This window comes from Henckelia pumila, chromosome 4 (assembly GCF_033568475.1).
Source record: "Henckelia pumila isolate YLH828 chromosome 4, ASM3356847v2, whole genome shotgun sequence".
Taxonomy (NCBI): domain Eukaryota; kingdom Viridiplantae; phylum Streptophyta; class Magnoliopsida; order Lamiales; family Gesneriaceae; genus Henckelia; species Henckelia pumila.
This window is the reverse complement of record NC_133123.1, coordinates 226,683,897-226,755,985: the sequence shown is the minus strand read 5'-3', so window position 1 is coordinate 226,755,985 and position 72,089 is coordinate 226,683,897. Positions and strand designations below refer to the sequence as shown.

At 35.1% G+C, this 72,089-nt stretch overlaps 2 protein-coding genes, 1 long non-coding RNA gene and 2 pseudogenes across 3 annotated transcripts; 2 read left to right on the top strand and 3 right to left on the bottom strand.

Moving 5' to 3' along the window:
- Positions 1 to 18,784: 18,784 nt before the first annotated feature.
- Positions 18,785 to 21,222, bottom strand: LOC140866709 (heat shock cognate 70 kDa protein-like; annotated as a pseudogene).
- A 9,811-nt stretch (positions 21,223 to 31,033) lies between these two features.
- LOC140862840 (uncharacterized) lies at positions 31,034 to 32,962 on the top strand. The gene is made up of 2 exons (XM_073265880.1): positions 31,034 to 31,481; positions 32,856 to 32,962. The coding sequence occupies exons 1-2, from the start codon at positions 31,034 to 31,036 to the stop codon at positions 32,960 to 32,962; spliced, it is 555 nt and encodes a 184-aa protein (XP_073121981.1).
- Positions 32,963 to 38,440: 5,478 nt separating this feature from the next.
- Positions 38,441 to 40,304, top strand: LOC140866948 (uncharacterized). The gene is made up of 2 exons (XR_012145004.1): positions 38,441 to 39,112; positions 39,211 to 40,304. It is a non-coding gene; the product is annotated as an uncharacterized lncRNA (long non-coding RNA).
- Positions 40,305 to 52,057: 11,753 nt separating this feature from the next.
- On the bottom strand, positions 52,058 to 54,311 carry LOC140866538 (heat shock cognate 70 kDa protein-like; annotated as a pseudogene).
- Positions 54,312 to 65,217: 10,906 nt separating this feature from the next.
- On the bottom strand, positions 65,218 to 67,484 carry LOC140866041 (heat shock 70 kDa protein 18-like). Its single transcript, XM_073270905.1, has 2 exons — positions 67,206 to 67,484; positions 65,218 to 67,118 (listed from the first exon to the last, which is right to left on the bottom strand). The coding sequence occupies exons 1-2, from the start codon at positions 67,417 to 67,419 to the stop codon at positions 65,359 to 65,361; spliced, it is 1,974 nt and encodes a 657-aa protein (XP_073127006.1). The 5' UTR covers positions 67,420 to 67,484; the 3' UTR covers positions 65,218 to 65,358.
- Positions 67,485 to 72,089: the final 4,605 nt, after the last annotated feature.

The following is a 72,089-nucleotide window of genomic DNA, read 5'->3' as shown; positions in this document are numbered from 1 at the left end:
TTTAAATGATTCTGAAATCTGCTTATATACTTTCCAAAACTATTGTGATAATATGTATGGTTATGGACTATTCAGTAGTCGGTGTACGTATTTCGTTTTTGAGTTATATATATATATTCTGAACTTTTCAATGAAATATTATTAAGAGGTGCAAATGATTAATAAAAAATTTTATGTTGATAGAGATTTCCATGTTGACTACAATTAAAGTAACCAATCTGCGTAAACGACTTTGTTTTTTTTAAAAAAAAAAATCTGTTTAATTTATTTCAATTTGTGACTGGCCTCTTGATATATGAGATGGGAAGTAGTACTCAATGAGCTGGATAGATGATGGTATGTAAATTCTCTTTATGTATTTATTTATTTTTGTTGTGTAAGCAAAACCCTCATACTTCACATAATGTTGTGGAATCTGATTTATTATTATTTTTGGTTATGATTTGTAATTTATTTAGATATAAAATTTTAAAATTTATCTATTATATTACCCATGTTTTTAAAGAAAATTACGTTTTTGATCTTATGACTTGCACGTTTTCAATGGTCAGTTTTTTTTTTTTTTTACCATATCACACAAAATTCAAACTTCATACTTTAAACACATAATTGATAATATATATACATGTTGGCCGGGTTTGAACTAAAATATAAAATTTAAAACAAAAATCTCACTTACTATTACCGAAAAATGTCCTAGAACAAGTTGTAGAAATCTGTTGGAACCCCGTTGGACGAGCTGCTACCTAACTTAGACGAGTATAACGCAGAAGCAATTTCTTGTGATTTTTGCTTCTTATTTGTGTAAATTTTTCTTCTCTAATTCATTTGTTATTTGCTATTTGTGATCTTTTGTTCTCCCCGAATGCCCCCTTGATAAAATTATTGGATCCTCCCCTGCGAGTGGGCATTGTCCACTGAGGTCTGAGACATCTGTTCTACGACATTGAAAGGCCTAATCAGATTATGGCACTGATATATATATATATATATATATATATATATATATATATATATATATATATATATATATATAACTCTTAATCTTGTTTTACTTTTAATCACCATAAAATGGGAATCGGGTTACGGTTTTTGAAATTTGAAAATATTTGAAAAAGGGCATGGTAGGTAACTGTAAGTTTAAGAAAATATAAGCGCCTAATTTTTTTTTTTTGAAAAATAGGCAACACTTTAATTTCCATATATGCCTGTTAATATGATAATGAATAATGTTAATGACATTCATTAAGATAACATCACTGCTTTCCAAAGATGTCCATCGACCAGAGGTCAGAAAAATTTTTGTACCAGGTGATACTCAAAGGTTATCAGGCGCGTCATAAATATCTCTCATCATTATGAAAAAGTGCATGACAAAGATAAAGGAATATATATCTGTAAAATACTCAAACGCGTGACAAGATAGAGGGCTAGAAGACAAACGGTCTTCTGACTCTTCACCTGCTAGCTTGTTTATCTATAAAAGCGTCCTAGTTCCTTTAGATCAAGGCACAAAATTGCAAAATAAAAATTAGTAGATAAAAACATGAAAGAGATGTCAGGAGCAAGTTCATCAAGAGGTCCAATGGAAGCAGATCCGGTTGCAGAGTTACATAAAGCCATAGTTGAAGAGAGAAAGGCCAAGTATGAGAAGATCGTATTTCATAAGACGATGAAAACTTGGCTCCGGATTTACAGACTGCGGAAGTTCAAGGAAACTGCTTTCCCCTTCGCACTCCAACTGCCACCAGGAAGCTGGTGGCCAAAGAGAGAAGATACAAGTAGTGGCTAGGAACCACTAGCACTGAGAACATATTCAAGCCTGAGGGTGTTCTGCACCTGATTCTCTTATCGGAGCATAGGGAACTAAAGAAGATCTCCACATCTAATGAGTATGAAAGAATAGCCATCAGTGGACCCATCACCTGGATGAACCTGTGGAAGGTTGTGGTTGAGAGGGAGATCTCTAATGTAATTAAAAAAACTAATCGTTTATGAATTAAATGTCCTTTCATGTTTTGTTGTTTGTGTTCAATGAATGTCTCCTAATCATGCTAGTCCAAACATAAGTATTTGAAAAAGGGCATGGTAGGTAACTGTAAGTTTAAGAAAATATAAGCGCCTAATTTATTTTTTTTGAAAAATAGGCAACACTTTAATTCCCATATATGCCTGTTAATATGATAATGAATAATGTTAATGACATCCATTAAGATAACATCACTGCTTTCCAAAGATGTCCATCGACCAGAGGTCAGAAAAATTTTTGTACCAGGTGATACTCAAAGGTTATCAGGCGCGTCATAAATATCTCTCATCATTATGAAAAAGTGCATGACAAAGATAAAGGAATATATATCTGTAAAATACTCAGACGCGTGACAAGATAGAGGGCTAGAAGACAAACGGTCTTCTGACTCTTCACCTGCTAGCATGTTTATCTATAAAAGCGTCCTAGTTCCTTTAGATCAAGGCACAAAATTGCAAAATAAAAATTAGTAGATAAAAACATAAAAGAGATGTCAGGAGCAAGTTCATCAAGAGGTCCAATGGAAGCAGATCCGGTTGCAGAGTTACATAAAGCCATAGTTGAAGAGAGAAAGGCCAAGTATGAGAAGATCGTATTTCATAAGACGATGAAAACTTGGCTCCGGATTTATAGACTGCGGAAGTTCAAGGAAACTGCTTTCCCCTTCGCACTCCAACTACCACCAGGAAGCTGGTGGCCAAAGAGAGAAGATACAAGTAGTGGCTAGGAACCACTAGCACTGAGAACATATTCAAGCCTGAGGGTGTTCTGCACCTGATTCTCTTATCGGAGCATAGAGAACTAAAGAAGATCTCCACATCTAATGAGTATGAAAGAATAGCCATCAGTGGACCCATCACCTGGATGAACCTGTGGAAGGTTGTGGTTGAGAGGGAGATCTCTAATGTAATTAAAAAAACTAGTCGTTTATGAATTAAATGTCCTTTCATGTTTTGTTGTTTGTGTTCAATGAATGTCTCCTAATCATGCTAGTCCAAACATAAGTACATATTCATGCGTTCTTAAGATAATTAAATCAATAGCATGTAAGTATGTATGAAACCAAGAAATCTTATAAGTGAATGAATTTTGTAACAATATTCCCCCTAAAATGATTCATATTAACTTAAATCTACTAAGCCAAGAATGTTTCGAAATTAAGAGAACTTAGCATCTATTTGGAAGAGGTTTTGTGGAAATATCTGTTGCCTGTTTATCTGTTGAAATGTATTCGAGATTGATCTCTTTCTTCAACACATGGTCCTCAATTAAGTGATGTCTGACATCGATATTATTTTTTCTTGAATGCATAATTAGATTGTGGGTAATAGCAATAACACTTGCATTATCGTAGAAAATTGGAGGTTCACTCGAGTGGATTCCATAATCATGTAACTGTTGTTGGATCCACAATATTTGAGCACAACTGTAAGTGCAATTTATGCACTTAATTTATATATGATTTTGCTTGAATTTTGTGATGTATCGAGTGCATATTATGTGTATTAGTTTTTGTTTTTGTGAGTTGCAAGGATTGACACAAAAGTAGCAAGAAGAAGCGGAAGGATGCATTATGGAGTATCAACTTCAGAAAATTACTGGGAATTATTGAGGAATTAAAATCCAATATTCACCGTTTATAATAAAGTTTAGGATGTTTTGAAGCTGCTGTCGAAATTGCAGCTCAATCCGATGGTTAGATTGTGAGATATAATTTTTTAAAAATTATCACGCGATGCAGATTTTCATACCCGAGAGGCATGCGCGGGCACGCCTATCCAAGAGACAGAATCACATGCACGGGCGCCCCTCTCTTTAGGCGCGGGTGCGCCATCGCGAAAGTAGAATTGGATGCATGGCTGATGAAAAAAAATTTTGTGCTATAACTGAAATCCATGATTGTTCACCTATCTGACAAATATTTTTGAAAAAAAAATGGAACCAAGTGATGAACAATTTCCTATATACTCTTGCAGCGTTTGGTTGGCAGGATAATGAGGGATTCTTGCGAATAGTCCAGCGTTTCTCTCGTTTTTTACCTTTCCTATGATAACCTGGGGCCCGTGATAAATGCACTATTCACGCTTGAAAACATGGGAATTAAATCCCTAACAAAACCCAAGAATTATTGTCCTACTCTGAACAGTGATCTTGATAATATGGGTGGTTTACGTAATTACCCTTTGCCCTACCTCTCCTTATATCATCATTTCTCTCTCATTTTTTTCTTCCACACGTGAAATCACAGCCGCTGTTACAATGGAGCTTTCTTTATCTTTCGAATCCTCCTACGGTAGGTTAACTTTATCCCATGAATCCATTTTTTATGTACAATTTTTGTGCTAATTTTTTCATCCTTCCTCTATCTCTACGAAATTTGGCTACGAATTTGAATTTTTTCAAGAACCTTGTAGACATTGCGATGGCGGCAGGTTCTTTCATATATAAATTACCGAGAAACCCATTATTTGTTTCATTAAAAAATTAATCTCAAATGCAATTTTGTTTGACACAGGTTGAGTACATGTGAATCACTTCCAAACATAACTTGGAATCTTCTTCTAGGAACGGTAATTAATCTTCGTGTTGAAGCATTTAATTTGCACATTGGGCTGCCATTTACCTTGTTTTCGATCGAAGTCCAAGGACTTTGATGCGATTTTTATAGTGTTTTCAAGATTCAGGCGTCATAGCGATGGAGGAGGAAGAATGTATGAAGATCTACGATATTTGGGGATCATGGGTTGAGATAGGTTGTTAGGTAAATAATGTTTGGTCAAGGGGTAAATACGGAATATGAAAATATACCTCACTCTTTTATCCACAATATTATCACATTTACCAAACACCTACACCTTACTAACGTAATAATTAATATCCTTATCTGATACATTATTTACCCTATTTTAATCCTAACATTATTTATCACATCACACCTACCAAGCGAAGCATCTGTGATTAATACTTGAATCTGAGTTTTGAGACATACAGACATAGATAAGATTGAGGCATTGTTTGAACTTTTGGGCCTGATTTTTATTGAAAAATTTTATTCTTAGTTGCCTATTTGAGCCTACACGTATATTAGTACATTGAGGTACGAGAAAATCTGAATTTTTTGTGAAAATCATCGTTTACTGCTGATGATTATCTTTTCTGCACTGATTGAGATTTGTATGAATTAATTGTGGATTGAGACTTGTCTAGAACTAGTTCGAACACTCTTCGAGGCGAAATACGGGCAATATTGAGATTAGGAATGATTTAGGCGATTTTTCTGAATGCGTTTGAGACTTTCAAGCTACCTATTATATATGTATCCCTAGTACCTTATTTGAGCTTTATTGAAAATCGAATGGCATGCATGTAAACGTGTGATTAAACCCCCATTCGTGATTATTTCAAGGTCCTACATTGACTACCTGAATAGCCTATACACTATTTCCTACCTTTAAGAGAGTAATTTGAATGCTAAAATGTTTTATGCTCCTAGTTTTATTTGTGAGAAAAAAGATTGGTGTGGTGGTGAATTGAAAAGAAATTATGAAAAGAGGTAGTAGAAAAAAAAAAAGTTGAAAAAGTTGTGAAAGAAAAAGTTGTGAAAAGTTGAAAAAATTAATGTGAATTGAAATAAAGTATAAAGTTGTGAAAGAAAAGGAGTCGAAATTAGAATTGAGTTTAAGCAATAAATTACTCCTTATTTGAATTCTTATCCTTTATTTGTAGCCATAAGCCAGGCCTTACATTATAAGCTGAATAAGTCTTATTGACCGAGTCTCAGTTGCCCAATATACTAGTGGAGAAGAGTTGCGAGAATTTAGCCTATGGACTGTTGATTGATGCTTTTAATGATTATGAATTTTGATCGAAACACGCACACTATTATTCTTTGCATTTACCTATTTGTGAGTGTTTTTGATTGTATATCATTTATTTGATCCTATGCCTTCTTGAAAAAGTCCTCATGATCTATGAATGTTTGAATTGAACTTGGAGAATGGTGTTTTGAACATGAGTTGCGGAGATTGTGAGTTTATGCGGTTATTATTTTGTGATTGGCTAAAACTTTCAAGTGTTAGTAGGTTGGATATGATTGGATTTGAAAATTCTTTGAAATCATTGTCGAGGCCATTGCTCCATAATATTTCTTGACTATTCTTGTGAGTTTATGATGAGTAGTAGTTTTTGAAGTAATTTGGTTTTGAATAGTTTTGCTCGGGACTAGCAAAAGTCTAAGTTTGAGGGTATTTGATAAGTGTATTTTATACACTTAATTTATATATGATTTTAATTGTTAATTGCTTATTTCGAGCAGATTTATGCTGTGTTGTGTTGTTTTTGTGCGTGCTATCTAAAATCATCTGATTATTTATTTTATTGCAAAATTTTCGAAGTTTAATTTTTTAGATAAAGTTTAGACTATTTTAATTACAAGCACTAAATATTTTTATTTTACTCCCTGTGGGATCGATATCTGATTTAATCACTATATTAAAACTTGACACTCGTGCGCTTGCGAGGAATTTTCACAACAATTGTCTGCTGGACCCACCATTATCTTCAAATCTTTATCTCCCACTAAGTCTAATAAATTTACAATAAATTTCGATGACAAATAGGGGATACATATTTAAGGGTACTGGGAACGGGCCATAAACCAGACCCACTTTTATTACAAATGATAAATCAATTTGGGCTATAAACCAAGCCCATTAATAAAACCCAACAATAATAATAAAAATCAAATGTAAACAACCTAACATACACCTACAAAATTCGTCATGGCAATCGATCATCCTCTTATCCAATAATTAATTCAATAATTAAATCATTGGATAACATGCAATGACAACATAATTAAAAAGATAAAATCAAATTTTATCTAATATAATCATAAGATCATATCTTATCATCAATTGTACCAAAATAATTAATTTTGTAAAATCTAATTTAACGGATAAAATTTATAAATTTTCCAAAAATTCAAATTTATCCAAAAATCAATTTTAAAAATTTCGGGCTCAAACAATTTTGACCCAATGCCTCGTCGACTAATCAAAACAATTTTCGATCCGACCAAAAAATAAAATTTCAAAAATTTAAAATTCTTTAAAAAAATCAATTTTTAATTTTCCGAGCTGCCCGGGACGTTCCCGGGCAACCCCACCCCCACGTGGGGCAGGGCAGCCCCACGTGGGGCCTGGGCAGCCCGTCGCTTCCCTTGGGCAGCGGCGATCGCTGCCCTTGGGAAGCGCCCAGCGTTGCCCGTGTTGCCCACAAAATTTAATTTTAAAAAATTTTGTTTTGTTTTCCAAAAACCGAGGCCAAAATTTTGTACAATCGATAAATTTTAATCGTTTGATTTGAAAAATCTGTCTCTGACGCCACTGTTGGAACATGTTTTCAGATCAGTCAGATCTGATACCCAGAGCAACGGAAGTTTAAAAATTTTATTTTTTGATCTGGAACGATTTCAGATCATGGGCATCAAATCCTTAAGATTAAAATAAACAAGTAAAATAATAATAACAATTATAATTTTACCTCTTCAAGCTATGGCTTGAACTATGGACTCCAACAGATTAAATCTGCTCTTGTTGTAAATCCCAGGAACCGATGACTCGCTCGATCAACTCCTGAATTAGGTCCACGAATAGAAAACTGAAACCCTCTGATTGATTGCACTAAAAATCAATCAGATGTTTATCGAAGAGATTTACATATTTGATTTGTCAATTCAGAATGTAATTTTTGAAAAATCACAGACTGAATTCTCTCACAAAAGGGAGACAGAGTTCGAAAATTCTCCTTAGAATTAATCTAGGATTTTCGAAAACTGTAGATGTATATCTTGTTCGAAAATCTCATCAACTCCTATATATAATTTCTGTACTGGACTAACTTATATGTCTAATAGGACACTAACACCTTAGGGCCCATTAGTCATAACTTAAGCCCAATAAGCCAAGCCTGTTATTATAGAAATTAATATAAAATTCATCATGACTCCGATTGATAAACTGATTTCACCAATGTGCACAGAAACCATTTCTGCACCTTTTAAAGTCAAGATAATTTTTTCTGAATCTGAATTTAGTGATTTCCAAAAATGCTCATCCCTATGTCATTTTAGGAAACCTTACTCCCTTTGTTTTATTATAAGAAGTCCAACTTCTCTTTCGCCAAATTTAACTCTTTAAATTCAACTATCTCAACGGGGATTAGAAATTTATTACTTGTGTAACCCTCAATGGTTCAGGGATACAGCTAGTCGTGGGCTCACAACTCCTTGTGACTCGGAACAACAATTTTCAACTTACCCATCGAATCATGGTAAGAGAGCCTAGCAACATCGCCCCATGATTCCCTAGGTATCACTGATAGTGCCTGCAAGAACCAGTAGGTTTTGGTTAGCGTACAGTACGGTCCCTTCATCCATATATCCCGATCGAATCAACAACCATTGGTACATCGAGAGTCGTTCGAGATTCGATAACTATGCAATACATCTTGAAGATCAAATAGTGACATCGCATGTGTTACTAGGAAACCAAGTAACCTAAAGCACATCATGTACTCTGGCCAAAGATTTGTCACACTAATATCTCCTCAGATCGCATAGGATATCCACACTCGCAAGCGTGTGGTGAATCCTTGACAACAAAACATTGACTCCTATATGTGTCGTAACTATACCCAATCTCGACACCTGATGACCCTCATAGAGTTGATAAACGAGTCAAAGTACAGTACTAGCATATAGAGTCTCCATGATGTTTCAAGTAGAAAGGACTAATGGTGTACAACCAAAACCGCGGACTTATCCACTCAATTAATGATAACCACTTGGAAAGTCCGAATATGATAGTTCGATCATCCATCATATGAATATCCATTTGCATGCTTCGAACATCTCTATGTTTTATACCAATGAAACGTGGTACTAGGAATCGCAAATGCTAGTCTCAATCTCGAGCAATCCTTATCCTTATTAGCGGACGGCTCAATTGACTAGGAACTATTTAGAATATACAGCGATTATAAGATGTGTTTCATGATAGTCATTCAATTCTACTATCACATCTTACATGCACTCTAGTATATTCAAGGTCTTTATCTAAACATTGTATTGTACGTCACAACATAATAATATGATAAAAGATAAAGTAAATTCTAATATAAAAGTGTAAATTATATTAAACAAATATTGTTTACACATAGTGTCACAAAATCCTTTAGCCACAAGTTGGCTAACCGGGCACCCACTCTTTCATCTTTGTGTTGTCAAATTTGTTGATGGCAACTATGAGCTTGTTCCCCTTGTTTTGATCATTCCCCTCACACAATTGAGTAAGCTATTCCCATATCTCATTTGCATTTGAGCATGTTTTGTACTTGCTAAACATGTTATTGTCCAACATCTTATAGAGAATGTCTTTGGCAACGTTATCAAGATTTGCTTTCTTTTTATCTTCTATGGTCCATTTATGTGTTTTTCGACCATTTGAGGCCCACCACTAGAAATTGAATTAAAATTGAGATAGTTCTAACGCTATTGCTACAACAAGTGCTTATCAATTTGAGAAATAAAACAAGTAGGGGAGGGCAGTTGTGCACATTTCCAATTAATCCTATAAGTATTTTGTTCTCTTATGCATGTTAGCACAATCTCACCTTTACTTGATTTAATAGTGCAAGCCTGCTCGTGAAATTCGATAGTGTAACCATTATCACATAGTTGAATAATACTGATCAGGTTATATCATAGATTGTCAACAAGCAACACATCATTAATAATGATATTACCATGAATAATCTTATCCTTACCCTTGAGCATCCACTATCCAAGTACCAAGTGGTTTTCTCGACCGCTTTCGACTTATCAACCGGTTGGAATTTTAGTACCTGTTACAAATAAATGAAAATTTTTGTACCCATATCTAATTGGGTCCGAATTGGTTTGGGACCCATACATGAATTACCCTAACGGGCCTACCCGTGTGTGTGTCCAGAAACTGAGATGGACGAGGGGATTTATGTATGTTCGTGTGTGCTCAAGATCTTACCATGTGTTGTTTGAGCCTTTGATCTTTGTTGTTTAATCTGTCTCATTTTTTAAAAGGCCTTCAATTAAAGTGTTGTCTTTGCTACACCTGTTGAGCTCTTTTCTTAGATTGACGAAGATCATTCCTAGACCGGTTGAAGTTAGATTAGTTTCTATTTCTTTTCAAATTTGGTCTAGACCTGAGCCAAGTCTTTCCTTGCTTAGAGTCCTGAGAGTCCACGTATCCAAGTCCTCTATGCTTAGACCTGTTCTCATAAAATAATCTTTGATTTACATTGATCTCTGGCTTGTCATGTTCATATATCGTACTGGACCTGACACTTATAATGTTAAGATTTCCTTTGCCCAGATCCGATTGATGATCATTTGTCTCATTTAGAATGAAATTATGTAACCTAAATCCTAAGCCAGTCTTATTACCTGCTTGCTTCTGGTTCTCATGCGTCTTATTTAGAGACAAAGAAGACGGATTCCAAGTATTGATTATTTTCACCTTAAGACTTTCAAGTTCCTTTTACTACAAGCAGCAAGATTCATTTTACTTATCTTTTAGGCTTAATTTTTCTGCCTTTACTTCCTCAAATGATTTAGAGAGCTTCTGGTACTCTTTTCCCATTTCGTGAAGTGCAGTGACTAAATCATCTCGAGTGAATTAAGTAGAGCCAAAATCAAATACCTCATTGTCTTTTTCTTCTAGTTTTGAGTTGGCTATGAAACACTGCACCTTTTCATCATCACTTTCTTCTAATGAGCTTGCTGAACTGGAGGGATCTGAGTCTCAATTTGCCCATTGGCTTTTTCTGTCTTCTACAACTAGTAATTTCTTAGCTCTTCTTCTCTTGAAGGAAATCCGATCATATTTTCCTCGTTTCTTCTCTATTGGTCTCCTTTTCTCATCATTTCTTAGTTTGGTACAATATGCAATTTAATGGCCTTGCATGCCACAGTTAAAACATGATGGACCATCATCTGTGTGGTCCTTTTTTTGATATGTCTTTGTATATTTTAATTGATTCTTGTGCATAAATTTACCAAATTTCTTGACGAAAAGAGACATGACATCATTGTTAATTAGTTCTACAGTCTTCTTGTTTGAGGCCTCCTCGACCGGTGGACATGCAACGACCGTGGTCAATGTTTTGGTTGGGTGGGAAGTTGTGGGGTCCTCTTCTATTGTTTTAACAAGTTTTAATTCATAGACTTTAAGGTCAGCAAAGAATTCATGAAGCTCAATCTTGCTCAGATCTTTAGATTCTCGCATAGCTACAGTTTTGACGTCCCACTCTTTGGGCAGATCATGAATTATCTTCAAAGAAATTTCTCGGTTAGAGTATGATTTTCTCAAAGTAATAAGTTCACAAACAATACTATTAATCCGTTCGTCAAATTCTGCCATGGTTTCCCCTAGATTCATTTTCACGTTGTCAAATTTCTGGATGGAAACTGTGAGCTTGTTCTCCTTGGTTTGATCATTCCCCTCACACAGTTTAGTTAGCCTTTTGCAGATCTCATTTGCGGTGGAGCATGTTTTGATATTGCTAAACATGTTCTTGTCCAGCATCATATAGCGAATCATGTCTTTGGCAACATTATCCAGATTTGCTTTCTTTTTATCCTCTTTGGTCCATTCAGATCTGTGCTTTTGACCAATTGAGGCTCACCATTGGAAATTGACTTAAAATTGAGATAGTTCAAACGCTTGTACCACAACCAGTGCTTATCAATTTGAGATATAAACAAGTAAGGTAGGGCAGTTGTGCACATTTCCAATTAATCCTATTAGTATTTTGTTCTCTTATGCATGTTAACAAAATCTCACCTTTACTTGATTTAATAGTGCAAGCGTGCTCGTGAAATTTGACATTGTAATTGTTATCACATAGTCGACTAATACTGATCAGGTTATAGAGCAGATTGTCAACAAGAAACACATCACTAATAATTATATTACCATTAGTAATCTTACCTTTACCCATGGTCTTACCCAATTAGAATTGTATCCAAAGTGATTTTTGGTCCTTTGTAATGCACAATCTCAGTTATAAGCTCTTTATTTCCCGTCATGTGCCTTGACCATTGATAAGTGCATTTTGTGTGCATTATTTTATGTCTATTTTGCATGAATTCATATGGTTTCTTGTGTATTTTTATATGTTTTATTTGTAATTAATCTCATGCATGAGCATTTCACTCTCCGGGTTAATTTTGTAGGAAATGGGTTTTTGAAGAATGAATTACGGAGCAGCCTTGGTAAAAAATTCAAATTTAATTTTACGAAGCTCCAAATCAAATCTCCATAGTCCAGATTGTAGTTTAAGATCTTTTAAAGCTACTGTCAAAATTTCAGCTCAATCCGACGGCTGGAACTCAAGTTATGAATTTTACAAAATTATTGCGCGCTGGAAAAAACAGTGGGCGCGCGGGCTGCTATTTATTACCGCGCGGGCGCATGCCTGTTTGAGAAAAAAGTTCAGAACAGAAGCCCCAGCGCGCGAGCTGCACTTTTCTACCGCTCGGGCGCCCGTGTGTAAGTTGAAAAAAAGATATTTCTGGGTGTTTTACATGAAAAAAACTCTTGGGCACTATAAATAGATAAAAATCTGACGTTTTAAGGGTTCCACACATCAGAAACGTAGGAAAAAGGCGGCCATCCAAGGAGAAGAACGAAAAGAGGGAGAAGAACGTGAAGAACTCAAGAACCACAAACTAGTTTTCTCTTTTCCTTTTCTTTTATTTGTTGGGATTTAGGGGATCCTACCCCCAAAACTTTTGTTTTGATTTCTTCTTGAAGATTGAAATTAGTTTTTAAGGATTCTTGATTATATTATTGTGTTTATTGCAATTTTGGAGATTGATCAACTTCTTATTGATTTTATGTGTTATAATTGATACCGAGAGGAGATTTTATGACATGATAGGGTAATATCATCCATGGATCTACAACTTACATAGAGATATGAGGTTGGATACATGTTGATAGTCATAGTCCACCAGGGTGAAAGCTAGAGGATTCCAAAAATCGTTAATGCAATTGCAGTTGTTAAATAACACAAGGAGACTTGGTTATTACAATTCGTTAATTAGATTAATATAGCTCGAGAGAGTATATTGATAGATTAGGAAATTCCGTCAAAAGCATGACTTGAGATTTAAAATTCAATCATTAGAGGAGAAAAGGGGTAGGTGAACCGAGATCCTAACAATCGTTTATTTATTTTCTGAACTTAATTTATTGTTTTGCTTTTAATTTATCTTTTTATTTTAGTTTATTAATTTATTCTCTCTCTCGTTTTAATTAATTAAAGAATCATACTTGAGGTAATCTTGTCATAAATCAATCTCTGTGGGACGATACTCGTACTTTGTACACTATATTATTACTTGACTCGTGCACTTGCGATTTATTCGAGCTTAATTGATAGATATATTTACGTTGATTTTTCGTGGTAGTATTTGCTCGATCAACCATCCACTGTCCAAGTACCAATTTTTTCTCTCGACGACTTTGGACTTACCAACCGGTTGGACTTTTAGCACCTGTTACAAATAAATGAAAATTTTGGTACCCATATTTAATTGGGTCCGAATTGGTTTAGCCTTTCAGGACCCATACCTGAATTACCTTAATGGGCCTACCCATGTGTGTGTCCAGAAACTTAGATGGTCGAGGGGTTTTATGTGTGTTTGTGTGTTCTCAAGATCCTACCATGTGTTTTTTGGGCCTTTGATCTTTGTTGTTCAATTTATATCATTTTTTAACAGGCCTGCAATTAAAGTGTTGTGTTTGCTTCACCTGCTGAGCTCTTTTCTTGGATTGACCAAGCTCATTACATGACCGATTGAAGTTATATTGGTTTCTCTTTCTTTTCTAATTTGGTCTAGGCATGAGCCAAGTCTTTCATTGCTTAGAGTCCCGAGAGTCCACGTATCCCAGTCCTCTTACTTAGCTCTGTTCTCATAAAATACTTTTTGATTTAAATTGATCTCTGGCTTTTCATGTTCATATACCGTACTGGACCTGACAAATCTTGTATTGTTAAGATTGCCTTTGCCTAGATCCGATTGATCACTTGTCTAGTTTAGAATACAATCATGTGACCTAAAGCCTAAGCCAGTCTTATCATCTGCTTGCTTCTGATTCTCATGCATCTTATTTAGAGACAAAGAAAATTAATTCCAAATGTTGATTGTTTTAAGCAACTTTTGATTTTCGTTCAATGTGGCTTGGAAAATTCTTCTCATATTATCATTTTTTGTAGCCATTAGATTTATTTTCACATTAAGACTGTCAAGATCCTTTCACTACAAGCAGCTAGATTCATTTGACTTATATTTTAGGCTTAATTTTTCTGCCTTTACATCCTAAAATGATTTAGAGAGCTTCTGTTACTCTTTTGCCATTTTGTTAAGTATAGTGACTAATTCATCTCGTGTGAATTAAGAAGATCAAAAAAAAAATAACTCATCGTCATTTTATTCTGGTTCTGAGTTGGCCATGATACACTGCACCTTCTCATCATCACTTTCTTCTAACGAGCTTGCTGAACTGGAGGGCTCTGAGTCTGAATCTGCCCATTGACTTTTGTTGTCTTCTGCAACTAGTACTTTCTTAGCTCTTCTTTTCTTGAAGGACCTCTTCTCATATTTTCCTCATTTCTTCTCGACTGGTTGCCTCTTCTCATCATTTCTTGGTTTTGTACAGTCTGCAATTAAATGGTCTTTCTTGGCAAAGTTAAAACATGAAGCACCATCATCTGTGTGGTATTTTTTATGATAAAGCTATGTAAATTTTTATTGATTCTTGCGCATAAATTTATCGAATTTCTTGACGAAAAGAGACATGACCTCATTGTTAATTTGTTCCATAGTCTTCTTGTTTGAGGCCTCCTCGACCGGTGGACATGCAACAATCGTGGTCAATGTTTTGGTTGGGTGGGAATTTGTGGGGTCCTCTTCTGTTGTTTTACCAAGTTCGAATTCATAGGCTTTAAGGTCAGCAAAGAAGTCATGAAGCTCAATCTTGCTCAGATCTTTGGATTCTCGCATAGCTATAGTTTTGACGTCCTACTCTCTGGGAAGATCATGCATTAAATTTAAAGAAATTTCTTGGTTAGAGTATGGTTTTCTCAAAGTAATAAGTTCACAAATAATACTACTAAACAGTTCGTCAAATTCAGCCATGGTTTCCCCTGGATTCATTTTCGCGTTGTCAAATTTCTGGATGGAAACTATGAGCTTGTTCTCCTTGGTTTGATCATTCCCCTCACACAGTTGAGTATGCTTTTCCCAGATCTCATGTGCGGTGGAGCATGTTTTGATATTTGTAAACATGTTTTAGTGCAGCATCTTATAGAGAATGTCTTTGGCAACGTTATCCAGATCGCTTTCTTTTTATCCTCTACGGTCTATTCAGATATGTGCTTTTTGACCACAAACAGCAAACTCAAAGTATTCTACAAGAACAGACCCGCTCGTAGATAATATAATATAGGTACATATTTCAAAAATTAAAACAAATTAAAAACCTTTTAAGAAAAATTAAATTAATCTATTACCTATCTAAAAGTGTGAATAAAAAGGTAAAGTTTTACAATTGTGAATCTACAACTTTCACTTTTATTCTACATAAATTTATGTAAAAATAAATACATATAAGGATATAAATATAAAATTTAAATATTGGCTATGACATAAAAGTAATATATTATATTACTTATCTATATCAATTATAGAATTGTGAACCAATGTCAAAGTTTTTTATTGTGTATTTTCAACTTTGTCCTTTGTTAGTACACACTAGATAAATTCTATGAGAATACTTTTAGTGAACATATTTTTTTCACAACGTGTGCATATTATATAAGATTTCAGTTTCCAAAAAGATTGAAATACCAAAATACTTTAGTTTTTATTTCTTGTAAATAAAGTGAACATATTTTTTTCACAAAAATTTTAATTAAATTAAATACTTATCCAGTTTTTTAAAAGATTGTAACACCAAAATACTTTATTTTTTTTTTGTTTGTAGATGAAATGACATATTTTTCAACTTAAAATATTGTGTATTTTAATTTGCGTAAGGACCTATTAAACTAAATAATTATATCATGAGTTCATAAATATAACAAAATATCAAATTTTTAAACGTTATTAATATATATATATATATATATATATAAATTATACATCGGTGTTAAAATAAATCAATTCATGTAGAGTCAAGTTTTAATCCAAAATAATAAATAAAGAACAAACCAATACACATATCTCATATATGTAAAAGTAAAATTTTAAAAAATTAACTATTTTTCCTATTCAAAAAATCTAAAAACTCTAAAAATTATTTTTTGAGATGATGTTACAATTAACGAAGGAATATTTTTACAAGAGTTGGAGATGAATATCTTCAATTGTTTTTAGCAAAACTATAAGATTGATATTATTTAAATATTATTGAGATCTATAAATATATCTATATTAATCAATCTACTACGGGGTAGTTAATAAATAAAAAAAAGTCTAGAAAAATTTATGGATGATACGTCTCACATTAAATTAAAGATCATGTAGAAATTACATTTATGCAAATTTTAAATCAGATGAATAAATAAAGAAAAATATGCAACAAAACGGTTGAGATAAAATATGGAATGTTAACATTTGTAATTAAAGACATTCAAAATTCAATCAAAAATTTCAGCAATGAGAGCAATGTAAGCAAAAAAAGATCGGTAGATTTCGGAAACGAGAAATCAAAAAGGAAAGAGGATGTCCAACAAATACATTGATTGTTAACGATACTGACATACAAGTAATGGAAGACGATAAGATATCAGAATGCAGATGAGAATGATGAAATTATTGTTATTCTTTGCAAGTAAATATTTTTGGCATAAAAAAGAGACCGTCTGATTAATTAATAATAACGATCGAAAATTCAAATGATTGATGAAGATAGTATCACAAGAATTGTTATTAAAAATGTTAATATTGATTCTTTCATGGAGAATAAAAAACACATGATATGAAAAATCGTTAAAGAGAGAAAAATCTCAAATATAAAATAAAAAAATATTTGACGCAATAATTTAAATTAAGGCTTAAAATGCATTATATATACCAATTTTTTCCCCATAAATCAATAGTGATCAACATATATCATAGAAAATTACAAAATTATATTTAATATAATTTGATTAATATATCTCACTTATTAACAAATAAAAAATAAATCATACATACATGAGGTAGAAAATAAAACGAATTCATGGTACGAAGCATGTCATAATTTCTCAAGATTAATAAAAAGATAGAAAACTCGACCGAGCTGTAATAATTACATAAATTTCAATTTCAATATTGTGTTAATGTAAAACTACAATAAACGTAACACTTATATTTATAAGCTTACATGAATTGTTGATAATGCTTATTATAAACTGTTAATGTAGATGTAAAATAATCATGACCATAAATAATACAAATATTGAAATTGCAAATGTTACATTGTTCGAAAATATTACAAATATTTTTATTAGTTGCAATGTCGAAAATTATATTGATTACATCACTAAGACATGTAATAAATTTTTTTTTTCAAAAAGTATATATTATTACCATGAAAATCATTTATTACCTGCGTGTTAATATATTCTCATCTTAATTAATTTATTTAACAACGTTTATCGACAATAAAAGATCTTCTCACGTGCATCGCATGTGACTTTTACTAGTAAAATAAAAATCCCTAATTAATATTAATTAACAATATATATTCTTCTTGTATAATCACATTATAAATTAATATTATAATAATAACTTGTCTATTGTATTCATCCATTATTATTTTTGCTTTCAGTTTTACTTTTATTTTATTGGAACTGTGTTTAACAAGTAAGAATCGGAGAAACAGTTCGACCCTTTTCCGGGAAATAATTCATCTTACTTTTATAGGCACTACCATAATGATGTATTTAAAGGCGAAAATATATCAATATGCTCTTCTCTGGTGTGATCTGCTTCGTATGTTGAGTTCGGAAATGGAATATCTGTATATCGAAGAAATAAGGTTCAGTTCAACCTACGTTTATTAACACTTATGATTTGTCATGTCAGCACTATAATATTAATTACGCATATGTGTTTAGATGTAAGCTCTCGGATGGATAATTCGGTCCTACCCATGGGGTATTACCCCATGGGCATGGGGTATTACCCCATGGGGTATTACCCCATGGGTGATGTGAACTTTTGTGATTGGTGCAAATTATGTGGGCCCCACATAATTATGTGGGACCCACATGATTTGCACCAATCACATACTTCCACCTACCTCATGGGGTAATACCCATGAGGTAGGATCGAACTAACCCGGATGGATATATGATTTGAATATTACCCAAAGGTAGAATCTCATGAATAAATAAGGAAAGAGGAGTAGACATATATTTGAACCATTGGAGTTCGGGTAAACAAAATCAAGGCAATAAAAAAAACACAATTAATCAAAATTTATACTTCTAATTTGCTACCCAATTTTCAGAATTTAAACGACAAGAATACAAAACGATTTCTCCATTAATATTTTGACGAACGATATATAATTCCCACGTATATGCTGAGTCGAAGGTTTGGGTACACAAAATCAAGGCTAAAAAAAAAAAAGAAGCACAAAACCATACCTGGAAAAGTTCAAATGAATTATTATGCATAATAATTCAAAGTTGGAAAATACACCAAATGAACATCTCTCTCTCGATCATGAGCTATATAATCTTGTAAGAATAGGCTCCCAATTACTTTCCAACTCATTTCTTTTATTCTCAATCACATGTAGTTCTGCATCTTTGTGCTCATCCAGCCACTCCATAGCAGATTCGATCTCACATTCGATATTTTTGGCATCGGTAATTCGTAACTTTGAAGTGAGTTCTCTTGTCACAGCTCTAGCGTTGTAAACATAATCTTCCAAAGAATTCTTTGCCTCAAATTTCTTTTTATGCTCCTCATCCTCTAACTTCAACCTCTTGGCTTCTTCTAACATTCTCAAAATCTCATTTTCTGACAACATGCCTTTAACATTGCTGATAGTGATTCCATTTGCATTGCCGGTTGCTTTATCTTCAGCGGTCACATTTAAGATTCCGTTAACGTCGATATCAAAGCACACCTTTAATTTAGGGACGCGCCTTGGAGCGGGAGAAATGCCGGACAAAACAAACTCACCCAACAAAATGTTGTCTCTGGCTCTAGGTCTTTCACCCTCGTACACTGGGAACAACACACTAGTTTGGTCATCATAACAAGTGGTCCACTTTTCTTCCTTCCTCGTAGGAATTGTGGTGTTCCTAGGGACTACTACACCCATCTCATCTTCTCTAATCTCCACACCGAGAGAGAGAGGGGTGACATCCCACAACACCAGATCTTGAATCCGGACCGTACCTTGGCCACTCAAAATTGCCGCTTGAACTGCTGCACCATAGGCTACGGCTTCATCGGGGTTAATGCTTTTGCATAGCTCCTTACCATCAAAGAAATCTTGGAGCAGTTGTTGTACTTTTGGAATTCTAGAGGATCCACCAACAAGCACCACGTCGTGGATGTTTTTCCTGTCCATCTCCGCATCCTTCAAACACTTCTCAACATGGCTAATGCATTCTTCAAACAAGTCCATGTTTAGCTCCTCAAATTTGGCACGTGTAATTTTAGAGTTAAAATCGATTCCATCGTACAAACAGTCAATCCCAATAGTTGTATGCACCATAGAAGACAAATTCCTCTTTGCCCTCTCACAGGCCGTCTTCAGCCTTCTCATTGCCCGGGGGTTGTTGCTTACGTCTTCTTTGTGCTTCCTCTTGAACTCTTGAACAAAATGGTTCAACATTCTGTTGTCAAAATCCTCTCCTCCAAGGTGAGTGTTGCCAGCAGTTGACTTAACCGTAAAGGTGCTCTTCAGCATCGTGAGAAGAGAAACGTCAAAAGTGCCACCCAAGGTCGAAAATAAGCACGTTCTTTTCACCAGAGCTACTAGACATTTTGTCAAGACCGTAGGCAATGGCGGCAGCAGTTGGTTCGACAAGGATACGCAAGACGTCGAGCCCAGAAATGATTCCAGCATCTCTGGTCGCCCGCCTCTGGGAATCATTGAAGTAAGCAGGGACGGTTATGACCGCATTTTTCACCGTAGATCCAAGAAAAGCTTCTGCAATCTCCTTCATCTTGGTGAGTACCATTGAAGAAATTTCTTCTGCAACAAATTGCTTCCGTTCACCTTTGTAGGTGACAACAATCATTGGCTTATCATTTTCACCACAAATAACCTTGAATGGCCAAAGCAGCACATCTTCCTGGACCAGTGGGTCGCTGAATCTCCTGCCGATCAATCTTTTGGCATCTACAAAGTAAGTCATGCATATTCACATATACTTTCAGATAATAAGACTGTCTTCCAAATACATGCATCAGATGACTACAGTTTTTGTTAGTTAATAAATTCTACGTTTTGCAAATTGTACAATATCATGACATAGAAATATTGGATAGTAACATTATTCAAGCATATCGTTAGATTATGATAATTTATAAACAAGAAAATGCCGAGACTCATAGTGGAGCAGCGAAAGCTCCAAGACTCCGATCCAAATTATAGTTTAGTGTTACATATTTCATATCAAAAGCTTTGCAAAATCACATCAGCTCATAGTGAATGCAACACCAGAGTAGTTTTTTTCTACAGAAAAAACGGAAGAACTTGGACTACCAATTTAATTAACGCATATAACTTTAGCATAAGCAGATAATTGAGTTTAGATTGCTTCCAAGAAGCACTTTTCACCTTTTCTTAAACAAAATTTTGAATATTTCACAAATATTCAAAAGCAACTCCAAATACTATATACCATAATGTCTCACCAAAAACAGTGTTAGTGGAATTCATGGCAACTACGTTCTTGGCAGCATCGCCGATGAGACGTTCTGTTTCATTGAAAGCAACAAAGGAAGGTGTAATGCGGTTTCCCTGATCATTGGGTATGATCTCAACACGATCCCGTTGCCATGCAGCCACACATGAATAAGTGGTTCCCAAATCGATTCCAATAGCTGGTCTTTCACCTTTTTCAGCCATTTTCTAATTATACTATGAGGACATTAAGATTTAAGAGTGGCAAGTTTAACCATTTATAAAGAAGATGAACTCAAAGTTTATTCGGATACTTTTAAAAGTTTTTTTCTTTTTTAATTACCACTAGATATAGTCATAGGGCCTCACAAAAGATTTTATGTAAAATCAAGTCTTATTTTAGTTTTATAATTATCTAGTATGTTGATAGGGAAAATTGCGAAGTCTAGGTCTTATTTAAATTTTATAATACTCTTGTATATATATATATATATATGTTGATAGGTAAAATTACTCTAAATCGACATGTTTTAGATTTTAATCCTCTAATTTCAAAATTCATTTTTCATCCAGTAATTTTGATATTCTTGCTTTTTGGTAGCGACGGAAACATGAAAATCGCCGCTAATATTTAGCAACCAATTTTCAACCCATCGCAAAATACCGTGTTTTCTTTTTTAAGTATTTTTATTTTTTGTGATGCCAAGATTACGAGAAAAAAGTGGTGCAAATGGTTTATAAACAATTTTGTGCTCTCGTATGTTGATAGAGACTTTCACGTTGACTTGAATTAAAGTAATGCATCGATGCATAAACAAATTTTGATTAAATAATCTGTTTAATAATTTTACTTCAATGTAGAACTGGCATTTTCAAAATATGACTTAAATGTAACCAACAAGTACGCAAATAAAAAGTGAGGATTTTTTTTAAAGAAAAATAGATATATTGAACCAAGTCACGAAGAATTATCATAAACTATAGAAGACAAAGGAATCATTCCACCTTCTAGACCAGACAAAGAACCATATTTTCTAGTTAACGCTTGAGCGGCATGATTCGTTGATCTACGAATAAAAACAAAAGAAGAGATAGATTAAATATCCAAAGCAAGAATTTTGCAATCTTCAATAATAAGACCGGTCGTAGAGTTTAAAGCTTCAACAATCGAAAGAGTATCAGATTCAACGATGATTGATAAGAAATGCAGATGTTTTATCCAGCTCAAAGCTTCCCTAATACCCAACGTTTATGCGATCGAAGGATTGGTAATACCAGGCAGGCTACCAAGAATCGCTACAACAACAAAGCCAAGGTTGTTTTTGATGATACATCCATAACCTGCTTTTCCATCACTTGTAAAAAGAGCTACATCAACGTTGCATTTCAGTTGAGTTTCCATGGGAGTCTTCCAACAAGAAAGATGTTGTTGTATGTTAGGATCGATTTGGACTGCTCTTGTGCAACTTCCATAGCAGTTCACTTGAAAAACTTCTTATATGAGAGCAGTTGTTGTTCGCAACTAACTCTATTCTTTCTCTCGTGTTGATGTTAATCGGCCAACAAATATTTGTGCGGAAATAGACCAAATAACATATTGAACAATGATAAGAATAGCTTGAAAGAAATATAAATAACAAAAAGATGTTTATGGATGTTCGGAGACAAAACTCCTACGTCACCCCTTTTTCCATGAGGAAATGATTCACTAGAAGACTTTGGCTATACAACGTCTTGTATACAACTCACTCCAATCGTAGGACTTACTCTTGTCTAGATCGAAACTCCTAGAACACAACCAAATTAAGATGCCTCGTACTAATACTCAAATTACAGTGATGAATGAATCCTTAGATTCTGACAGTAAATCAACTCCTCTTAAACAAATAGGCAATTGAGAGTTGATTTTGGCCCTTGATGATCCTCAGAGATCAGCTGTATGGCATGTGTATGTGGGCACATTGAGCAGATTAGATGAGTCTTTTATGAGTGCTCAAGCAGCTTGTATTTGTGTGTATCTTGCTGTTGTATATGTTTTTCCTTTTGTTTATGTCTACTCTCTCTCCGCTCTATGTGTTCTTCATACATTTATATATGCAATCTTTGCAACGTTCATCTTCGTTATAAATGCATGTCTCTTTTTCCTCTAGATCTTCAATAATTCTTTATGAGGACATTAATGATGTTGCTAGCTTCTTTAATAAAAATATCTGGATCTTGCAACGATCTTTATATTTAAAATATGTTTTGAATAATTCGTTTCCTCAGCAGTCTTGATACTTGGACTGGATACGTGAACAAGCTTAATTCAACTGGTCTTGAACTGTGTCAATATGATGTTTGACTGGACTATTTAGTCCTGGATTGCTTGCATATCGATTGGAATGCTTGTATACCTATTGGACTGCTTGCATCTAGACTGGATTTCTTGGACTTAAGATATTCCGCCATCTCAACTGCTTCAAAATATTTCTTCATGTTTTGTCAAATACCAAAACTTATCCCAAAAATTTCCTTGTTTTTGTTTTTTGGCTAAACTATGCAGTTAATTATGCCTTGGAAATATATTTTATGAATATCAGAAGGTTTTCTCAAATTTTCAAGCATTTACCCCTTAATGTGATAAGCAATGACTTCAACTATATTTCTTGAGAATCCTCTTTCATTTCTTGTTTTTCAAAATTTTATTATGTCTCCTCGATATTTGCAATTACATTGAAAAATATCAATTTAAGTCTTCACATACTCTAAATCAGTCTATAAATAGAAAAGGTTTGCACAACTCTAATTAACATTAGCAAGTTCATAAAATAGCAAATTTATCATGGATGATATCATCAAAGAATGTGAAGCAGTTATTGCTGAGAAAATTTTGTTTCTTAGGGCAAAATTAAGAATGCTACAGGTTCACCGAGTCACGTCTTATTCTTCGGCTACAGCAGGAAGGCTAACCAGAATTGAAGCAAAATTCAAGTTGCGGCTTGAAATTTCTAGATTTGAAGATATCTTTATATCAAAGAATGTTTTCTCCTGACGCATATGAAAGAGCTTCAAACTCTAGAAAAATTTTCCTTCTCTCCTGATTTTCAAGATACATCCACAGGTGAACTGGCCACCATAATATATTTTTGGAAAATCGCCATGGAGTTGAAAATATATATTTTAAAGAATGATCTTTAAATAATAAAAAAAAATTATTTCCTTATCTTTCTATTAATTTCTTAAATGCAAGTTATAATATTTTCAACTGTTTCTCTTGGAATTCTCTTTTCAATAATTGCAATTCTCGCTTTCACCCTCTGCTCTAGCCCAATTTGGCCTCTACTCTGGGTGGCCCAGGCCCATAATCACGGTCTTCTCCCCACTTGGCTAGGGGAGTTTTTGCCCTCCCCAGGGATCGAACTTGCACCACCAGGCTTAAGTACAAATCCTTTCTATCCCTGGTACCACTTGAGAGACTTTAGTTGCTTTTATGCTTCCGCCGAATTTTCTAATTTCCTCTTTTAAGTTGATTTGCATGCTTTAAGCTTTGGTTAATTAGTGATTCAGGGTTGGATCACTACATTTATTGGTATCAGAGCATGCATTAAATTTAGGACATAGGTAAAAAGTCTTGAGGTTTGATTCTGTTGCTCTTATCAGATGGTTGGACGTGGGGATGAGAGTCACGGGAGTGTCGGTGGTCGTTGGGGTGACGACGAGGAGAAGGAGCAACGTTGGAGGCATCATCGTCCCAGGGAGTATAGACATAAATTCTACTTTCGCAAATTTGTGCAATTGACTCCTAAGCCATTAGAGGGCGACGAAAACCCGAAAGTCGCAGAGAATTGTTTGGAAAGGATGGAGAACTGCTTTGAGTTGTACCATTGCACTGAAGAGCGAAAGATGCTGGCTGTAAAATTCCTTCGACAGGGAGTGCTCGGAAGAGGTGGAGGTCTACCTCCACGCCCATCATAGCAGAGCAGGGCTCAGCTACTTTGGAGGAGTTTCGTATAGCATTCCGAGAGTTGTACTTTCCTGCGGCCCTCAGATAGGCAAAGAAAAACGAACTAATGAACTTGAAGCACGGTAATATGACAATTCACGAGTACCAGCAGAAGTTCTGTGAGATGCTACCGTATTGCCCGTATGTTGCCAACAGCTCGGAGGCCAAATATGGGTAATATGATGATTTACGAGTACCAGCAAAAGTTCAAAAACCCAATTTCGAATTTATGTTCCCAAAAATCATATAAAATCCTAACTTCGTTCTTTTTTCCAAACCGACTTCGAATACACAGTCTATGCTAGCACAAGAACAACATACTCGAAAATCATCAAATTCTGACAACCCAATAAAAATCAAAGTTCATAGATCGTAGCAAAACTTACAACAAAACGAAGCCCTCGTTGCGGTGATCATGAATCTCAACTCGGAACAAAAATCTGACGGTCAGATCGTGCGAATCAGACGGAGCAAAAAGCTTGAGAATCGATCATGGCTTTCTCGGTTCTCTAGCGTGAGGGAGAAGGAGGAGGAGAGAGGAGTAGGTGATGGAGATGAGGGGTAGATATTATATATCAAATAATATATTAATTCCCATTGACTAGTCAAACGGCTTATTTGCAAACCGGTCCCTGAAACTCCAAATTAAATCAATTCAATCCCGGCTCAATTAATTCCCATCAATTCAATTCTAATAATTAATAAATTCCACTAATCCCAAAATAATTAATTTCAGGGCCTTACACAAGCAATATTTGTTTTGATAATAACAAAATTTGTTATTAGGTTTCTAACATATTTAATTGAGTGTGTAGTTGGTTGATCACAAATTAGAACTGATAAGGTGTTGAAATATAGTTTCAACACAATTTAGTTTTGGCGCAACTTTTTTTTTCGAGCATATCTCATATCTCGATGATCCAAATGACCAGCCGCCAAAATCGTTGAACAGACAACTCAAATATCTACAATTCATATTCATACGAGGTGGACAAATTCAGATGCTAGCTTGGTCAAACAGCTGCCTCAACATTGAAATGGACGAATAAGACGACAACAAGCAGTTTGACTGACCAGTTCTAGTATTTTGGTTATATCTTGCAGGTCGGTTATCAAAATGGAATGCTTTAGTATGCGTTGCAAATCTAAAAACATGATCTACAAATCATCTTCACATGTAGAGGTATGAATCAAATCATAAAGAGTTGATAAACTGTATTGCAGTCTCTGGGTCAGCACTGAAATTATTCAGAGCGGAATTTCTGGAACAGTTTGGTATTTCGAGCATAACCCTCTCATATGAAATCCAAATTGAGTGATGTCTGTTGCATTGGAAAGTAAGACAAAGAGCTACAACTTTTATGTTCATCACTTTACCCAGAAATTAACTAATCATGCTCCAACTGATTCCTCAAGTACTGACTGCTTCATTCAAGACAAACTGCTCTAAAATGAGACTTGTTGAGTGAGACCAATTGAAGCAAGACTAGTTGAACGAGATCAGTTCATATAATCAATCCTAATACAATACTGAGAAGATCAAACAATTGCTCATAAATACAATATTGAGAAGATCAAATAACTACTTTCCATGAGGATTAAATTCACGGGCAACCTGCATAAAGAAGTTGAGCTGAAATGAGAATAATTGGAGCATAAGGGCATGTAAAACAGGTTCATTAGCTTCTTGAAAGCTTTCCCTAGGTATGAAGAACAAAAACAAAATACTTGAGCTTTCACTTTCAAGTTCTTCACTCCCCAACTCACTCACACACATATGAGAGATGATTTGTAAAGATTAGTTGAGTGAGAGTCTTCACACAAAGACATTAAAGATTGTATTTGTAGTCTTGGCATAAGAGACATTAAACATTATGCGGGTTGTGATGTAGCACCCTGAAAATTTTAATACGTAAATTCGCATGCATAATTAGGAAAAATAATTATTTAAAATTTATATTTGTGTTAAATGACATTTATGTGATATTATGTGAAATATATGCATGATTTAAATTTATTTTAGAATTTAACCCGCAATTATGGTATTTTTACATTTTTAAGGAATTAATTGTTTTGATCGCGTAGACGGGACCGTGGACGGACAAGATACCAAAATTCTTAGCCAAAAATATTTTATGAGTTTTATGAGCCTTAAAATAATATTTTAAGGTATTTTGTCAAGAAAATTTTAGTATTTAATTATATACTTATTTAAGGGTTGATTTTTAGCCAAAATAAGTCATTTTATTGACTTTTATTAATTTTTAAAAATCCCTTAAGTCTTAATTTCGGGATTTGAGTTTTAGGATCAGATTATTATTATTATTAGGAGTTTTAAATAAAGTTTTGTTGGTATATTATCTTTATGTTGATTATTATTATTTATTTAAACCAATATCTACTCAAATTAAACCTAAAAATCAATCCCTATACCGATTAAAAAATCTTTAGCCGCCTCCCCCATATTTTTTCATCATCTTCCTCACGTTTCATCAGAAAGTTTTACACCATAGCCAAAGCCTTCTAGGTTTTCAAGAAATCAAGAAGATCCGTTCGTCCCGGAGTGCCGTACACGCGATTATTGTCTCGTTTCTTCGTTTATCTTCGTCTAAGGCATGTCTAAATCCTTTTCCTGGCCACCATATAAGCTAATTATCGTTTAATTCAGATTTTTAATGGTTTTATGCTGCTTTGTTGGTATCTCATGATATTTCTCCATGTTAGATCAGAAATTGTGCATGAATGCTTTTTTTCCTCTACATGCTCACATTTTTCTCCTGTCATGGACTACTGATGGATTGCTGGGTCACATTCTAAGAGTGCTTTAGGGTCCTTAGATTCGAACCATGGCAGGGCTTGGGTCTGAGAATGGCTAGGCCGATCGGGTGTGTGGCTGGGGGTGCAGATCGGGCAGGTTAGGGTTGTTTGGAAGGGGCTCGATCTTTCCTTCCTTGTGTTGCATGGAGTCGGGGTCAAGGTAGGGCTAGGACCGCCCAGATGTGGGCTACATCTGGGCAGTGGCGCTCCGGCCAGGGGCGGCCGGAGCTGGCCAACAGCAGGCCAAGAAGGCCTGCTGCTCTCGGCCAAGACGAAGGGAGGGCAAGGGGGGTCAGGTTATGGGTTAGGGGTAGAGTCGGGTGGTCATGGGTGGTTTGGGTCGGGTCAGTAGTGTAGTGGGTCGGGTCAGTTGGGTCCGGGTTCGGGTTAGGTGGGCCGGGCTCGGGTATTTTAATTTTAAGTAATTAATGTTTTAATTGATTTTTGGGCTTTAAAAATAGTTAGAAAATTATTTGGGCCTCCAAATAATTTTATTTGGGCCTTAAATAATTAATTTAAGTTAGCCCAATGATTTTTATGGGCTTGGGAGCCCATGAATATTTTTGGGTCAGTCAGTGGATTTTTGGGCCAGTCTAGAATTTTATTGAATTTAATTAATTTAATGGGCTTAAATATTTTTATTTAGGCCCAGTTAAGTTAATCAAGTTATTTGGGCTAAGATATGATTTTTGGGCTTTAATTTAAGTTTAATGGACTTAGAGTGAGTGACCAGCAGTCTGGACCAACCCATGAAAAATAACTAAGTTCGGAATATATATTTAATTATTTTTATGCATGAAGTTTATATTTTAAGTATTAGTATATTTATTATGAAAATAAATTAAATATATATTACGGACATATTTTCAGTGCATGCATTCATGAAAAATTTACATGTTATGATTATGATCAAGTGTTGAGCAAAATATTTTTATGATGGAAATTGAAGTAGTGTGACAGCACAGAGGTGGTTATCCACTATTTATGTTAAGAGGTAGTTTACTACCAGCACAGAGGTGATTTATCACCGCCACGTACGTTGGTTCAGGAGACTGATCAGTCGGCACAGATTTAGTCACACTTACTGATAGGACCATATTATGTTTCAAAATGTCGTGCTCAACTATATTATGTATGCTTATGATGTTAAGTTATGTTTACGTTCAAGAATAAGATCAGTGATGTTTATGGAAAGATGATGAAATATTTTATGCATGCATGTACATGTATATGTATTAGTAAAATTATGTGATGCATTATTTTTAACCTTGTTATAAAGGATTAGGCATGTTGAGCCCCTAGGCTCACTACGCTTATATGGTGCAGGTGAGTCAGATGATTTTGACGTTGCTCCTACCGGTGGCGAGGACGTATGAGCGAGCTGGTAGTGGACCCCGTGACTGTCGCAGATTTTAGTTGATATTTAAGAAACATTTATTTTATTATGCTGAGTTTTTAAACAAGTTCTTCTTTTTATTATTTTATTTATGAGAATTTTGAATTATCAAACTTAGTATTTTTATTTCTTGCATAAGGATATTTTCAGCAATTATTTAAGTTATTTTTATGTAGTAATATTATTTATTTTATGTTTATACATATATGTATGGGCGTATATATATAGTATTATTTTTAAAAAAAAAATTCCGCATTTATTTGTAGTAGATCTTTCAATTGGTATCAAAGCGCGGTCCTTGGAGGGTGTCCTACTGCCACGTGAAGCTCAGAAATCCTACTACCGGTCTGTAAGTTTTAAATTTTTTCTGATGAATTATAAGGAGCATATGTAATGATTTAAGATTTTCATGTTAGAAAAGTTTTAGAACCCTTAAGTCATGCATTGCGATTTACGTAAAGAAACATGTGGTGCAGAATGCCTCCGAGACAGGTGAACAGACGCGGGGGACCTCCACCTCCACCTCCGCAGAAACCTCTTGCAGCATTGGAGCAGGCCAATGCAAATATGATGGCGGGGATCACTGCTTTGTTAGAGCAGCAAACTACACGACCTAGGCTTACCCATGATGAGGATGTGGCTGAGCGGTTCCAGAAGAAGGGACCAAAGGAGTTTACAGGCACCACTGATCCGCTCATTGTCGAGGGATGGATCCGATCACTGGAGTCTATCTTTGACTACATGGGGATTACAGATGTGGACAGAGTCAAGTGTGCAGTATATATGATGAGAGGGGATGCAGCCTCATGGTGGGAGGGCACCGTTAGAGGCGTGAACCTACCTACTTTGACTTGGATAGAGTTCAGACGTATGTTCTATGCCAAGTATTTCACTGAGAATGTGCGCAGCCGCATGATCCGGGAGTTCATGAGTCTCCGTCAGGGGGACAAGTTTGTGGTGGATTATATCACCCAGTTCGAGAGAGGGTGTCGCTTCGTGCCTCTTATTGCTGACAGTGCACCGGATAAGTTGAGACAGTTTGTGGATGGATTGCGGGCTGACATCAAGCATGACGTTCGCATGTTGGATGTCACTACTTATGAGGCGGCAGTTAGCAGAGCATTGCGTTCTGAGGAAGGGAGACGAGAGATGCAGAGGGAACAGCAGGGCTAGAGGCAGTTCCAGCCGGGAGCTTATCGACCATCTTCGCAGCCTCCTGCGAAGAAGCAGTTTACTGGGCCGCCTAAGGGCCCGAATCAGCAGGGACAGCAGCCGAGGCCTCAGGGGTGCCAGCCGCAGCAGAGGGGCGGGGCCCCTAAGACAGGAGTAGTTCCCTTGTGCCCGCAGTGTCAGAGGCCTCACTCAGGTCAGTGTTTGATCGGTTCCAATGTTTTCTACCACTGCAAGGAGCTAGGGCATGTGGCATACAACTGCCCAAGGAAGAAGAACACCACTGGGCGGGTGTTTGTCATGCAGGCTGAGGAGGCAGACCCAGATACCTCCTTAATCACCGGTATATCCTAACTTATTCTTTTAAGAAATTTTTGGGAATTTACTTCATGATTTTAATTTGCATGGGTTGCCTGATTGCATGATTAGAGTAAGATGTATTTATTACTTGTGTTTAATTAAGAGAAATATTTTATAACTTTTATTGGGAGAGAGTAAATTTAGTCTGCGATTGTTGGGATTTTCTGCGTGCAGGGAGAATTCTAGTAGGAGAAAACTCCACGTATGCGTTGCTAGATTCGGGAGCTACGCATTCGTTTATCTCCCTGGAGTTTATCAGACGGATAGGCATTAAGCCCGAGGTTACTGAAACAGGGTATGATGTAACTATGCCATCTGGACAGGTTCTTTCTACCACTAGTATCTGCAGAGGCATGGAGATGGATTTACAGGGGCGCACCGTCAGGGCAGATTTAGTGGTCTTACTGTTGACTGGATTCGATCTGATTTTGGGTATGGATTGGCTGTCGGTCAACGGAGCAGTGATTGATTTTCGGCAGAGAACAGTGGCAGTGAAACCAGAGGAGGGCGACCAGTTTGTTTTCTATGCATCTCCGAGCAGTGAGATCTCGCCTGTGATTTCTTATACACGTGCGAGGAAGTTATTGAGACGTGGTTGCCAGGGGTTTCTCGCCAGTGTGGTCACTTCATCAAAACCACCCAGTCGATCATTGTCAGATATAGAGGTGGTTCGTGACTTTTCAGATGACTTTCCGGAGGACGTTTCGGGAGTTCCACCAGCTAGAGAGGTGGAGTTCAGTAATTATCTGATAACAGGTACTGTGCCTATCTCTAAGGCACCGTATCGACTTGCTCCTATAGAGATGAAAGAGTTGAAGGAGCAGATTCAAGAGTTGTTGGAGAAGGGCTTTATTCGCCCTAGCTTTTCTCCTTGGGGAGCTCCAGTGCTGTTTGTGAAGAAAAAGGATGGTAGCATGAGACTTTGCATCGATTACCGAGAGCTCAACAGGGTCACTGTGAAGAACAAGTATCCACTGCCGAGGATTGAAGATTTGTTTGATCAGTTACAGGGAGCTTCGGTGTTCTCTAAGATCGATCTGCGATCTGGCTATCATCAGTTGAGGATCAGAGATGCAGATGTGACCAAGACTGCTTTCCGGACACGCTATGGGCATTACGAGTTCTTAGTAATGCCGTTTGGATTGACCAATGCTCTAGCGGTCTTCATGGATCTCATGAACCGCGTATTTCAGCCGTACTTAGATCAATTTATCATAGTCTTCATTGATGATAACTTGATCTACTCGAGGAGCATTGAGGAGCATAGACAGCACTTGCAGACAGCATTGCATACTTTAAGGGAGCATCGACTGTATGCGAAATTCAGTAAGTGCGAGTTTTGGCTAGAGCAGGTGGCGTTTCTTGGCCATATAGTTTTGAGAGATGGGATAGCAGTGGATCAGACGAAGGTACAGGCAGTGCAGGATTGGGGAATTCCGAAGAATGCTTCAGAGATTCGCAGTTTCTTGGGTTTAGCAGGCTACTACCGGAAGTTCATCAAGGGCTTTTCTTCTATTGCAGTACCCTTGACTTCCTTCACCAAGAAAAATGCGAAGTTTGTATGGAGTTTAGACTGTCAGAGGAGCTTCGATCGACTTAATGAAGCACTCATATCTGCGCCAGTGTTGGCGATGCCTGTTTCACATGAGGAGTTAGTGGTTTACACGGACGCGTCTAAGCTAGGGTTAGGCGCCGTATTGATGCAGAGTGGCCGATTCATTGCCTATGCGTCAAGACAGTTGAAGATTCATGAGCAGAACTATCCGACGCATGACTTGGAGCTAGCAGCAGTGGTTTTTTCTTTGAAGATCTGGAGGCACTATTTGTACGGTGAAAAGTACAAGATTTTCACGGATCACAAGAGTCTCAAGTACTTCTTCACTCAGAAGGAGTTGAACATGAGACAGCGCCGATGGTTGGAATTAGTGAAGGACTACGACTGTGACATTAGCTACCATCCGGGTAAGGCTAATGTGGTGGCTGATGCGTTGATTCGGAAGACTTCAGTGGTATCCTATTTGACAGTACAGTTGCCACTACATGAGGAGATTCAGAGATTCGGTTTGGAGTACTATTCGGGCGGTCACGCACCGAGTTTGTCAGTGTTATTAGTATAACCGAATCTTCGAGATCGTATCAGGGATGGACAGCCTGCCGATGAGGAGTTGCAGCGATTGAGGCAGAAGGATGAGGCCAAGGGCAATCTTATTTTTTCTGTCAGTGATGGTATTATATAGTACCGTGGTCGTGTTTGCGTACCGAATATTGATCAGTTGAGGACTGAGATCCTGACAGAGGCTCACACATCTCCGTATTCCATTCATCCAGGAAGTACGAAGATGTATAAAGATTTGCAGACGTTGTATTGGTGGCCCGGCATGAAGAGTGATATCGCACGATTCGTATCTGAGTGCTTGACTTGTCAGCAGGTCAAGACAGAGCATCAGCGTCCAGCAGGGTTGCTTAATCCTCTACCCATTCCGGTATGGAAGTGGGAGAACATCACGATGGACTTTGTAGTTGGCCTTCCGAGGAGTACTAGAGGGTGTACAGCTATTTGGGTGATCGTGGACAGACTCACCAAGTCAACTCATTTCTTGTCGGTGAGGACTACCTACTCATTGATACAGTATGCTGAGCTTTACATCAAGGAGATTTTTAGACTGCATGGCATACCAGTGTCGATAGTGTCAGACCGGGATCCGAGGTTTACATCTGTTTTTTGGAAGAGTTTGCACACAGTATTAGGGACTAGATTACTGTTCAGTACAGCTTTCCACCCCCAGACAGACGGGCAGTCTGAGAGGGTGATTCAGGTTCTCGAAGATCTATTGAGAGCTTGCGTCATTGATTTTCAGGGCTCTTGGGAGACTAGATTGCCGTTAGTGGAGTTTACCTATAACAACAGTTTCCAGGCATCTATAGGTATGGCTCCTTATGCAGCTCTCTATGGGAGGAGATGCAGATCTCCAGTGCATTGGGATGAGGTTGAAGAAAGGATTTTACTTGGACCCAAGATTATACAGTAGACTGCAGACATTGTGACTCAGATTCGGGATCGTATGAGGACTGCTCAGAGTCATCAGAAGAGTTATGCTGATACTCGACGACGAGATATTGAGTTTGTGGTTGGTGATCATGTATTTTTGAAGGTATCACCCATGAAAGGTGTGATGAGATTTGGTCGCAGAGGCAAGTTGAATCCGAGGTATATTGGACCATTCGAGGTCTTGGAGAGAGTTGGCACGTTGGCCTACCGTTTGGCTTTGCCACCAGGGCTTGCGGCAGTGTACAACGTCTTCCATGTATCCATGCTTCGGAGATACATCTCAAACCCGTCGCATGTGTTGGATTACGAGCCTCTACAATTGACACCGGAGTTAGCATTTGAGGAGAGGCCAGTTCGGATCTTGGCTAGGGAGGAGCGAAGACTGAGGACGCGGGTCATGCCGATAGTTAAAATCCAGTGGCTGAATCATTCGGAGGAGGAAGCCACTTGGGAGACTGAGGCGGACATGAGGACTCGCTACCCGGAGTTATTCGGGTAAGTACCTTAATTTCGAGGACGAAATTCATTTTAAGGGGGGGAGAATTGTAGCACCCGAAAAATTTTAATACGTAAATTCGCATGCATAATTAGGAAAAATAATTATTTAAAATTTATATTTGGGTTAAATGAAATTTATGTGATATTATGTGAAATATATGCATGATTTAAATTTATTTTAGCATTTAACCCGCAATTATGGTATTTTTAGATTTTAAAGGAATTAGATGTTTTGATCGCGTAAACGGGACCGTGGACGGACGAGATACCAAAATTCTTAGCCAAAAATATTTTATGAGTTTTATGAGCTTTAAAATAATATTTTAAGGTATTTTGTCAAGAAAATTTTAGTATTTAATTATATACTTATTTAAGGGTTGATTTTTAGCCAAAATAAGTCATTTTATTGACTTTTATTAATTTTTAAAAATCCCTTAAGTCTTAATTTCGGGATTTGAGTTTTAGTATCAGATTATTATTATTATTAGGAGTTTTAAATAAAGTTTTTTTGGTATATTATCTTTATGTTGATTATTATTATTTATTTAAACCAATATCTACCAAATTAAACCTAAAAATCAATCCCTATACCGATTAAAAAATCTTTAGCGGCCTCCCCCATATTTCTTCATCATCTTCCTCACGTTTCATCAGAAAGTTTCACACCATAGCCAAAGCCTTCTAGGTTTTCAAGAAATCAAGAAGATCCGTTCGTCCCGGAGCGCCGTACACGCGATTATTGTCTCGTTTCTTCGTTTATCTTCGTCTAAGGCATGTCTAAATCCTTTTCTTGGCCACCATATAAGCTAATTATCGTTTAAGTCAGATTTTTAATGGTTTGATGCTGCTTTGTTGTTATCTCATGATATTTCTCCATGTTAGATCAGAAATTGTGCATGAATGCTCCTTTTCCTCTACATGCTCACGTTTTTCTCCTGTCATGGACTACTGATGGATTGCTGGGTCACGTTCTAAGAGTACTTTAGGGTCCTTAGAGTCGAACCATGGCAGGTCTTGGGTCTGAGAATGGCTAGGCCGATCGGGTGTGTGGCTGTGGGTGCAGATCGGGCAGGTTAGGGTTGTTTGGAAGGGGCTCGATCTCTCCTTCCTTGGGTTGCATGGAGTTGGGTTCAAGGTAGGGCTAGGACCGCCCAGATGTGGGCTACATGTGGGCGGTGGCGCTCCGGCCAGGGGCGGCGGGAGCTGGCTGACAGCAGGCCAAGAAGGCCTGCTGCTCTCGGCCAAGACGAAGGGAGGGCAAGGGGGGTCGGGTTATGGGTTAGGGGTAGAGTCGGGTGGTTTGGGTCGGGTCAGTAGTGTAGTGGGTCGGGTCAGTTGGGTCCGGGTTTGGGTTAGGTGGGCCGGGCTCGGGTATTTTAATTTTTAAGTAATTAATGTTTTAATTGATTTTTGGGCTTTAAAATTAGTTAGAAAATTATTTGGGCCTCCAAATAATTTTATTTGGGCCTTAAATAATTTATTTAAGTTAGCCCAATGATTTTTATGGGCTTGGGAGCCCATGAATATTTTTGGGCCAGTCAGTGGATTTTTGGGCCAATCTAGAATTTTATTGGGTTTAATTAAGTTAATGGGCTTAAATATTTTTATTTAGGCCCAGTTAAGTTAATCAAGTTATTTGGGCTAGGATATGATTTTTGGGCTTTAATTTAAGTTTAATGGGCTTAGAGTGAGTGACCAGCAGTCTGGATCAACCCATGAAAAATAACTAAGTCCGGAATATATATTTAATTATTTTTATGCATGAAGTTTATATTTTAAGTATTAGTATATTTATTATGAAAATAAATTAAATATATTACGGACATATTTTCAGTGCATGCATTCATGAAAATTTTACATGTTATGATTATGATCAAGTGTTGAGCAAAATATTTTTATGATGGAAATTGAAGTAGTGTGACAGCACAGAGGTGGTTATCCACTATTTATGTTAAGAGGTAGTTTACTACCAGCACAAAGGTGATTTATCACCGCCACGTACGTTGGTTCAGGAGACTGATCAGTCGGCACAGATTTAGTCACACTTACTAATAGGACCATATTATGTTTCAAAATGTCGTGCTCAACTATATTATGTATGTTTATGATGTTAAGTTATGTTTACGTTCAAGAATAAGATCAGTGATGTTTATGGCAAGATGATGAAATATTTTATGCATGCATGTACATGTATATGTATTAGTAAAATTATGTGATGCATTATTTTTAACCTTGTTATAAAGGATTAGGCATGTTGAGCCCCTAGGCTCACTACGCTTATATGATGCAGGTGAGTCGGATGATTTTGATGTTGCTCTTACCGGTGGCGAGGACGTATGAGCGAGCTGGTAGTGGACCCCGTGACCGTCGCAGATTTTAGTTGATATTTAAGAAACATTTATTTTATTATGCTGAGTTTTTAAACAAGTTCTTCTTTTTATTATTTTATTTATGAGAATTTTAAATTATCAAACTTAGTATTTTTATTTCTTGCATAAGGATATTTTCAGCAATTAATTAAGTTATTTTTATGTAGTAATATTATTTCTTTTATGTTTATACATATATGTATTGGCGTATATGTATAGTATTACTTTTAAAAAAAAAATTCCGCATTTATTAGTAGTAGATGTTTCATGTGAGGTTGAGACCTAAAATCAAGAGTGCTAGGAGTTTTGAGTTAGCCGATGGGATAAGTCCTACGATTGGAGTGGGTTGTATAAACGGGTTGTATAAGCCAACGTCTTTTAGTGGATCATTCTCTCGTGAAAGAAGGGGTGACGTAGGAGTTTTATCTCTGAACATCCATAAACAAATTCGTGTATCTTTACATTATTGCACTTACTTTTGCTACTGTTTTTTTGAGATGCATTGTTTTCAAAATGATTTACGAAATGTTTAATCTATTTCTACGAAGGATTATTTTGAGTGTCTTCCGCTTGGTTTGAAAATCAAACTCAATTTAATTCATCGGTGTTCAAATATTTCAAGAACGAGCATTCTAACTCAAAGAATCTTCCTAGCTAAATCGATCCTAACAAGTATGTATTCACCCCCTCTATACACACACCCGATCTCAACAAAAAATATGTTGAATTCTTGAAAATATATTATATTTACTCAATTAAATTCCGTGAAAATAATGTGGAATTCTGACAAGTATAAAAATTTCTGGGGAGACCGAAAGGGTTGATCATTATCCATTAATGTAGGGTTGATCAAGTATAAGGTCTTCTTTATCTAAGCATTAATCATGTGGGGTTGGGGAAGACCATATAAGGTAGACGGTAGAGTCTTTTATCTTCTTTCTCAAGTTATATTTGAAAATATAAAAGATATCAAAATCAAATCGGTATTAATTAAGTTTAAATGTATTCCTTTCGTGGAATTAGTCAAAAAACAAATTAAATTAACATCATATGTTTAGGGTCAAAATCAACCACCACTCTTGGGCCCTTCCAAATACGACTTGTCACTTGTCCTCGGGACTTTGAGAATAAATTTTGCCTACCAAAACATCAAGTGGGTTCGAGTCCACGACGCTGTGCTTGGAAATAATTACCAATCTTTGTGATTGGAAATTGGAATCAATAGCCATCCTAATATTCTAAAATTTGACAGTTTCTTTTGGTTAAAATTCGACAGTTACGTTCGAGATGTGAATTTTGTTACGTGCGAGATGTGAATTAAATTCGACAGTTTCTTTTGGTTTAAAATTTGTCAGCAATAAGTCCTAAATTCAACCTTAATTAGAAAAAACATAAAACCTTGAATTTGTTTTTTAAGATTTTTTTTGAGGGAGTATTTTTCAGATTTTTAACGATTAGAATTTTGGTATTTGTGTTTTAAAATATATACTATGTAAGTCGATAGTCTTTATGTGAAACCTCGGATTTTTTTTAGCAAGATATTAAAATCTTGAAAGTGATTGTAGCAAGATAAATTAATATCAAGAATATTGAAAGTTTGCATATAAAGATAAAATATATGCAAGATAAGTAGATTTGACATATTAAGTTATCTGCGATCTAGAAGAAAGCAAATCTTGGAGATAGAATCCTATTCAAACTTTGAAAGCTAGGAGTCCTAGTTGAACCCATCTACTATTGATGCCTATAAATATATACTCAGACCTTTAAGGAAAATACACACAGAATTTTCCCTACATTCTCTTCAAATTTTCGAGAAAGGTAGGGTTAGATAAGATCTCAAATGCTTTCTTAAGTTCAAAAATGCAGCACTACGTTCAGAATTCTTCGGCGATGCTAAAGAGATTAGAATTCGATCTCCACTATTCAAATTGTAGCATAAGATGTTATCAATATGAATTTCAAATTTCAGCCCGATCCAACGGCTATACATTTTCTTACGATTTTTACAAGCATTCTGCACAGATTCTACCCGGGAAAGAAGCATCTCCTGTTCGTGGTCTGGAAAAGGATCCAAACTACCTCCAAACAAGATCTCCACCGTTCACAATTTAGATACGTCCTTAGGAATTTCCAGACCAAATTTCATGTCAATCCGACGGTTCGATATGTCTCAGATCTTTTGGCAAGGTGACTGCATTTTTGGAAGATCAAAGTTGAACCAATTCAAATAGTTCGATCTCGTACGAATAGAATCGATAAGTAGGATTTACGTTTGAAAATACTATTTATGTGTTAAAATTTTGATCGTTCATGATATATTTTGGAATCTTGTTACGTAATTGATAAGTTAAGGTCCTGATGCGATAGGTAATAATAACCTACCTATGACCTCATCCCTTAGAGAGATTACATATAAGGTACTTGTCAGGATCAAAAACAAGCTACTGAACTGGATCAATTCTCTACTGGTGAGATCCCTTCTATTCAGTCAGTAGTGAGTTGCTACAGTTATCTCATTGAGTCCAGTAGTGTTAGTCACTGAACTCTCTTTTCTTCTTAATCTCAGTATCAATTGACCAACAAGTGAGAATGTATGGAATAAGGTCAACTAAGAGATTGAGCATGCATCAAGTGAGGCTCTACTGGATGTATGTGTGTTCAACAGAAAATAATCAACACAAGTATTTGTTTCTGGATGTTCGAAGCTCAAACTCCTACGTCACCTTTTCTTCTGTTTCTTCAGAAGGTATCACTCTACAGGACTTTGAGTATTACAACTCTTTTCAACACCCCACCTCAGCTAGGACTTACTCTACTGCCTTCTGCAGAGACTCCTAGATGATAAGTGTATTTTATACACTTAATTTATATATGATTTTAATTGTTAATTGTTTGTTTCGAGCAGATTTATGCGGAGTTTTGTTGATTTTGTGTTCGTAGGGAATTATGGACATATTGTGGAGAAAAGAAGAAATTAATGGAAAAGAAGAATTATTGTGGAAGAAGAAGAAAAGTGTCTGAGAAGAAAAATAAAGAGAAAAGAATTAAAGAGAAGGGAAATAAAAGAAGAATTGAAACGTACAAACAAGAAAGTAGAAGAAAAGGCTAATGGGCTTTGTTATTGGGCCAAAGTTTAGCGCCAATTGTTAGCGCTTAAAGAGAGGAATCGCGCTTCTGCTGGGAAACTTTTGAAGATTGAGGTCGAGAGAAAGGCGCGCTCGCGCGTGTCCTTGGAGCGCCCGCCCTGTCGCTGTATATCATGTTTTAATTATTTCGGGCAAGTATTCTATGGGCTTTTTGGATGGGCCTTTTCACACGATATAAAAGGAATTGAATCAGACTTGAAGAAAGAAGGGCCCCCACACACCACACGCATATCAGAGAAATATTTGATCGTGTGATTTCTGAAGATTTTTGAAGGAATTTATGGGCTTAACTTGAAGAACGAAGATGGAGTTCGCTAGTCCGGACACGGCATCGCAACGAAGGATTTGTTTCTTATCTTTTATTTTAATTCTGAATTTATGTTTGGATTTTTGAACATGTTTTGTTTTATTCAGAATTTTATTATGAACTAAATTTTTTGAGTCTAGAGGTCGGATGGAACCTGGTGTAGACGCTTTCATGAATTTTTGATTTTATTGAATTGAGTTTCTTCTAGATTAATTGTTTTTTTCTAGAATTGATTTTCTTTTCAATTATCTGATCAATAATTGATTTGTAATATTTATTTGAAATCTGGCAATCGAGAGAGGAGATTTTGAATAGGACCATTGGAAAATACACTGTTAATTATTTATATATCTCGGGAGAGTGTATAATTTTAACAGAGCTTTTAAAAAGAACATTGTTTTGTGATAGATCACTGCGATAAATTCTTAATAGGGATATTGGAATTTAATTGTAGTTGATAAAAATTATTTGTTGCTCTGGAGAGGAAAATAATAAACTTAAGTGTTCTTGGCTATTAATTGACTGAAATTCATGAAACTAAATTAATTAGGATTGATTGTTGTTGAAACCAGGTAAACTCTATACCTCTAGACCATTTTTTTCTGATTGATTATATCTGCAAGTTGTGTGCGTGCTATCACAACAAAACATCCTGATTATTTTTATTTATTGCAAATTTCTCAAATATTGATTTTCTAGATAAATTTTAGACTATTTTAATTACAAGCACTGATTATTTTCAATTTACTCCCTCTGGGATCGACACTTGATTCATTCACTTTATTAAAACTTGACACTCGTACGCTTGCGAGCAATTTTTACAACAAGTTTTTGGCGCCGTTGTCGGGGAGTAAATTTGGATTATTTTTTTAGTCTTGTTACCAATTAGTCTAGATTTTAATTTAGAGTTTTTATTTTATTTTATTTTAAGTTACTAATTAATTTCTTCTAATTTTAATTGCAGTTTATGCGACTATCTCAAAACGCCAATTTTGATTGATGATTGGCGAGTAAAAGAGAAAGGGAAGATCTAACACCGGTGAAAGTCGGGCTGATGACTTTAAACCAAGCGCTACTTGGGAGGCAACCCAAGAATTTTCTTTTATTTTATTTTATTTTATTTGCTTTTATTTTTAGTTTAATTTATTTTTTTTATTTAGACATTTTTAAGTATTTTTTATTTTCAATTTTTGAGCTTAATTTTTCTTAATTTTCAAAATTTTTTAGGCTCCAGAAAATATCAATGCCGAGCGAAGGGCGCGCCCGCCCCATTTAATCGAGCGCCCGCGCGATACCCTGTATGAAATTGGAGTTGTTTGCGAATTAAAGGCGCGCCCGCTCCACTCCTGCCGAGCGCCCGCACTTCCTCTGCGCCACACTAATGCAAGAACACGCAAGAACTAACGCTAACGTGCTGCTCATTAGTGCTATCGCGCTACACACCCTCCATCTGCGCCCTACTTAGCGCTAACGCGCACTCCGAAAGACACTATCCGCGCCAGCTCTTGCGCAATCGTGCTCATTCCAGCTCACCATCAGCGCTTCTAATCAGCGCTGCCTCTAGCGCTAACGCGCGTCCAGCCTCCCCATCTGTGCTTCAACAACTGCACAACCGTCTGCACCTCCACCTTGCGCAAATAACCTCTTCAGCCCAGCCTCCTCTTGAGCAAGCACTCCACAGCAACAATCCCATGCGTGATCGTGTTTCCCAGCAGCGTGCTAATAGCTCATCTCCATGGCCCTTCTTCCATGCACCATTGTCCTTCATGGCTACTATGCCTAGCACTCGTTCCTTTTCACTTAGCCATTAAGAGTTTGCTATTGTTTTTATTGCTTTAGGGATTCGTTATTGTTTCTTATTGTGTACATGTTTTATTTTTTCAGGCCAATTTGGATGTTCATGTCGTGTTTCTCAACCACTTTAACCATGATGAAGGGCTGCGAATTATGATCTTACCATGGAAAATTTGATAACATCGAGTACTGATGCTCGGTGTCGAAGGTATGAGTCCCTTGCTCTTTTCATTGATTTTTAATCATTAGGGACAATGATTACGTTAAGTTTGGGGGGGTGAATCATTTTGTTTGAATTAGTTGGTTGGTTGATATTGTAGTTAAATTTTACTGTGTGCTTCATAGATTAAAATTTTGTTGTGTTAGTCGAGTTGAAAAGAAGTTGAGAAAGAATTGGATGCATGGCTAATGATGAAAATATTTTTGTGCTATAACTGAAATCCATGATTGTCTGCCTATCTGACAAATATTTTTGAAAAAAATGGAACCAATTGAATGAACAAATTTCCTATATACTCTGTGATTAATACTTGAATATGATTTTTGAAACATACAGACATAGACATGATTGAGGCATTGTTTGAATTTTTGGGCCTAATTTTCATTGAATTAATTTATCCCTAGTTGCCCATTTGAGCTACACGTATATTAGTACTTTGAGGTATAGAAAAATTTGAATTTTTTGAAAAAAATCATCGTTTACTACTGATGATTAATCTTTTCTGCACTGCTTGGAATTTGTATGATTTAATTGTGGATTGAGACTTGTCTAGAACTAGTTCGAACACTCTTCAAGGCGAAATACGGGCAAAACTGTGATGAGGAATGATTTAGGCAATTTTTTTGAATTCGTTTGAGCCTTTCAAGCTACCTATTTATATATGTTATCCCTAGTACCTTGTTTGAGCCTTATTGAAAATCGAATGGCATGCGTGTAAACGTGTGATTAAACCCCCATTCGTCATTATTTTCAAGGTTCTACTTTGACTACCTGAATATCTTATACACTAATTCCTACCTTTAAGGGAGTAATTTGAATGCTAAAATATTATATGCTCCTAGTTTTATTTGTGAAAAATGGAATGGTGTGGTCGAAGATTTGAAAAAAAAAATTAAGAAAGAGGTAGTAAAAAAAAAAGAGTTGAAAAATGGAATGGATTGAAAAAAGTGTAAATTTGTGAATGAAAAGGAGTTGAAATTAGAGTATAAATATAAATTACTCCTTATTTTGAATTCTAATCCTTCGTTTGTAGCCGTGAGCCAGGTCTTACATTATAAGCTGACTAAGTCCTTTTGACCGAGTCTCAGTCGCCCAATATACTAGTGGAGAAGAGTTGCGAGAATTTAGCCTATGGACTGTTGATTGATGCTTTTAATGATTATGAATTTTGATCGAAACACGCACACACTCTTATTCTTTGCATTTACCTATTTGTGAGTGTTTTTAATTTAATATTCCTATATTTGATCATATGCTACCTTGAAAAGTCCTCATGATCTATGAATGTGTGAATTGAACTTGGATAAGGGTGTTTTGAATTTGAGTTGCGGAGATTGTGAGTTTATGCGGTTATTTGTGTTATGATTAAAACTTTCAAATGTTAGTAGGTTGGATGGGATTGGATTTAAATTCTTTGAAATCATTGCTGAGGTAATTGCTACATAGTATTTCTTGGCTATTCTTGTTGTTTTTGGTGATTTGAGTTTTTGGAAGATTATTGTGTTTTAATAGTTTTGCTCGGGACTAGAAAAAGTCTAAGTTTGGGGGTATTTGATAAGTGTATTTTATACACTTAATTTATATATAATTTTAATTGTTAATTGTTTGTTTCGAGCAGATTTATGCGGAGTTTTTTTTTTTGTTTTGTGTTCGTAGAGAATTATGGACATATTGTGGAGAAAAGAAGAAATTAATGGAAAATAAAAATTATTGTGGAAGAAGAAGAAAAGTGTCTGAGAAGAAAAATAAAGAGAAAGGAATTAAAGAGAAGGGAAATAAAAGAAGAATTGAAACGTACAGACAAGAAAGTAGAAGAAAAGGCTAATGGGCTTTGTTATTGGGCCAAAGTTTAGCGCCAATTGTTAGCGCTTAAAGAGAGCAATCGCGCTTCTGCTGGGAAACTTTGAAAGATTGAGGTCGAGAGAAAGGCGCGCCCGCGCGTGTCCTTGGAGTGCCCGCCCCGTCGCTGTATATCATGTTTTAATTATTTCGGGCAAGTATTCTATGGGCTTTTTGGATGGGTGACCGGCTAAATCGGTTTGATAAAAATCTACTGGCAAGCGCACCAGGTCAAGTAATAGTAAAGTGGACTGAGAGTCCAAGTATCGATCCCACAGGGACTGTTGTCAATTCTCAAGATTTAATTATTTTACTTAATCTAGACAAAATAATAGAAAATATTTTGAATTAAATAAAATAAGAATATAAAATAAAAACTGCTTAAGAAATACGAATAAAAATAACTAAAGATAAAAATAATTAAAATAAAAACAACCAAGACACACGTAGGTACCGAACAAATCACGTAACATGTAGTCGATTCAGGACTCAGATTTAATCTTAATTCACGGGAATTCTCCTAATTTGTTCAAAGGTCTATTTCTAGAACAATCAAACCTATTCAAATATTGATGAACTAATCTTTCGTAATTCTAATCAAATTTGAATGCATTAAATATTTGTGAAAATTCAGTTTACACCCAAACCGCACACTGAAACCGAATTCTATTTCTAGTCGGTTTTACAATATGTTAATTATCAGAGTGATCAAAATCAAAACCTCCTCTGTCGATTTGGAATTGATTAACATGCAAGCAAACAGTTGATCAGACTATTCACAAGACAAATATAAATCTGACAATCAATAAAATAAAATCAACTCTAAAAAATCTCAAACAAACATCCAAGTTTTCTACATAAATTTGTTCGGCCCAATCACGCCGTCTTGGTTGAAAATAAACTACTCAATAATTAAAAACAATAATTCAAAAATAAAAATAAAAAGAAGAAAAGAAAGAAGAAATCTTCTCTCCCAAGCCTTGTAGCCGCCTCCTCTTGCGTTGTCTGCGCTCTGGAGCTTCCGAAACCCTCAAAAATATGTTATATCTTCTATATATATAGTCCGGAATGCCTACAAGTTAATTTCCTCCCAAAACAAGGATTTTTCGGAACACATATGACCCCCGAACACGCGCGCGTGCGCGGCATAGGCCTCGCGCGCGCGCAGCACATAAAAACAGAGCCCTGTACGTCGGACTCGCGCGCGCGCGAGCTTGATTCTCGCGCGCGCGCAGTACAAAAAATCTGCTCCGAGCGACAATTTTCAAAAATTCATATATCGAGATCTAGCCGTCGGATTGAGCTGAAATTTGGACAGCAACTTTAAAACATCTTTAACCTTAATCTGAACGGTGAAGATTGGATTTCAATGTCTCTAAAATTAATTATGATTTTTCGATCAAGGCTGCTCCGTAATTCACTCTTCAAAATTCCATTTTCCTACAAAATTAACCCAAGGAGTGAAATACACACACATGCACTAAAACACATAAAAACACATAAAAATAATATGAATGCATACAAAATAGACATAAAAATAACATGAAATAATGCATACAAAATGCACTTATCAATGGGCTTTTTCACACGATATAAAAGGAATTGAATCAGACTTGAAGAAAAGAGGGCCGCCACACACCACACGCATATCAGAGAAATATTTGATCGTGTGATTTCTGAAGATTTTTGAAGGAATTTCTGGGCTTAACTTGAAGAACGAAGACGGAGTTCGCTAGTCCGGACACGGCATCGCAACGACGGATTTGTTTCTTATCTTTTATTTTAATTCTGAATTTATGTTTGGATTTCTGAACATGTTTTGTTTTATTCAGAATTTTATTATGAACTAAAATTTTAGAGTCTAGAGGTCGGATGGAACCTGGTTTAGACGCTATCATGAATTTTTGATTTTATTGAATTGAGTTTCTTCTAGATTAATTATTTTTTTCTAGAATTGATTGTCTTTTCAATTATCTGATCAATAATTGATTTGTAATATTTATTTGAAATCTGGCACTTGGGAGAGGAGATTTTGAATAGGACCATTGGAAAATACACTGTTAATTATTTATATAGCTCGGGAGAGTGTATAATTTTAACAGAGCTTTTAAAAAGAACATTGTTTTGTGATAGATCACTGCGATAAATTCTTAATAGGGATATTGGAATTTAATTGTAGTTGATAAAAATTATTTGTTGCTCGGGAGAGGGAAATTATAAACTTAAGTGTTCTTGGCTATTAATTGACTGGAATTCATGAAACGAAATTAATTAGGATTGATTGTTGTTGAAACCAGGTGAAATCTATATCTCTAGACCATTTTTCTCTGATTGATTATATCTGCAAGTTGTGTACGTGCTATCACAAAAAAACATCCTGATTATTTTTATTTATTGCAAATTTCTCAAATATTTATTTTCTAGATAAAGTTTAGACTATTTTAATTACAAGCACTGATTATTTTCAATTTACTCCATGTGGAATCGACACTTGATTCATTCACTATATTAAAACTTGACACTCGTACGCTTGCGAGCAATTTTTACAACACTAGACAATATACTGGTTTCAGTACTCTACTGAAAACAGATTACAAAGGTTTGCATCACCTCCACTGTAGAATAAAAAGTTTACAGATTGACACTAAACACAATATAATCTTAAATGATCTGATCTACTTGAGGCATGTGCTGAGTGTTCTTCGGCTCTGATATGATCTGCAATGAAAGCTTTGAACTCCTCTACTTGTTATATGTGAACAACTGGAAGTGATAAGAGTGATTGCGAGTTCTTGCGAGCCGGATACTTTTTATTCTGGATGTGGTCTCCTATTTATAGGTATAATATAACGTTCATCTTTGATTCAAATACATTCGTTGTGTTGTAGCCATTTTTTTGTCTTTTAGTTCTCTGTAAGAAGGTACATTACTACGACTGAGCAATTATGAGTGTATCAGTGTACTTTGAGACATTGTCCAGAGGTTAATGATTTAGACTAGTTACTGAGAGCATCTGCTCTGCTGCTTCTGCTGAGCTTCTTTTTCTACTGATTTACTCTGATGATCCGTTCTACCGAATTGTTCATTTTGGATATATCAGCTACTGCTTCTGCTACTGTTTTGTCAAACATCAAAACTTCAATATCCTAACAATTTCTCATTTTTTGATGATTTGACAAAATTTACCAGTCAATCATCTTTGTGATTTATTAAATCAATTCTTGTAATCTGCTGGATTTGTTCTGCAAGGGTCTTAAAGTTTCAGAGCTCGATGAATCTTCTAATTTCAGTTCTGCTCTAATGACTTATGATACTTCTACTGATATTCAAATTTGCTTGAATTACTGGTAGACTATTGATTATGCTGCTGGTGTGCTTCTACTATTATCACTTGTCAAGATCCTCTAGTCTGCTCATCTGTTAGCGTTCTTGTTTCAAATTCTCTCTTTCCCCCTGAGATTGATTTCTTTGCAATCTTGTTCTGTAGACATTAGTCAACATGATTTGAATGAGTTAGATTTGTTACTGCTTCTGATACTGTTGGCTTTCCAATTGTTATTCCCCCTAAATCAATGCTTGTCAACTGAAGTTTAGTCATCTTGCAGATGACTTTCTAGATCAGGTGGAAAAAATCTTTAGTTTGAATGGATCTTCTGCTTCTGTTATTCTATTGCTGATCGTTTTTTTTAAATTCTTCCATTGAAAAATGTCTTTTCCATTATGCAGCCTAACCTTGGTATAAATATTTCCTAGACCTCAAAAGATCTTTCTTGTCAGGATCGAAAACAAGCTACTGAACTGGATCAATTCTCTACTGGTGAGATCCCTTCTGTTCAGTCAGTAGTGAGTTGCTATTGTTATCTCATTGAGTCTAGTAGTGTTAGACACTGAACTCTTTTTCTTCTGAATCTCAGTATCAATTGACCAATAAATAATAATGTGCGGAATAAGGTCAATTGAGAGATTGATCATGCATCAAATTGGTCTCTACTGGATGTATGTGTGTTCAACATAAAATAATCAACACAAGTATTTGTTTCTGGATGTCCGGAGATCAAACTCTTACGTCACACCTTCCTCTGTTTCTTCAGAAGGTATCACTCTAAAAGACTTTGAGTATTACAACTCTTTGCAACACCCCACTTCAGCTAGGACTTACTCTACTGACTTCTGCTGAGACTCCTAGACAACATACTGGTTTCAGCACTCTATTGAAAATAGGTTACAGAGGTTTCAGCACCTCAACTATAGAATAAAAAGTTTACAGATTAACACTAAACACAATATGATCCTAAATTATCTGATCTACTTGAGGCGTGTTCTGAGTGTTCTTCGGCTCTGATATGATCTGCAATGAAAGCTTTGAACTCCTATACTGGTTATATGTGAACAACTGAAAGTGTTCAGTTATTCTTAGACACGATATGAGTGATTGTGAGTTCTTGCGAGCTGGATACTTTTTCTTCTGGATGTGGTCTCTTATTTATAGGTACAATATAACAGTCATATTTGATTCAAATACATTTGTTGTGTTGTAGTCATTTTCTTGTCTTTTAGTTCTATGTAAGAAGGTACATTACTGCGACTGTGCAGTTCTGAGTGTATTAGTGTACTTTGTGACATTGTCCAGAGGTTAATGGCTAATACTAGTTATTAAGAGCATATGCTCTGCTGTTTCTGCTAAGCTTATGCTTCTACTGATTTGCTCTGCTGATCCGTTTTACTTAATTGTTCCTTTTGGATAGATCAGCTACTGCTTTTGCTACTGTTTTGTCAAACATCAAAACTTCAATATCCTAACATGACTGGTCAGTTAGCCACGAATAAGGAGATGAATTTCAGTATCGTGTCATGTCAAGTTATGCCAAGTTAAGTCATGTTATGATAAGTCAAGTTTCGTTATGATGTTTATGCTATGATATGAATATGTTTTGAAATATGTAATGTTTTGAATCCATATGTATATATATTTTAATGTATGATCAATCGACCCTACTTGTTGAGTGACACTCAGATCACTCACCCCCTTACTTTTCTTCCCATATATATAGAGAAACAGTTAGAAGATCATGAACACGACATGTTTTGGGGATGGTGATAAGAAGAACCTTTCAATTTAGTTTTGTTAAATTTTGGATTTTTTTATCGTTAGTATTTTTATTATTTTAAATTTAAATTTATAAGACGCTCCGGAAAATTTTATTAGATATTGGGATTTTTGAGTTGTGAAGACATTATTTTGGAATTTATTTATGAAAAAAGACTGATTTCGTATCGACTGTACTAAAAGGCTGGTTGTTTTTATAATTTGTGTAAATTTGAAACAATGCCGATGACACATCTCAATTTCGGGGTTTGACACTTTATATCTTGGAACTATTTTTTAAAAAAAATTTGTAAAATATTTATCGAATTAATTTTCTATATTTTTCGACAAGTAACCTTCTAAAATTATATTTTTAGTTCTTCTTCGAAATAATCATAAAAGACTATCATTGCTAAATATTGTAACTGTTTCAATTAAAAGTTTAGTTTCTGTACGTAGGAATGTAAATGAGCCGAGCCGAGCCGAACAGTATCAGGCTTGGGCCCGGCTCGTTAAGTATATTTTGAGGCTCGGGCTCTTTACGTAGGAATGTAAATGAGCCGAGCCGAGCGAACAGTATCAGGCTTGGGCCCGGCTCGTTAAGTATATTTTGAGGCTCGGGCTCGGTTTGGGCTCGGTCCAAGCTTTTGTTTTGAAGCTCGGGCTCGGCTCGTTAGAGAATTATTAAGCTCGCGAGAAACTCGAGCTCGGATCGTGAATAGGTCATTTATCTTACTTAATGAGCTTGGCTTGAGTTCGGCTCATTTTCAGTCTCGTTGGGCTCGTTAAGAGAGCTCACTCTCTGACTCGTTAGGCGAGCTCGTTCTCTGGCTCGCTTACGAGGGCTCATTTTCTGGCTCAACAAGTGCAAATACAATAAAATACACCTCTATAAATTAATTATAAACTAAAATTAATAACAAAAAGAACATCCCAAAATATTATATCAAACTTCCAAATACAATATAAAATATTATAAAATCGAGATTGTGATCCTATTAACGCACATGTTCGCGAGCTAACGAGCCGAACATCCTTAAGTTTAAGCTCGGCTTGTGAAAATTTTCGAGCTCAAAATTAAGCTCAGGCTCGGCTCGTAATTTTAACGAACGACCCCGAACGAGCTTGTCCGAATATATCGCGAACAGTTCGACTCGTTTACATCCCTATCTGTACGTATTGTTAGAATGAAAAACACCCTAATAATAATAATAATTTATTTTTCTAATTTGAAAAAAAAAAATTTATATTTTTAAGTTCACAATAAGTTAATGGTTTAAGAAGGGAAAATTACAATTTTGTCTTGTAACTCACACATTTTCTACTTTTTGCTCTATCAACAATGAAATCGAATTTTTAAACATGTAATTTGCAATTTTTTTTTGTTCTGTTAACATTGAATTTGCATTTACAGTCTCTTAACTTACAAGTTTTTTAATTTTTGATTCTGTTAAAAGTGAATTTATACTTTTAGTACTCTTGTAATATTCATGTTATTTTTTTTATTTTTGGTCTTTTTTCTACTGTAGTCCGTCGTATTGGCCAGAATCGCTTATGTCGCGGACTTGTCTGCTGACATGAATTTTTGGAAAGAAACTTGCATGAGTCGTGAATTTTTTTAGAATATCATTCGAAAAAAAAACACAACGGACTTGGGAAAAAAAATGAACAAAAAAAAACATGCAAGTTATAAGAATAAAAATGCAATTTACCCGTTAACAAAAGCAAAAATAAAAAAATGTGCAAATTACGAGATGAAAATGCAAATTCATGGTTAACAGAACCAATACTAGAAAACATGCAAGTTAAACGAACAAAATGCAAATTTATTGGACTAAAAATAAAAAAAATGTAAATTACAGAACAAAACATATAATTATAAATTATCCCCGTTTAAAAATTATAAATAATTGTTTTTTTTTTTGAACTCATAAATAATTGTTTTCAAAATTAGTTGTTTGTGTTTTGTTAACAACTATAAATATATTAAGGGAGAGCCCCGGTTATGCAACAGAGAAATTTTCTTACTAATAACTTTGTTTTTTTTAGTAAGAATTTTATCAAAATCAAACTACGTACAAAAACAAAATAAAAATTGTTTGATTCCACTTTATTACATTGTTAAAAATTATCTAAAATAATTTATTTTATCCACTTTCAATTTGATCTTGCAATTAAAAGGTTTTCTAATTAATTAATCACTCATTTTTTTGTGAAGATCGAGAGAGAATGAATATTTGTTTTCTCCTTTTCTCCAAAATTATTATTAGTGAACAGATATGCTAAACCTCTCTCCCTTAGCTAAGGGGTATCATCTGGTTCAAAATATTCAAATTAAAGAGCGATCCCACTGTATTCGTATATACCTAAACAAAGTAGGCTTCAGCAAAGATTTTTGTGATGTCTTCCTCGTATTGGTTCAAATTAAATTAAAATTTTAATGATTTATAATAGCTCATAATATATTCTTATAGCAACTTAGGTTAACTATTTTTGCAAAACAAAGACGAATATAAAGTAGTAGCTATATGGATGTATCATGTAGTCGTACTTGCATGGACCTAGGTCTGAGACATGTCAAAATGTTTTTGGAGATAGTTGCCAAAAAAAATATTGGGAAATAAATGTTATGCAGGAAAAAACGCTATGATTATGAGAGACACCTCTTGAGTATGCGAAACAAAATGGTACATAAATGAGAGCCGCCTCTTTGAGTGTTCGAACAAAGTGTTATATGTATGAGAGTCACCTCTTGAAACTGTCAATGTTACGTCTAGTTTCTCCATGTTGATTAATTGATGGGATCTCATTCTGAAAGAAGTTTGATTGTGATTTCATTGTCCCACATTGGTTGAAAAAAAGAGGAAGTTTAAACATGTTTATAATATCTTGCGAACTCTTACAATATCTTGAGTTACCTATTTTCATAAAGTAATGATGACTGATACGAAATACTTATTACAAGGGTTAAGGGTACATTGGTAGGCACATTGTGCAGTGCGGCCAGAGGAAGACATTTATAATCTAAAAATCCCGGTGAAACATTTTGGTTCCTGCAATAAGCCTATATCAATGCATAAAATAAAAAAACTATTTGCTCCCACAGAACTTATGAGAAATTCATCTACCAAATGTGTTTGGGTCTATGTATATATAGTAACGGCACCTCAAAAAAATATTTTAAAAAAAAAAAATTAAAGAAGGTAAAATTGTGTATGATAATTCAACCTCAGTGAGCTAGTCATCAAATCTTAAACTAGAATTTTTTAATAATAGGATTCCAAGTACTCTCCAACTCCTTCATTTTACTCTCAAATACATTGTGCTTTTGCATCTTTGTGACCATCCAACCATTTGATAGCAGACTCGATCTTCTCTTCTACTTTTTTCAAGTCACTAGCTAGCTGGTAGTTTGAAACCAAGATCTTTGGTCATGACAATGGTTCTTGTGTTGTAAACATATTTCTCAAGAAGATTCTGAGCCTCAAAATTCTTTCTGACCTCTTCATCTTCTAATTTGAATATCTCGATCGGCTTTCTCCAACATTCTCTCTATCTCATCCATAGACAGCATGCCTCTAACATTGTCGATAGTGATGCTATTTGCATTACCAGTTGTTCTTTCATTGGCCGACACCGTTAAGATACCATTCGCGTCAATATCAAAGCACGCAATTATTTCCCGTACGTTCCTCCGAGCAGGAGGGATGCCAGACATAAAGAATGTACCCAAAAGAATGTTGTCGCTTGCTCTAGACCTTTCACCCTCGTACACTTGGAACCGCAACGCGGTTTGGTCATCATTAGTGGTTAACTCCACTTCCTTCTTGGCAGGGATTGGTGTGTTCCTAGGAATGACAATATGCATTTCATCCTCATTAATCTCCAAACCAAGAGACAGAGGGGTGACATCAGACAATACCGCGTCTTTAATCTCCTGATTGCCCTGACCAGTCAAAATCGCGGCTTGAACTGCTGCACCGAAGGCTACGGCCTCATCGGGGTGAATGCTTCTGCACAACTCCTTCCCATTGAAGCAATCTTGAAGCAATTGTTGTACCTTTGGGATTCTAGTTGATCCACCAACAAGCACCACATCATGGACACTTTCCTTGTCCATCTGGGCATCCTTCAAACACTTTTCTATTTGGCGAATGCACTCCTCAAACAAGTCCAAGTTGAGCTCCTCAAATTTGGCACGAGTGATTTTATGATCGAAATCGATTCCATCATACAAACAATCGATTACAATAGTAGTATGTGCCATAGAAGAAAGATTCCTCTTTGCCTTCTCACAAGCTAGCCTCAACCTAGTCAATGCTCGAGGGCTGTCACTTATATCTTTCTTGTGCTTCCTCTTGAACTCTTGAACAAGATAGGTAACCATTCTATTGTCGAAATCTTGTCCTCCAATGTGAGTGTCACCAGCAACAGCCTTGACCTTAAAGATACTATTTTCCATGGTGAGGAGAGACACGTCGAAGGTACCGCCACCAAGGTCGAAAATGAGCACATTTTTCTTGTTGCTGTATTTTTTGTCAAGACCATAGGCAATCGCTGCAGCAGTTGGTTCGACGATGATATGCAGGACATTGAGGCCAGAAAGGGTTCCAGCAGTCTTGGTCGCGCGCTTCTGGGAGTCGTTGAAGTAGGCGGGTACAGTAATAACAACATTTGTTATTTTAAAGTCAAGAAAAGCTTCTGCAATCTCCTTCATCTTGGTGAGAAGCATTGAAGATATCTCTTCGGGGGCAAATAGTTTCTCTCCACCTTTGTGGAGTACCGAGATCATAGGATTATCATTTACGCCACCAATGACCTTGAAAGGCCAGAGTTTCTTATCACTCTGGACCATAGAGTCGCTGAATCTCCGACCAATCAACCTCTTAGCATCTGAAGATTTAGTTTTTGTACAACACAAAACATCATAAGTACAAATTATAAATAGAACATCATAATATATCCAAGCACGCGCGTCTTCATGATTTTACTTAGCTAGCTACACATGACTGGAATCAGGAGTCATATTATATATTGCCTCACCAAAAACAGTGTTAGTGGGGTTGATGGCGACTACATTCCTGGCAGCATCGCCAACGAGACGTTCGGTTTCATAGAAAGCTACAAAGGAAGGTGTGATGCGGTTTCCCTGATCATTGGGTATGATCTCAACACGATCCCGTTGCCACACGGCCACGCATGAATAAGTGGTGCCCAAGTCGATTCCGATCGCCGGCCCTTGGCCTTTCGAATTCATCATGACGACACTCGGAGTAGTAAGAGTCTATGGTTAATTTTGTTTAGGAAGAGACAAGAATAAAGGCCAATGAAATGATTAAGGCCAATTTGTTAATTGACAGTCGAAGTCAATTTATTGATCATTAATTATTTATCCCAACTCGATCGCCTCGCCCTTCTCCCTTATTTTTACGGAAATATGAGATGATTTCTTACTAAAAATTATTAATTATCCAGGATATTAAATTCATTATAGTAATTCATTTGAAATAATTGTCTGTACTAGTTAACATAAGTTGTATCCAACTAATATTATTAATTAATTAGCGATACTGCCATTGATGGAAGGGACAAGTCTTTCTCCAAAATGACACATAAAGTTCTTAATGTAATCTCAAAACAGACTAGCGTTTGTTGACTTGCAAGTCGTCCCCAAAAGTACCCCAATATTTGTTTGCTAATATTCTTTACAATCAAATTCCATAAGGATTTTAAATTATACTAGTCGTTTCAAGCATGCTTGTACACGTAACACACGTACGTTTTGTTTTTAACAATATTTTTCAGCATTACAATGCATACTTATATCAAACAAATTGTTGTACTTGCAAATGTGTAAACTAAATTTGTGTTTGAGCAAATTTTTCTTTTTTTGAATTATAAAATAAATTTGTGCTGGAATACATACATATCTATTTTATTTTATTATTATCTATAAAAGGATGAATTAGGGGTAAATTTTTTTCATTGTTTTTTGTCATAATTGTCCATATTTTGTTTATTGAAGTATTAAATATGAGGGAGGGATATTTCTCAGAACTGCATCAAAATTATAAAAACATTTCAGAAAGCACATTAATCCATCTCTCTCCCTCGTTAATTCATCTCTCTCCCTCGTTAATTCATCTCTCTACTTCATTTTTATTGGGTCTTCTTTATTTGGGATTGTTTTATTGGTTCTTCTTTATTTGATTAATATTTTATTTTATTTTTTTACCGGATTTTAGTTGCTTTTATTGAGTCTTAGTTTGTTTTATAACTTTTATTGTCTCTTCTTTATTTGGTTAATATTTTAGTTTCTTCCATTGAGTCTCATTATATTTATTGGGTCTTCGTTATTGGGTTGGGTTAATGACGAAAATTCTTCGATTCCTTCTTTATTTCGTCCTTGTGTCACCGAAAATAATATTCTCGCAACTGTGAACTCCGTTTCCGCTGCCCTACGCCTTTGAAGGACTTCTAAACTATTGTGAGGGTTTCAAGAGGCAAAGAGAGAATTCTCGTAAGCTGATTGATCTTTGGCTGCTGTAAGTTATATGATTATTTGCTTTTTAATTATTCCTTGATTATTGATTCATTATCTCAACTTTCACTCAAATTATTCTTTCAAAATCATTAATAATAGTTAATAATTTTTAAAATTGATTATGATGGTCTAACGTTAAAAAACGATGAATTGAAATCATTATTAAATAATTAATATTATTAATAATGTAAGGGAATGGGGGTTGCACATAAACAATTCTGGGTGTTGTCACAAAGTGTTGACAACACCTACAATAACACCTTGAGTAATTTGCAGCGGAATAAAACTTAAGCGTAAATAAAATAAATAAGCAACCAAATAAATAGACTCAAATGAATTAAGCAAGAGTATAAAATACTCTTGCAGCGCCTCAGGGCAAAACTTTACTAGAAAATATTCAAAGAGTTTTACTAACACTAACACTAGTGATTATTGTAAAATTAATTTTCTCCAACATATGAGAAAATAAAACGAATAAAAATAACTCCTTAAAATTCTATGTGAATAGAATAAAGAAAATAGATCAAGGAGTTGAAATTCTCGACGCCAAAACTTGTAGAGATGAAAACACTTTTTGATCAATGATCTTCAAGTGTTCTTCAAGCATCAAGTAACCACGACCGATAATGACTTCAAAAGATCTTCACTCAATGTACATGTATGAAGCCTTTTTATAAACTCCCTAGGTCTCTCTATATATATGTTTCGGTCGATCCCCTTTCTTTGTGCATGAGTATCTCCTTAAATAGTGCAAGAGTCTTTCTTCAACATCTTTCCTTGTAGGCGTAGGATTCTCTTGATTTGATCAACTCAAATCTACACAATTAAAGAAAGATATATATTAGATATGATATGATAAACTTAATAATGTCACGAAACAAGTTATTCAAGTAAATAAATAACTTATATAAAATTACTTCACGTCCAAGAAAGACAAAAGATATTAAATAAAAATCTTTTCAAAATAGGAGAATTTTAAGGAATAAAATATTCCTTTCAATCTTCCCCTTTTTGCCTTTTCTGGACAAAACACATTTAATCCATAAACAAATCAACTTAACTCCCCCTTAATCAAAACTCCCCCTACATAGATTCTCCCCCTAAGTATAAGCAGAGGTGTTGTCACGAGATGTTGGCAACATCTAGCTACGACACTCCATATCAGAAAACATAAGTGCTAGGAGAAATAGAAACAAAAAAAAACATATCAGAGCTAACATCACACAAAAAAAACAGTTTTGATTAGGATCAGAGCAAAAACACAGTGCTTTAGACTAAAATCAACTGAAACTATACTAGCAAAAAACCAAAGCAAACAAAACTAGAATTGATTGCTTTCGGATGAGCCATCAGCCTTTTCCTCTTTATCTTTACTTTCTTCTCCCCCTTTTTGTTCAGAAGGGCCAGCTCCACTTAAAAGAGACTCATAGTGAGCCTTCAACCCTTCGTAATAGGCTAGATCAGCCTTAGCTTGGGTAATCTTCTGCTCAGCATGCAGCAGTTGAGCTTGAATAAAGGTAGGATCAATATCTTGAGCAGCAGATGGGGGTACAAAAACAACAGTGGCAGAGGAGGTGTTGGCAACACCTGCCACAACATCTGCAGCAATATCTGATTCAGACCAAGGAAGGTCTATCTTCCTATTTCCTTTGAGTAATGCAAGGTACGATCTTTAGCAATTCCCCAGGCTCAATAAGAACCTCATCACCATCCTTCTCAATCTCTTGAGACAGCAGCATAGAATAGATCAAGGATGGATAAGGCATATTCAATGTCGGTTGAGCACAATCTGCAAAGGCCATGACTGTGTCAAACACAATTCGATCATAGTTGAATGCAATTCCCGTTCCAATAGCATACTAAACAGGATCTTGATGCTTGGTAACCACAGTAGAATTTCCAAATGGAGTCCAAGTCTTGACAGCCATTTTGTGGAGAACATAGTACAAAGATGTGAGCTTGGAAGCCTGCAACTTCTTAGGGTGAGCTGGAAAAACAGTGACTTGTCCTCCTGTGATGACAGATGTCATCTCACCCATGGTAGGCAGAGCAGCATCATCACAGGCTGGAATAAGAAGAAATCCATTGATCACAGCAGGACTGAAGGAGAAAATCTGTCCACGCACATACACTTTCCCATACTTGACATATCGTGGATCCTTCACAGCTTCAGTCAAGTTACAGTAGAATTCTCGAACAATTTCCCTGCAATACGGACCATCAGTGGAGACAGTGGCCAGTAGATTTCTCACCTCAAAGAATCTGACCAAATTTTGAGCTCCATAGCTCTCCACATCAATATTACATTCCTCAAGGAACTACCTATCAGCATATGTATCCCAGCAGTCTGCAACAAATTTTGAATAAAAAGTAGAAGAATAAGATTCATTTACCCGATATTCTTCGTCTAAGGTGTTGTCCAAGGTGTCGGCAACACCTTCCTCAACATCCTCTTCCTCATCATCAGAGTCATCAGAATCTGACTCTTCTACCAATTCTTGTTCAGCATCTGAGTCTTCACTCGAGTCAGAGCTGGAACTATCAGAGGGATGTGGGCGGTTATCAGCGAATTCCTGGAGCATCTTTTCATCGGGTTCTTTATCTGAATGCACACAAAATAATATGAATGCACACAAAATAAACATAAAAATATCACGAACTAATGCATACAAAATGCACTTATCACCTATCCACTAAATTTTTGAATTTGAAAGGGATTAGATTTTGTTTAAGTGGTGTTATATTCTGATGAGGAGTTTAATTTATAAATTTTTGGTGAAATATTTGGGCCTAGATTATCGGTGAAAATCGAAGAGATTTGTTTTCTAATTTAAATCGATTTTTTACCATTTTGGAAAGTTACCGTTGGGATTTTGTTACCGTTAGAGGGGCTGTTATTCGAGTGAGAATAGGAAAGGATGTGTGTGTGATATATATTTGGTTTTGTATTTGTTTGTGGAAATACAGTATTTCCTTGTTTCTTTCCTCGCACCTCCTTATTTTCATTGCTTCCTGTTTCTCAAGTGCCCTAAATTTTTCCTTCAATTTTTCACTCCAGAAAATTTTAAATGGTAGGAAAGGGATTTGATTCTCACGATATTCGATCTGAAATGGGGTATATAGAGGATGATATTGCAGGTGTCACAACACCTCCGTCACCACATCCTCTGTCCGATCAAGATTTGATTCCAATTATTTAAGAACATGTGCCCCTGGACTCCATCGCTCCAGGAGAGCCTGTTAATGCCCTTGATGTGCAAAACCTACCAGACATTGCTGTTTTGAACAAAGTATTCCCCTCGAAACCCTTGACCCGTCGCTCCAAAATGCAGGCGGGATACAATCCTGACTACACCGCCTCCAAAAGATTCCGTGGAAAAGGACAACCATCAAGACCATCTCTGGTGGACACTGAGTTTACCTCTGGAGATGAAAGCTCTGATGAAGATTTCAAGCTAGTACGCCAAAAAAGGGAAAATCGAGTACCTAGAAACCTTCTCGAGAAGCTATTCCGGTTCCGTTTGCTGCTGAACGCAAATCAGCAGGTGATTCCTCTGATGAAGATTCCACAGAGTCAAAAACTCCATCGGTTGCTACTGATATTGAGAAAGATGCATCTGCATCTATTCCTACTGTTGAGGAACCATCAACTGCTGCTCCTCTTGTTTTCTCTGATGATGAACAGGATTTTATAGCCAAGTTTTTGGTTGGGATGAAGACTTCCAAAAGCAAGAAACCTACTATTTCTACTACTGCACCTATACATGAATCTGATGATGAACCAGACGAGGAAATGCTACAGGAATTCGAAGACAATCGCCCACATTCCTCTGATAGTTCCAGCACTGACTCAAGTGAAGACTCAGATGCTGAGAAAAAATTGGAAGAAGAGTCAGATTCTGATGACTCTGAGTAAGAAGAAGAAGATGCTGAGGAAGGAGTTGCCGACACCCTGGACAACACCTTGGGTGAAGAATATCGGGTAAATTCTTCCTACTCTTTTGCCTTTTATTCCAAGAAGATTGCTGATTGCTGGGATAAGTATGCTGACCGTGAGTTCCTTGAGGAACACAATATTGATGTAGAGAGCTACGGAGCTCAGAACATGGTCAGATTTTTTGAGGAGAGAAACTTGCTTGCCACTATTACTACTGCTGGACCGTACTGCAGGGAACTCGTGCGGGAGTTCTATTGCAACCTAACTGAATCTGTGAAGGATCCAAGATACATGAAGTATGGAAGAGTGTATGTGCGAGGGCAACTTTTCTCGTTCAGTCCTGTTGTGATTAATGGTTTTCTTCATACACCAGCAAGTGATGATGCTTCTCTACCTACTCTGGATTCAATGACCTCTGTCATTACAGGTGGACTTGTTACAAGTTTTTCAGCTCATCCGCATAAGCTAGCTGCTTGGCACCTCTTTATACTCTGTTCTACACAAAACGGCTGTGAAGACCTGGACACCTTTCGGGAATTCTACTGTGGTTACCAAGCATCAAGCTCCTGTCTTGTATGCTATTGGAACTGACATTGCATTCAACTATGGCCGACTGGTGTTTGACACGGTCCTGGCCTTTGTAGACTGTGCTCAACCAACACTAAAGTTACCATATCCTTCCTTGATATATTCTATGTTACTATCTCAGGACATCGAGAAGGATGATGATGAACTACTTACTAAGCCTGGGGAAGTGCTGAAAATCGCACATGCACTGCTAAAATGGAATAGGAAGTTAGATCTTCCTTGGTTAGAAACAGGTGTTGCTGAAAATGTTGTGGTATATGTTTCCAACACCCCATCTGCCACTGCCATTTTTGTACCTCTCTCTGCTGCTCAGAATTAGGATACTGCATTTTCAAGCTCAGTTGTTGAATGCTGGGCAGAATATTGCACAGGCTAAGGCAGATCTAGCCTATTATGAAGGGTTAAAGGCTCACTACAAATCACTACTCAGTGGAGCTGGCCCTTCTGAACAAAAAGGGGGAGAAGAAACAGATGCTACTGATGAGCAAGAAAAAGATACTACCGATGATGGCTCATCTGAGAGCAATCAATTCTAGTTTTTTTCGTTGGTTTATTGTTTATTAGTTTGTTTTTTGCTGATTAGTTTTTTTAAGTTGTTTTTGCTCTAGTAATCAGAATTGTTTTTGTGTGTCTGATCTGATATCTTGTTTGGTTCTCCTTTACATCTGCTTATTGTTCTGAAGTGTTGTAGCTAGATGTTGCCGACATCTCGTGACAACACCTCTGCTTAAACTTAGGGGGAGAATCTGTTTTAGTATTCAGAGGGAGTTAAGTTGATTTGTTATTGAATTGAATGTATTTTGTCCAGAAGAAAAAAGGGGGAGATTGAAAGGAATATTTTATTCCTAAAATTTCTCAAGTTTTGAAAAAGATTTTATTAAATATCTTTTGTCTTTCTTGGACATGAAATAACTTTTATATAAGTTATTTAATTCATTAGGTAAGTTGATTTGAGATATTGTTAAGCTAATTAGAATATTTATCATATCATATCTAATGTATATCCTTCCTTATTTGTGTAGATTTGATATGATCAAATCAAAAGAATCCTACGCCTACAAAAAAACATGTTGAAGAAGGATTCTTGTGCTATTTAAGGAGATAGACGTGCAACAAGGGAAAAGAGAGACGAACCTAGAGAGAACGTACGACCAATTGAGATTCACTTCACATACGTTGAGAAAGATTTAAAAAATCTGGTTTGGTCGTGTAACCTTGAAGCCTTGGAGAACACGTGAAGATCGAAGATCAAACATTGAAGTGTTCTAGTCGAGTTTCGGCCTCAAGGATTCATCTCCGTGTTTTGGTTTATTTATTTTATTTCGTATAGAATTTTAGGAGATGTTTTTTGTGGTTTATTTTCTCATATGTTGGAGAAAATTGATTTTTACAATAATTAATCACTAGTTTTTGGGTTTGTAAAACTCTTTGATTTATTTTTTAGTGAAAGCTTTGCCCTGAGGCGCTGCAAGGGTATTTTATACTCTTACTTAAATCATTTGAGTCTATTTATTTGGTTGCTTGTTTATTTTATTCACGCTTAAATTATATTCCGCTACAAATTACTCAAGGTGTTATTGAAGATGTTTTCAATACTTTGTGACAACACCTCACACTGTTTATGTGCAACCTCTATTCCCTTACAATCTTTGTAAGAAGTTCTTCCTACCAACCTATATAAATGCCCAGCAAATAAATGAGAGTTTGAGTCGTAGTTGATATAATATACAGATTGTAGCTAGGGCCGTGGACAAAGACTTTCTTTCCTTCGCAATAAATTCTTAAATTGTGTCCATATAAATAAATATTGTAGAAATTAAATAATACCGACTTGGAACTTTCTTTTGTTTCCATACCAAAATAACAAAGAAGGAACTTGTATAGATTGATTCTTGAATTTGTTTCCGATTTGAGACTTTTAGGTACTCGCAGTTCTGAACCAAAAATTTTAACTTCATCATGAAACTCATCATAACACATCATTTTCATCTCAAAACAAAATTTTTATAACTTTTTTTCACAATTCTAAAACCAAAAAATAACTTCTTTACAGGTCCCACTAATCATTTATACACATATTATATTATTATTATTATTTATTACTTAAATTGTAATTTAAATTTTATAAAATAATAAAAATAATTTTATGTTAAATAATATTAAATATGTAAGATTATTTAATAAATTAAATTTTAATTTTTTATGCACTTCATTATCTTTGAGTAATTATGTTTTTAATATTTTTAAATGATTACGTAAATTAATGTAAAGTAATTAGATTAATTATATTTTATTATTTTCTTTATTTAAATATAATTAAAAAATCATATATATATATATATATATATATATATATATATATATTAAAAAAAATCAATTGCATGGTTCCCATGCCCCATGCATTTTTTATGAGGGTGTTTGGCACAACTTTTAAGCTCTAAATATTTGTTTGATAAATTTTTTTAAAAACAGCTTATAATTTGTTAAAATAAGTTGTTTGACAGCTTATAAGATGTTTTTAAAAAAGTAAGGGGTGAAGTACTTTTTTCAAAAAGATATTATTTTAACATTCTATCTCCTTAAAATATCCTTAAATATTTTAATAAATCTCCATCATATCCTCCACTAATTAAATATTAAATATTATTTTTAAAAAAATTCAAAATCACATAAATTTTCTAAAATAAAATATTATAACAATTTTATTTTTTAATATACGTTTATTCTAAAACTATTTTCATATATGTATAACTCGAAACATTATTTTAATATAATTATATCCTTTTTGATAATTTCGACGATAAAAAGATCTTATAATACCAAACACATCAACATCTTTAAGTTATTTAAAATAAGTTTATCCAAACACTTTAACATCTTATTTTTAAAATAAGTTCTAATAGCTTATAAGCTCGTAAAACAACTTTTAATATCTAGGAACTTATAAGCTCTTTTTAATAAGTTTAACCAAACATGCATGGAACGACATCCCAATACAAATTAAATTTAAAAAAAAATTGTAATAATTACGAATGTAAAGTAGAACCTGCAGGCTACAACGCGGGCAGCCTGCAAGTTCAAATTTTTTTTTTTTTAAATTTTAAAAACCTAGCGTTGCAGCCATCCTCAACCATTAATTTATGTTGGAAAACATGCGAAAAACATGCGAGCACATATCCCACTTGGAACTTTCTTTTGTTTCCATACAAAAATAAGAAAGAGATTATTATTGCATCTCGACAATCCGTCTATCCATAATAACATTACAATAAAAAAAAAAAGCATGGAACATGTGACATTGTATCACACTCATTACAATATAAGAGAAAAATAAGTTTTTTGGTTCAATAACATTACCCCTTTTGGGTTTTGATCCATTAACTTTTTCGATGTGAATTTTGGTACACTAACTTTACATTTTCAGTGTTTTTTGGTCCAACTGCATACGTGTCAGCTTCGGATTGGTCCACGTTATCATTTTGGATCAATCAAAAGTTGACATGTATGCAATTGGACCAAAAACACTGAAAATACAAAGTTAGTATTTCTAAACCTAAATCGGAAAAGTTAATGGACCAAAACCAAAATATGAACAAGTTAATGGACCAAAAAAATTATTTTCCCTTACAATAAGTATTGAACAAATAACCTTGTATCTTATACTGATTGTTTGGTCTAAAGATTGCCTCTTTATCTGAAAAAAAGTTATAACTGGTATTAAGGATACAATTCAAATATTTTAAACAATCTAACTAACAGCCTAAACATCACCTGTACATTATTTATCTCTTTGCAGTTTCAACTATTACATGACCCAACAAATGGTACTGCTTTCCTCATGCGAAATTTATCTTTATATACAATTAGTGTTAAAATCTGAATATTCTATGGATAGAACGAATAATTAAATTACCTTGGTCATGGGGTGAATCAATGTTTCTCAAGATTTAATCGACATAAAGGAAATTATATTTCTCTACATTTCTCTTGTCTCGGGTGGTGCTCGGATTGATATATTTTAATTCCATAATCTAATTCAATGTGGTTAGTACTCTGTGCTCCGTTTGGTTAAATGATATGATAATGTATGATAAAATTCATTGGGATTATTGAAGAAAATGGATGAGATTGATTAAATAATGATATGTTTGATTTGAATGATTAATATCTAGATTTAGATAATGATAAATTAAAAAATTATTTTTTTAACCTTATCATTATATATAAATTATTTTAATATTACATTAACTATTAAATTTTTATTAATTTTAAATTCAAACAACAAAAAATAATAAAAATATTAATAAAAATAGAAATTAATAAATTTAATAATAATATAAATATGAATTTGTTTTGATACCTAAAATTTTATGTATAATTTGAATATTAATTTTAATGTTAAATTTAATTAGTAACAATTACAACATTACTGCTAAATAAATAATATATTAATAATTAATAATAATAATAATATAAATTTTATTTATTATGATATTAATTATTACATTTTTACAATTTTTCAAACTTAAAAATAACTTAAATATTAATTAAATATAGAAAATCGTTAAATTTAATGATAATGTAAATATGCATTTATTGGAAAATAGTAATAATAATCTGAATATTAATGTTAACGTTATATAAATAATGGAGATCTGCGATTACAAAGCTTGGAAATGAAATGCAATGCAAAATGGAGATCTGCGATTTTACAAGCTTTCCATCCATTTCCAAATTTTCTCAAGGGTAAAATTGGAAAAAAAAAACTCAAAAATCTTTCGTACTATTCAAACTTGGATTAGAAATACCACCAACTCACAGAAGGGATAGAATTCATGCGTTTTTCAGAATGAACAGTACCTTTAAACGGGCCTGAGGTAATTTATTTTGTTTCCTAAAATTGAGTCAAACACTGGACTATTTATTAATTCTACAATGATCACCCCTAACAAGTTAATAGTAATTGTGATAGATTTCAAATACTAGCAAGATGAGTGTAATTAGAAATCAATTCTCTAAATCAAATCTCTTTCTCCAAATTAAATTATGAACCCAAACACAACCTCAAAGTTTTAAGTTAAAAGAGGAAAAAAATTAGCCAAATTATATATTCATATATATATATATATATATAATATAATTATTCAAAAAAGGAAAATACAAATATTCAAACCCGAAAAAAAAAAAAAAAAAAAAGACAAATGAAAATGCACCAGATGAAGCTCTCTTAGTTATATACTAATCAATCCTAAACTATAGTTTTGTAATATGATCCCAAATGCTCTCCAGTTGCCTCTTTTTATCCTCAAACACATCTGCTTTCCCAACTTTGTGTTCATCCAACCATTCGATAGCGGACTTGATCTCGCATTCTATTTTTTCTAAAGCAAGCTTTTTGGTCATAACATTAGCTCTGGTTTCATACACATAATTTTTCAGAAGATTTATGGACTCGAAATTCTTTTTGAGCTCCTCATCTTGAAACTTAAATCTCTCGGCTTCCTCTAACATCCTCGCAATCTCATCCTTGGATAGCAAGTCTTTGACATTGTGAACTGTCATGCTGTTTTTCTTGCGGGTCGTTTTGTCTTCGGCGGACACACATAGCATACCATTAGCATCAACTTCGAAGCAAACATGTATTTCAGGGACACCCCTCGGAGCAGGAGGAATGCCATACAAAACCAATGTCCCCAGCAGAATGTTATCGCTTGTTCTAGGCCTTTCACCCTCATATACTTCAATCAACACACTGGTTTCGTTATCCCTACCAGTGCTTCTCTGCACTTCTTTCTTAGCGGGAATGCCAGTGTTCCTTGGTATTACAACAAGCATTTCATCCTTATTGATACGCATACCAAGCGATAGAAGGGTGACATCCCGCAAAACCGGGGCTTGAACCTTCTCATTTCCTTTACCACTTGTATTTGCAGGTGGTCGATGTAGAAGGGTGGTGACATCCCGCAAAACAGGGGCTTGAACCATCCTAATTTCCCCGGCAGTAGTTATATTTGCTGCCTGAGATAGATGGGTGACATTCAGCAAAACCGGGGACTCGCCACTTAAATTTGCTGCTTGAATTGCAGCACCATAGACCACAGCCTGGTTAGGATGAATGCTTTTGCACAACTCCTTACCATTGAAAAAATCTCGAAGCAATTGTTGTACCTTTGGGATTCTAGTGCATCCACCAAGAAGCACCACATCGTGGACGCTTTCCTTGTCCATCCCGGCACACTTGAAACATTCCTCAACATGGTTAATGCATTCCTGGAACAAATCCATGTTGAGATCCTCAAATTTAGCACGTGTTAATATAGAGTCAAAATCAATTCCGTCATACAAACACTCGATTCCAATAGTTATTTGCGCCGTCCAAGATAAATCGCACTTGGCTTTCTTACAATCTCTCCTTAACCTTCTCAATGCTCTGGCGCTGTCTGTTATGTCCTTTTTGTGCCTCCTTTTGAACTCTCGAACAAAATAGTCAACAATTCTATCGTCAAGATTTTCTCCCCCAAGTCGGGTGTTACCAGCAATAGCCTTGACCTGAAATTCTGTCTTGTCAATGGTGAGAAGAGTCACGAGGGTACCACTACCAAAGTGGAAAACAAGTATATTTTTTCGGGCCATGTTAATATACTTTTTGTCGAGGCCATAGGCAACCGCTGTAGCAACAGGTTCGTCAAGGATACACAAGACGTTGAGCCCAGAAATGGTTCCGGCATCCTTGGTCGCCTGCCTTTGAAAATTGTCGAAGTAGACGGGTACAGTAATAACTGCGTTTTCTACTCTGAATCCGAGAAAATCTTCTGCAATCTCCTTCATCTTGCAGAGTATAATTGCATAAATATCTTCTGCGGTAAACTCTTTCTCTTGATATTTGTGTTTAACCACAATCATGGGTTTATCTTGGGATCCGCAAATGACCTTGAAAGGCCAGCGTTTCTTATCACTCTGGACACACTGAACTAATGGGTCACTGAATTTCCGACCAATCAACCGGTTAGCATCTGCATAATTAAGCATGTTAGAAAACAAAATACAAATTACAACACAACACTATACTCCAAGATTGGGAATCATAATTAATGTCTCACCAAAAACAGTGTTGGTGGGGTTCATATCGGCTAGATTCTTGGCAGCATCGCCGATGAGGCATTCTTTTTCAGTGAACGATACATAACAAGGCACGGTGTGGTTGCCATGTTCGTCGGGTATGATCTCAACACGCCCCCACTGCCATACGGCCACGCATGAATACGAAGTGCCCAGATGAATGCCAATCGCCGTTCTTGCGCATTTTCCGGCCATCCTGCTCGATCGGAGTTTTACGAATTCGGAAGAAGAAATTGTTGGATGTTGACTTGCACGATATATAGTCGTCTCCAAAAGGTTGCAAGTTGCGTTTACAATCGAAATCACTCATTACGTTTTGTAATTACGTGTTGACTCTAGCAAAACAACATTTTTATGTCGGGAAAGTAAATTTTTTTTTTCAACTAATTTGGACAATGCTATATATACATGGTATTCTTACATTGAGGTGTACACGTCCTATTAAATTAAGAAACAATTTCAAATTTTTTTTTTAATCTACAATTTTTTGTCTTGCTCAAAAAAAATATCAAATTCTTTTAAAATATTTTTATTTTCAACCTACAATTGTTTATCTTTTTCAAAAAAAAAACTCTTAACGAAAATATTATTATTAATTTAATTATTTATTGTGAAATTTTTGAGGTGTCAAAATTGAACCCGACCCAAGTTGATCAGTTAGTATCGGATTAAGGTTGATTTTTTTAAAAATATTTAACAAAATAATTAAATACACATAATAATAATTAATATATTTTGATTTAAATACATGATAACAAAATCTAACTTATATAGTTCTATATAACTTAAATTTGAAAGTCCAAGTATACAAAATTTAAAATAAACTTACTACACACAATAAAAATTATTTTTAAAAATTAATGTTTTACAAAATAATTATTACATGTTTAAAATCTATGATACAATATACAATATTTTTTTTAAACATAAAATATATAAAAATATAGTAATTATTTCTTAATTCTAGAAATAAGTACAAAAACATTTTATAAATTTCTCAAACCAAATCCGAATAAATCAATAGTGATCGACCCGAACTCGACTAACACGATCAACATAAACCTATATGATTTGATTTTTTATTTTGTTTTTAACAAAATAATTAATTATTACACATAATAATATTAAATAAATTTTAGTTTAAATATATATTTTATCCATAATAAATTTAAATATATAATAATAAATCTCTCTTATATATAATTTAAATTTGAAATTTTAATTTTAATTTTAATTTTAAAAATTTAAAAATATATTTTCTACAAGAAAATAGAAAATTATTATTTTTTAACTCAATTAATAATTATATTTTAAAATTTTATAAAATAATTATTTTGTGGAACTAAGTAAAATTAATTCTACAAGTAAGTAATAAAAAATAATAATATTTTCTTAAAAAGTTTTTTGGGTAAGACAAAAAATTGTGGGTTGAAAAAAAGAGAAATTTTAAAAGAATTTGGAATTATTTTCTAATTTAATAAGGCGTGTACGCCTCTATTTAAGAATCTATGTACATATAGCATTGTCCATTTTATTTTTAGTATATTTTCAAGTTTTATTATGTTACACTAAATTTTATTTTATTTTATTTTTTCAGTATACATTTTGATTCAATTTATTACGTCTTATCGAATAAGTTAGCATGTCATTCAAGTTTTTTAGATGTCATGTTAGAATTTGTCGGTGTCGTATGAGTTCTATAAAGAAATATGACGAAATGTTAAAAAATAAAAGTTCTTAATTTTGAATTAGATAGTTTTAAATCATTCTTAGAACTAATTTCTTTCTTCTTGTATATATTTTCTCGTTAAATTTATAACACGTAGAGCCGATCCTAGGGGAGGCCACTTAGGCGGCTATCTAAGTGGGGTCTCAAAATTTTTTAAAATATCTTATATTGTATGTATAGTATATATAAATATTCTATATATGTCTATTTTTTTAATTTTCTATTCAAAATCCTAGATAGGATGGGCCTCTAATGATTTGTTTAAAAATATTAAACATTGTCATTTTTTGTGTTTTTGCTCCTCTCCTTTCTCTACGTACAAAAAAAAAATTCTTAGATATAAAGTTCTTTTTTTCGTTAAATTGTTTCATTCAAGTGAGTTATCTCAAATTGAGTAAATTATCATGCCGTTTTTTTAGTGAATTTGATTTTTATTGTATATTTGTGTATTGCGGTTGGTGCTTTAAATCTCATATCAACAATCAATCTTTGTTAACATTTAAATTATTTTTTATTTGTTTTATTTAGATTCGCATTGTGATCAATTATGACGGGAAAAAGTAATTTACGTGGTATATTGGTATATTAAATTAGATGTTGGTGATCATTATGTTCATTTTATTATCCGTTCGTAAGTAATATTTTTATATTTTACAAAAAAAAAAAAAATATTGACCTTTATTAGCCTAGGGCCTCTAATTTTCTGGAGACGGCCCTGCGTTATCAATACGAATGTTTTTCTTTTGAGTTGTTCTCTTGAAGATTGTGCTACACCATGTTGAGAAAAAAATTTGAAGAAAATTATGGTATTTATATATATGTATATTTAGATGTCCTTTTTTACCCAAAATAAGTCATTTTAATAAATTTTATTAACCTTTAAAAATCTCCTATTTTATTATTTCGAGATTATTAAGTTCTTAGCAAATTATCATGTATTTTTTTAAAGGTTAAATTATAGTAATTATCTATCCAAAGTATTTATTTAAATATTTTACCTAGACTACTCAAAATATTATCCTAAGATTTTCTACCTTAATCCACCTACCCCTTACCTTACGTAAACTCACCTTTGAGCCGCCTCCATCATCCATTAGAAACCTCCTCCACTTCACAGCACACACAACACGATTAACTTGAAGAAAAATCAAGAGTTTGACGTATCGTTCGTCCCGAAGATCAATCTACGCGTCGATAACGTATATTCGAGCGATTAAATCGCAAAGGCACGTTTCGAATCCATTCTTGAACACCATTTAAATCATTATACACTGATTTATGCATAAAAGATTTGATGTTGCATGTGTATGTGGTTTTAGAATAAAAATCTTCATGTTCATGCCAAGCATTCACGTTTTATTTACATGTTGGCTTATTTATGCATGATTTTGATCCATGGACTGTTCGAGGAGCTAACCATCGGTTTAAGGTTTGAGCTAGGGTCCTTAGGGTTAGTTTTGTCTAGGTGGTTCTTGGCTGGAAGGGCTGGAGCCATGCGGGTTTTGGCCATGACAGCAGATAAGCGAGCAATGACTTCTGTCGGGTTTAGGGGCCTTGGCCGAGCCCTGCAGGGGCTTGGATCGAGCCAGTCCTGGTCAGGGGGTTGCACCTGGACCCTGGGGTGGTCCAGGTGTGGGAGCTCCGGCCATTGGTGGCCGGAGCTTGTCGGATCATGCAAGGGAGCGGGGACTGCACAGGCTGCGCGGCAATTTCAAAATTCCCGGAAACGTGGTTCGCTAGGGCTGTATAGGTATCGGTTCAAAGCGAGGCATGGCTCGTTGGAACCGAACAGACGTGGGCTACATCTGGATGGTGGAGCTCCGGCCGGTCGGAGGCCGGAACTGGCCGGCAGCAGGCCATAAATCCTGCTGCTACATGGCCGAGAGTAAAGAATTGCATGGGGGAGTCTGTACGGGTTGGGTTGGGAAATTGTTTCTTTTTTTTAATTATTTTTTTTAATTTTTTTATTTTGGGTTATGGGTTTTTAGGTGGGCCGGGATTGGGTCTTGGGTCCGGGTCCGGGTCATGTTTTGATGGGTCAAATTAATTTTTAGTTCGGGTCTAGATTTTTATTATTTGGGCTTGGATATTTTAGTTAAGAGTTTAAGTAGTTAATTAATGGGTTGGGTTTGATTAATTAATTAATTGGACTAATTTAATGGGCTTTAATAATTATTGAGGTGAGCCCACTAATTTGTCATGGGCCGTGTGATCCATGAGAATTATTGGGCCAAGTTGTGTCGGGTTGAGTAATTTTAGCGATCTAATCTATAAGTTAACGGTTAGTTAATAATTTTATTAATTTAATTTTAAGTTAATTAGTTAATGGGCCTAAATCATGATTTGTGTGAGCCCATTAGTTTTTCATGGGCCTGGGGGGCCAATAAACTTAATGGACCAGGTCAGGTTGGGCTTTTAGGTTTTTGAGTCAGTCTAGTAATTTATGGGTTTAAGTTAAGTGGTCAGCAGCTCGAACAAGTCTTTGGAAAAATAAATGTCCGTAAAATGCATGAATTTTTATTAGATATATAAGTATGATTTTTTTTAAGAAAATAAATTAAATATATATTTACGGACAAATTTTCATGAAATAAAGAAATAAATGAGAATTTTCAAGTTCATGCATCATGTAAGAATTTTTTTATGATAAGTTTAAATGCATGTTAAAAAAAATATAATTTTTATGGAAGTTGAAGTGAAGGTGGAAAGTGATGTGGTTGGAGGCCGGGATATTTGGGTCCGGTGACCTTTCTAATGATGTTTATGTATGATGAGCTTATGGATCCAGCTGAGAGGGCTGGTGAAGTGGCAGCACAGAAGTGGAAATCCGACCGCCACGTACGTTGGTTTATAGATTGATCAATCGATTAGTATGATGTCACCGACATGGATACGACCTGTTGAGAACTAAGAAATTATATTAAGACATTTTATGAGATTCATTAAATATGATGTTTATGATTAGCATGATGATGAAGCATTATAATTATTTATTCATATTTATATGCATATATTTTAAGACCATGCACGTGTATTTATATTCACGTATTTTATATGATGTGTGCTTGTGTGTGGTTTCATTTTGTTATGTAAGGATAGAACGTGCTGAGCCTCTAGGCTCACTAGATTTAAATGG

Coding starts and splice junctions, on each gene's coding strand:
- LOC140866041 (XM_073270905.1), bottom strand. CDS start 67,419: ATGGCCGGAAAATGCGCAAGAACGGCGATTGGCATTCATCTGGGCACT. Junction 67,119..67,205: donor CCCCACCAACACTGTTTTTG/GTGAGACATTAA, acceptor TTAATTATGCAG/ATGCTAACCGGTTGATTGGT.
- LOC140862840 (XM_073265880.1), top strand. CDS start 31,034: ATGCCATCTGGACAGGTTCTTTCTACCACTAGTATCTGCAGAGGCATG. Junction 31,482..32,855: donor CAGTAATTATCTGATAACAG/GTACTGTGCCTA, acceptor CGAATCTTCGAG/ATCGTATCAGGGATGGACAG.